General features: G+C 40.7%; 4 protein-coding genes across 5 annotated transcripts; 1 reads left to right on the forward strand and 3 right to left on the reverse strand.

The window, feature by feature from the left end:
- Window positions 1-620: 620 nt before the first annotated feature.
- On the reverse strand, window positions 621-11689 carry MAT2B (methionine adenosyltransferase 2 non-catalytic beta subunit). The gene is made up of 7 exons (XM_083871820.1): window positions 11582-11689; window positions 8524-8718; window positions 7557-7671; window positions 7117-7269; window positions 4258-4451; window positions 3212-3325; window positions 621-2222 (listed from the first exon to the last, which is right to left on the reverse strand). The coding sequence occupies exons 1-7, from the start codon at window positions 11642-11644 to the stop codon at window positions 2052-2054; spliced, it is 1005 nt and encodes a 334-aa protein (XP_083727946.1). The 5' UTR covers window positions 11645-11689; the 3' UTR covers window positions 621-2051.
- A 3307-nt stretch (window positions 11690-14996) lies between these two features.
- Window positions 14997-27617, reverse strand: HMMR (hyaluronan mediated motility receptor). Its single transcript, XM_083871604.1, has 18 exons — window positions 27367-27617; window positions 26831-26929; window positions 26174-26250; window positions 25266-25346; window positions 24382-24570; window positions 24057-24143; window positions 23661-23761; window positions 22522-22596; window positions 22213-22391; window positions 21270-21418; window positions 20759-20973; window positions 20030-20146; window positions 19092-19250; window positions 17798-17950; window positions 17580-17679; window positions 17147-17323; window positions 16497-16659; window positions 14997-15911 (listed from the first exon to the last, which is right to left on the reverse strand). Exons 1-18 carry the CDS (start codon window positions 27416-27418, stop codon window positions 15892-15894), a joined length of 2193 nt encoding a protein of 730 aa, XP_083727730.1. The 5' UTR covers window positions 27419-27617; the 3' UTR covers window positions 14997-15891.
- A 144-nt stretch (window positions 27618-27761) lies between these two features.
- On the forward strand, window positions 27762-31871 carry NUDCD2 (NudC domain containing 2). 2 transcript variants are annotated; one of them, XM_083871606.1, is made up of 4 exons: window positions 27762-27965; window positions 29183-29231; window positions 30449-30600; window positions 31533-31871. In XM_083871606.1, exons 1-4 carry the CDS (start codon window positions 27777-27779, stop codon window positions 31614-31616), a joined length of 474 nt encoding a protein of 157 aa, XP_083727732.1. In that variant the 5' UTR covers window positions 27762-27776; the 3' UTR covers window positions 31617-31871. The 2 variants fall into 2 exon arrangements, with proteins under 2 accessions (XP_083727732.1, XP_083727733.1); XM_083871607.1 differs by having other exon boundaries at window positions 27762-27869.
- A 119-nt stretch (window positions 31872-31990) lies between these two features.
- Window positions 31991-36952, reverse strand: CCNG1 (cyclin G1; the record flags this gene model as incomplete). Its single annotated transcript, XM_083871605.1, has 6 exons — window positions 31991-33498; window positions 34143-34337; window positions 34583-34681; window positions 34761-34839; window positions 35432-35685; window positions 36689-36952. The coding sequence occupies 5 exons, from the start codon at window positions 36950-36952 to the stop codon at window positions 34146-34148; spliced, it is 888 nt and encodes a 295-aa protein (XP_083727731.1). The 3' UTR covers window positions 31991-33498; window positions 34143-34145.
- Window positions 36953-70717: the final 33765 nt, after the last annotated feature.

Genomic DNA, 70717 nt, shown 5'->3' on the forward strand with positions numbered 1-70717 from the left:
AGCAATGTATTTTTAAAATGACTAGAAAATGATAGTGTTAGTACCACTGCCTCTTGCAATATTTATTGGTGCTGTTTTAGTTTTCTAGAACCAAAGGAGGGAAACATCACCCAATGTGTCTGTCCAGTGGCAAAACACCTCAAGACTGCAGTCTCCAAGGGGGATGCTGAGGACACAGATCCTCAGTGGGACTTACTTGCTCAGTGTGGAAAAAAAAGTTCAAATATTTCAATTTTGTCCTTCCAGTAAAACGCCCAACTCATCTCACTTAGGTCCTTTATCTTTGGGAGAGAAGTCATCCTTTTTTCCTTCCTGGTCAAACTGCTCTCTGCAAGGGGAAGGGACATAGGATCTTCCTGATCCAACCCTGAGGCCCAGGATATTTCAGGGCTCATATTTTCAACACCTTCTGTATCTTTTGAGTGTACATTTATCACATCTCCAAGGCAGTGACACTGACAGAGAAACTGATCCAACCAATTCCATGTCTGGAAATAATTACTGAATTAAAGAGGGAATAAAACCACAACACTGAAAGGGCATGCAGATTTCAGTAAGAATTGCAAACATTTATGATTCAGATAAACAAATCCTCATGATAAAGAAAGAATCAACGACTGTTTCTCATGCCAGCAATATATATTTATTGTCATTTTGGAGAAGGGTTACCATGTGTGTATCAGGACTTCAGCCTAAAAACAAACTGGGATTATGAATGCTTAGCAAATGCCAGTTGAAATGAAATGACTGAACATGAAGCTGACCAAGACCTTCAATTTGTCTATTTTTGTGTACATCTCTCCTACACACTTAAAAAAAAATAAATCTGAACATCTTTCTCTTCCCCTTCATTTCAGCCTCGGAAAAATAAATGACCATCCAACTGCACCTTTTACTAGCTTTACTAATATTCTGCTAGAAATATCAGAACATTTCTATTGTTGATTCTACAACTTCAAAAGGAAGCAAAGCTGTACAATGTTCTCCTCCACACTACCTGGCTATTGAGTCCAGCTTTAAAGACTGTCTTATATTAGACAATTGCAGTTTTATTATGCTGCAAACCTTCACCACACACACTTTGCTGTTCCAGAACAAGCTGCAGCAGTGCCAGGTGCAACAATCTGTGGAAAAGCCACTGGAGTGCTACAAATTATTGAACACCTTTCCTCTCCATCTCCCATGTACTGACTAACGAACATCTTCTATTAATTTAACAAGTTGCAAATGCTGCTCCCAAAAAGGGAAGGGAAGGATGAAGATATTTTGTGCTTTCATACAAAAAACAAACAACCACTCAGTAAAAATAAAATAAAAAAATCCTTCAACTTCAATCCCCCACCCAAAAAAAACCCCAAAACTATTGGCTGCCCACTGTCCCCACCCCTCCCTAGCTTTTTTAAGTCACCATGAAAACAAATGCATACAACTTACTGTACAAATACAAAGCTGCAGGCATTCAATTTACAGAACATTCTGAAAATATTTCAAGCATAAAAAGTACACTTGATAATTGCAAAAATAAAGTTTCACTTTTTTAAAAAACATTTTGATCAGAGCTCAAGCAAAACAAACACTTAAGGATTCCTACTTCAGCTTAACTCCCTAAGAACCACCTTCAGAAATTAAAAACAAAACCCTCAGATTTTTGGTGATAAACTAACTGACCATGTCCTTTAATGAAAAGAAATGGTAAATACAACAATGGCACAGACCTTAAGCATCAACAACGTATTTCAGCCAAAAGTAAGTCAGCAAGTGATCTGAGTCATTCTTAGCATTACACAGTACTCATTACTAAGAACCTCAATCCACCAAGAACAGATATTAAGTTAGACTGGTACAAATGGAAGGAAAAATCCATGACATCAAATAGGCTCAGTTTTTGTCACTGAATTTTTTTTTAGGCTAAGTTTCACTAGTGCAAGACCATTTGTTTACCCAATTAAATGAAAGCTCATAAATGTCACAATTTAAGAACACTCATACAAAACTATTTTTTCTTTTAAAAAAGTGCCACATACCATACTTTTTACTAAAAAAGTTACAAACTAATGGAAGACTGTCTGTCTCCATCTCTTGTCAACAAGGAAAGGCCAAAGTGACTCTCTGATCCCAGCTCGAAATGGCGTTCTCTGACCTATCCCCAGCATCTCCAACTTGGAGCAGTCCAGCTGAGCGTTCTTCGGGCGAAGGGCACCCACAACTGGACTATCAGTAATCTAAAATCACAAATAGAAGATTAAAAAAAACTCCACACCAATAAGTAATCAGAAGTGACAGAAAAATACTTGTACATGTACATGAGAACTTTTCCTTCACAGCTTTCTATATAGGTATGGTCACCTCCTCCCTTCCAACTGTTTTGGGGGGATCTTTCTCGTTTGGATTTTTTTGCTATTTGCTTGTTTTATAGTTAACTTTATTTCAACACATCAGGCCATGTGAAGTGTCTTAAGGCAAGTTTTTCTCACTCTCTTTAGTGCTACTATTTGTGTTTTTCAACATTTTATTCACATTTTCACTCTGTGATTATCATCAGAAGGTAAGGAATGCTCCAGAATGTAAAGGGAACCATGTCTTGATCAATTACTTGAAGAGAAATAGAGTTGGGCAGAAAAAAATAAGGCTAAGTGTTCTCCACTGTTTTTCTTTCATCTTCCAAGTCTCATTTCAGTTCCAGTGTTCACCAATTCTGAATCCTTAGAATTTATTTTGTACATAGATAAAATCTTCTTGACATGTTATATGCCCAACACATTATCAGTATGTCTTTAAGAGTAGTCTCAAGTATCAATAAAACTGCAGGACAGGTGTTTAAAGCAAAGCAAAAATAATCTGTAGCTCTTAAATGCACATATTCAGAAATAAATTGGGACATTGCACAGCTGTTACTGATAGAGCTCTATCTTCAAGTTAATGTTCTATCAACCTGTATCATAAAAACACAGATTTGCTTGTGACTAAGAGGAACTGTTCTGCAGAAATACCACTGCACTACAGACTGGAAAACTGGTGACTGACTGAGTAATATTCCTAATTCAGCAGGTCAAAGCAGCTTTTGTTTTCCTGAGTAACAGAGCTCAGGCTGTGCTGGACATGCACAGCCCATCCTGAAGAGGAAGCTGACTTGTACAGCCAGTGGGAGAGCTGCTGCTTGCAATGATCAGGCACATGTGTCTGCCTACAGGTCCAACAACACATCACTTACTGGTCTCAAGTGGCTGCTGGGAAGGTTGAAAGCATCTGCAATTGCACATGCCATCTCATACTTAGTCATCTGTTCATTGCCAGACCAGTGAAAGGTTCCTTTTATTGATGGGTCCTAGAGAAGAAAGAAGAAACACAGATGAAAGGAAGCAGGCAGCTGGCCCTCAGACCAATTCCTGTGCAAGAACTGTGCAGAATTAGCAGCCAGCACGACCCTATCTCAAAAGACATCTTACAGCACCTCAGTGGTGTTCTAGAAACATCTGCACCCTTTCAGAGAACACTTGACTGAAACAGGAAACTGGTGTTACTCTGTCTGACCTGACTTCACAAACAGTTTGTGTCCTGTAGAATGAACAGGAGGGAAAGGAGCTGCCCACCAACCAAGCAAGGTCAAAGAGCTGGGGAGGAGGAACTCAGCTGTTCTGTGATCTTCACTTCCTCAAAAAACAAAGGCAAAAGGCATCACACACATTCTGCATGTTAAACTGCAAACCCTGTGCAAGTCCAGTCAAACCGACTGCATCTCCACAGTTCCTGGTTTCAAAGTTACCGTGTGAAAAAACAAAGGTGGCTGTTTGGTTCTGTTACCCTGCAAAGATGGTAATCTGAAGGTGCTGTGCTGAACAAATACAAGTCGTCATTCAGTTCAGGCGCTTTGTTTTGCCACTTCAGTGTTGTTAATACAATAAAGAAAGGCATCTTGGAGAATTACATTCAACTACATGGGTTTTTTAGTTCAAACTAGCAATTTATAAAAGGCATATCAGAGTAAGTCTGGCATTTCTAATTCTCTCCTCTATACCAGAAGACATAAGACAATTTTCAGAAGGTTCTGTCCCATCCCTTCAACCACTTTTGTTTCAAAGACCACAATACCCTCATAGTCATGCAAGCATCCTGTAGTATTGCAGCCAGTTTTCCTCCCTCCCAGCACTCCAGAAATACAAATAATCCAGGTGGTGTGCAGTTCTCAGCTGTTCAGAAGCAAAGCTGAGAACTCAAGCTGTTTTCACCTTGCAGAGGCTCATTTCTTTCCATTCTTACCAGCATTCTCTTCTCTGCTAGTTGTCTGCAAACAGCTGCTACATCCTTGACATTGGTAGGAAATCTCTGTTGCCAGTGGTCCATGTTGGCAGATTTATTACTGAACTGCACTTTATCAAACATAACTGTCACAGCACTTTCCTCCAGTCTTTCCACCTCTCCATACAAGACAGGAATTCTAAGTACTGCAGTTTCTAAAAGAAAAAGTATTTTAGATCATGGGTGGGGACGAATGCTGCAGCACAATCTGAAAAGTGGAAATGCTAAGAAATATGCTGATCATATTAAGCATCTATAAATCACAAATAAAATTCAAATAGTATGTTGGCTCACAGAATATAATTTTAATTTATATCAAAACCAGTTTATAAACACTAAGACTATAGACATTATTATATTATGATTTATTTTCATTTATGCCATTGATTTCCAGAAAGCTAACAAGCTTTCATTAATAGTATAAAGATGCCTGTTTGGGTTAGAACAAGAATTTTAAAAAATTAAAAAACCCATCTACTCTGTGCAGTTACTCCAGCACTCCCCATCCTCACTGGATAAGAGCAAGGAGAAAAATTCCCACCACTCATAAGTCATCATATTCAAGTATCAATTACAAAGATTTTTCATCCATCATGCAGAAGCCTCCTATATAAAGGAGGATTTTATTTACCAGAAAAAAAGACATGAACATTGAAATAAATGAAAAGTTTGACAAATAAGGAATAGGTTCACAGAACACAAAAGTAAATAATGTTAGATTCCAGGACAGTGATTTAAGGAATTAAGAAAATGCAGAGAGAAGCATTTTTCATGATGGAATACATCATACTGGTCTATCTCTGTCATGAAGACCCAAAAAGCCTCTGAGGAGAAATCCAAGGCTATGATAAATTACTTAAAAGTAATAGTTTTGCTGAAACAGAAAACAAAAAACCCTGACCTGAAATTAGAAGCTGAGGTCATCAAAACATTGCCATTCCTAATATATTTGGAGGACAATGCTATAGAGAGGATAGCATTATTCTGTTTCTGGAGAGAAACAGAAAAAGCTAACACAGAAATTATTCTCACAGAAAAGTAAACCAGAAAAAGTACTTAGACAAGAAAAACAAATAGAAAACTCAACATGACACTGATTTCCTGCTGCTCTAGAAGCAGTTATTTGGTCACTCAGCAGATGTTCTTCCTCTCTTTAAATACTGGTTGAAACATCTTTTTTTTAACTGCCTTGAAAATATTCATTTTTTGAGAAGAGAACTGCCTTCCTTTCATTCTCAGCTCTCTGGGATGTGGAGAGGATCAGCCTCATGACTAACAGCTCTGAGGATGTCTTGACACTTTGTAGTTTTATAACCACGACTATATACATATATATATTTATAAGCCTGTATCCTCTTCTAACCAAAGTAAAGCATCTTTAAAAAAAATGTTTAACCCACTTACTGGAGATTTTTGCATTTTACAACAGAAATGCACAAGGCACTTCTTCACACAGCTACAGATTTGACCAGTGGAATTCTACCTACACTGTACCAGCAAATTAGTGTTTGGAACATACATGGAAAATACTTGGATTTGTATGAATCAGGAGAACTCATATTTTCAAACTCTTTACTCAGCACCACCCCAACACTCCTCCTGCTAATAATACCACTGCTGCAACCCACTGCTGCCTGACAGATCCTGCTCTGAAGGGTTACAAAACCAAACTGCAGTGTGGAGCTGAGGGAAAGGCCCAGCAGGATACCCACACACACTTGGATTTGGTAAAGTCTTTTCTTCATTACCAATCTAGAAGAGGGAGCAAACAGCATCACAGTCAAATCCAGAGATGGTATTTAATCTAGAGGTGGAGTGAATAACTGCTCATTTAAATTTATTTTTACTTAAATGAGACTTTTCCTATCAAAGTATTTTTTTACAAAGTTACTTTCCTACTAGTAATGCCAATTCCATCATACACAGCAGATATTTACTTACTGGAAGACCATCACACTAATTTACCAATAGCTCGGTTCTCTGGCTGGGAAGCACAGAGCCACAGTGTGAGTATCATACTGACATATCAGAAGCCTCTTCTGCATGTGTACTGAGATTATTTTCTTCAGATTTTTTGATAAAATACAAGTGCTTCTTTCCTTATAATCTGTGACTGGACACTGGCAGTGCACTAACTAGAAAGAGCCAAGTATCTCCCTTCTACAAGAAAAAAATCCTAAAGGGAAAACACTTTTCCCTTAAGTAGAATTTTAAAAATTATTTTTGTATGCCAAATTTTCATTAAGAAAAGATGCAAACAAATTTAAAAATCTTCTTGTTTAAAACTACAAATATGTTATTAACCCTTCAGGAAGTGTTACAAGCAGGAATTTGATGTGTGCAAGTGAGTAAAACCAAAATGGGTGGCCTGTTGGCACACATAATAGAGCAAACCCCAAAGAGGAACCAGGCTCCGTGTTGATTTGAGCTGTATTATTACTGAATCACAACTCTGGTTTTCCCTTTAAGTAAACATACATTGACAACACTTGCAATGCATCCCCATAAATAACTGCAGCTATATACAGAATGATGTATTTTATCTTTCCTTAGGAACAGCAGATTCACAATAGACAAAGGTTTATGAATGTCCATCAGGGAGAGACAAATCCCATGAATGAAGACTAGAACAGGTAAGAAATAAAAGCTTTAGTCCAGATATAAGCAAGAGGGATTGCTCATGAGCAAGGAGACCAACTCCTAATCACATTCTTCTCTGAAACTCGTTTCCATGGTTTTGCACCTCCATTAGTGACTTTAAGCTAATAAATAACTGAGTAAAAATAGAAAGGCTGCATTAAAAATGGTTGAGTGTCTTACCTTCATTGTTTTCCAGAACTGCCTTTTCACCCTCCAGTTTGGTTTTACCATATAAATTCAGAGGATTTGGGACATCAGTCTCTTTATATGGAGGGCTTGTTCCATCAAATACATAGTCTGTACTAATGTAGATCAGAAATGCTCCAACTCCAGCTAGGAAGAAAATGTTTATAGATAATTGATATTAATTCATGCCTTCTTTGAAATCCTGACAGACCCTTAAATCCTCCCAAGGTTCTCATCTTCCTTGCACATTCACTCCTGCTGCTTTGTCTGCCCCCTGATCCTTTCCAGAGTTGTGCACACTACACTTATGGAAAACAGATCAGTGACACTGATGGCAGGAGTGACATTCCCACTTGTACTCTCTGTATTGATGTCCCTGTATAAAAAGATGCAGGATTTTAACAAGACACCAACCCATGAGATTCTCTCCTTACCTGCCTCTTTGGCTAAGTTTGCTGAAGCAGCCACATTGAGCTGAGAAGCAGCATCTGGTTGACTTTCTACAACATCTGGCCTTCTCTCAGCAGCACAGTGCACTATAACATGAGGCTGGAAAATAAAGACTAATTTTAAACAACCAACATGTCAAGAGATGGCAGTTGCACCCTAATTCTAGTGATGACACCCCTCAGGCAAAACTAAGTAATAAAAACAGCATTGTTATTTTTAATGACAACATTCTGAGGAACACCTTTTCCTTAGTGTCTTTTTACAATAAAACCCTGCTGTTTCAAGATACGAAAAACATTTATCATCAATTGTGTAATTATGGTCTTTGGTAGTTCCAATTCTACAGCAACTTTGAAGTTGTGGGGATTTTTTTCTCTTTAAGTCTGTATAGTAAAATATATATTAATACAAGTATAGTAAAATATATTAATACAAGATACATCACACACACACACACACAAGGGTACTAAAATTTTTAGGTAAGCTATCCATACATGGCTTACTTAACATATGCAGATTATTAAGATGATAGTTACTATTTTATAGAATGGCACCCTGAATAATGTATTTCAGGTTTTATATATTCCTCTTGGCACTTAACACTGCACATGCATAGAGTTAGTGCTGTTGGATTCAAACTTTCCTCCATTTCCCCAGAACTGCACATTGACACGTTCCATGTCAACAACTCAAGTGTATCTTTTCCTTTGCAGTGTCCTGCAGGTAGAGCTGTGCCTGCAGCCTGCCCGTGGTGAGCCCAGCAAAGGCCAGGGCTGTGGGCACCTGCAGGGAAACCTCTGCTGCGGGTGGGGCAGAACACGGGGCCACACCTTTGTCAGAGCCCCGCCAAAGCACCAGCCCCGCTCATGGCCCAGAACTCAGCAGCACAATCAGCTGATTACTGGACACACGAAGTACCCCTCCCATCGACTTTACACTCCAGAAACTCACCTGAAACTCATGGATAATGTCATGAACTGCAATAGAGTCCAGAAGATTAATCTGTTCAAACCTGGGCTGAGCTCTCCTGTATCCACAGCCAACTGCGTTCCAGTTATTTTCATTGAACTCTTTAAACACAGCTCTGCCAAGAAGTCCCGTAGCACCAGTGATCAAAACTCGCCTACTGGGAACGGCCACATCTTCCTAGGGAAACCACAACAGGAAAAGTTTTGTTTCTGCTGTAATTTTTTACTGGTTTTTCTTTTAAAGTATGCACAGTCAGAGGCTACTGTATTAAAAAAGCTTCTCCTGAGTCTTTTGGAGTGTTTCATGGAGCATCAACATCTGGGAGGACCAATACTGCAGTCAGACAACTAAAACATATATTCAAAGGTAATGAAAACAAAACTTCAGTGAGAAACTCATTTACTTCCACAACAATCCAAACCACTAGTGAAGACAGAATTTTAAGTTCATTGAAAAGCTGATAGCTTTGTGCAATCTGAAAGGAGGGAAATAACTTCTTTAGAAAACAGACACAAAAATGTAACATTTAGGGTCCAAATCCTACAACAAATAATTCTGGATAGACTCGCCTGCTAAAAGCTGCACAATACAATATAACTTTCTGTGGTAATTACAATCTTGAAATCTATTATTAAATAGAAGAGTAATTCATTGCTATTCAACACAACAATGTAAGTAAAACCAAGATATGAATCTCTTGTCAATTTTATGAAATGGGTCTGGAAGTGATTTCAGCTCACTAACTGTACAACAGACCAAAGCTGCACTTCAGCTCCTGCCCATTTTGGTACTTGGGACAGCTGTGAACATCAGCACACACAAACTTCATCCCACCTCCCACTAAAACATCAAGTTTCCAAGACAGCAAACACAAGATCTGTGCCTGTCTCTGCCATCTTTACTTTCCTTTAATGCTTTCCTTCTGTATCCACCATGAATAAACCCAAAAAACCACCTGCTAAAAAGAGAAATGAAACCCTATCTTTACCATGCCTGTGCAGAAAAACTTTGGGCCTGCAGAACCCACAAATCTCGGATTTCCTGACCACTTTACACACAAGGACAATTTGTGACAAATTACTGTAATTCTGTACATCACAGAATGTCTTCTGCTATGCAATCTCAACAGCCCAGTCATTTCTAAGCATTGTACCAGACTGCTGCTTTTAGACTGCAGCACAGGAAGCCACAGCAATCACTCCCAAATCACTGTCTTTGACCCATGAGGTTTCAAAGCTTTTGTTCCATAAGGGTACGTGCAACAGCCTAACCCAAAACAATTGTTTCCAGTTCCCAGCACATGCATTTTTCTCAACTCTAAATTTCCAGATGAAGGCTGCCTTATTCCCATCAGTACTGGATGAAAATTAATAATTTATGTGTGGACAGTTGCCTGAAAATGGCAGACTACAGCAAGTGATGTTTCAAAAAGTTACTTTTTTCTTCAAATTTTACCTGAGAACACAAGCTGATTTACCATTTTTCAGGCTTCTCTGAACAGCATGAGCAAGAACATGCAACTACTATTTTCTTCTGTACTTCTTCTCTCAGCAAAGTCTGCACAGAGTGTGACTATAATCAGGGTGCGTGACTATATCTACAGCCAGAAGTACCTGCTAATAAACACCCAACACTTGCTGCAGAACAGAGTCAAAAGATTCTCTAAAAACATCATTGAGTATCCTCAGTAAGTAGGAAGTGACCAACACAAAACCAAGTGGCATTTGCAAAATCTGATGTTTTAAAGATTCATTCATCTAAGTTTGTTTATTTTACAGATCATAAAGAGGATGTTACATCAGCAGCACAGCTTGAACTGGACACAAACACAGCTTTCACCAAGCACAGCTTGCAAGCTACTGCTGTTGTCTGCAAGACTAATTGATTCCAGTCATTTGTTTCTGAAAGAGTCAAATGATAGATGTTTCTCATAAATCCAAAACCAATTAATTACCAGTTTGAACCTCTTCTTGCCAAAAGTTTTAACATTCTGGTGATACAAAATCTGAACAGATGAACTTTTTCCCTGTATGCTGCCTTGCTCCTCCACAGGACATCACCCAGCTGCAGAAGCATTTCTGTGGTCTACTAACTGTACTGAAACATGCAATTTTGAGGCTTATAATGAACCATCCCATTTATTTTTAACTGATGTCCACATTAGCCAAGAATAACAAAGAAGTATTGTGTTTAGAAGTCTCATTCACATAAAAATAAACAAGTCACAGCATTACCAGATTAAAAAGTAGCATTTATGAGACACCAGATCACTTTGTAGACATTACCAAAATAGAACATAACAGTAAAATTTATAAAAACAACAAAAGATGATGCATTTCAAGTTGAAAACCAGAATAAAGTAGTTTTAAAGTTTCTTATGAAGCTTTTCAAGCTCTATATTTTTATTTAGAAAATCACGATAAACTCAAACCACTAATTTTAAGGCACGGCCACTAAAACCCGGAAGCCGCCGGTGTAACAGATTTGCAACACAATACGATGCGATCCCAGTCACTCCAGGGAAGGGAACGTGAGCCTGAGCTCCCTCAGCTCTGACATCGCCTGCAGCCACGGAAAGCTTTGAAGGCAAAGCCTGGGGCTTTCCCAAGGCTCGGAATGACAGGTGAACCTACACTGGTGCTGTCAGAAGTTGCTCTGCCTTTCCCCTCGCCCGGCCCTCACCGCTGCGGCAGCTCAGGTCCCCTCTGGGGCACCGCCGACCCCGCCCGGGACAGCGGCCGGGACGGGCCTCCCTCCCGCAGGGATCCTACGTGGAATCACCGCACACGTTCCCTATGGCCGAGCCGTTCCCTGTGCCGCGGGCTCCCCGAGAGCGGCGTTCCCGCGGCCATTCGGACACAAAAGGACCCGACCCCGCAGCCCGCGGGCGCTCCCGCAGCCCGGGGACCTTCTCGGGTACCTGAGGCCCCCTCAGGGCCCCCCACCCCCGGGCCCGGCCCCGCCGCCAACTCGTCAGCGCTCCCGGCCTACACACCGGAACAGCGGCCCCGCGGCGGGCTGCTGGCCCCGCCGCCCTCACCTCCACCAGCTCGCAGCGTCCCGGCGCGAAGCGGATCCTGAGCTCCTTCTCCCGGCCCACCATGGCGGGGCCCGGCGCTGCCCCAGGGACGCTCCGCGCCCTCCGTGCCCGGCGCCGCGCCGCAGGGGGGCGCCCTCGCCGCGCCGCGCGCCCCACGCACGCGCCAGGGGGGCGGGGCCAGCGCGGGCATTTAAAGGGACAGGAGCGGCCCCGGGGAACGGGGCGGGGCCGCGCGTGCCGGGCGGGGAGTGCTGAGGGGAGAGCCGAGGGGACAGCCGAGGGGAGAGCCGGCACTGTCACGGCCACAGCCAGCCCCGCCCGCGGCACGGAGCCTCACGGCGCCCCAGAGCCTCACAGCACACCCCGGGGTTGGGTAAAGCGGGCTCCGTGGGCACCGGTGACGCTCCGGCCCCAGGGCAGAGGAGGCGGGCACAGGGGCCCGTGGCCCCCGGGCCATCCCGAGCACCAGCGCTGCCTTACTGCAGGGCCGGCCCCTCGTCTCAGCATCGTGGGGCTTTAAACAGTAATAAAAGTTACTGCAGTAAGCATATTTAACGTTTGACCACACGGAGCCTGTTGAAACTGTGAACTTTCTATTATGATTTCTCATTTGTAAAAACAAAAATGCCGTGGAACTTCTGTATTACACATCATATTATCCTGCATAGAGCTCTGTGATCTATTCACTATAAATTACTTAATTCCTCCTTTTAGAATGGAAAAAAAAATAAGTATTTTCAGTTTGCCTTTATCCAGAGTTAGATGTAAAAGCAACTGGTAAATCCCCCAGAAAAAGGGTGGCTATTTTTGAGAGAGCAATGACCGCTTACAGCACTCATCCTACATGTATCATCACATGCTTACAAGGTGACAGATCTGATTTCTTTTTAATACAAGTTGTGAAGGTAACCCGATACTGTGTACCAAGTGTTACTGTACCAATTCTGACCCACCAAAGCAGAGACTGTGCCTGGCATTGTTTTAGCAAGAGAACTTAAGTAGATGCCTAAAAACAACTGGCCAAAACTTACACTTGTATCGATGCTGATGAATTTATTTCAACTTGACTTGATTAAAATAGTTTTCATTGGTAGTACTCAAAGAAGAAAATCAGGAAAGTCTACCAAAATTTAATAGAATCATACTAAAATTTTATAGAATATTGTAAAGGACCTTTATTTATGATAAACAACTAATATTTAAAGGAGAAAAAGGTGTATATACATAAAAATCAAATCACTTCAGCCAGTTTCTGCCTTCATGGAATACAGATGCCCCTTTTTTCCCCCTGTAAAAAGCTATTGACATTTAATTCCTTTCCCTTAACCCTAGAATTTTATTTCAAAATATTAGTAATTCATAACTTGAAATCAAGAAGTAGAATCTACAAATACCAAACTGTTTAGCAGCATGGAGGTAAGAAGTCCCAATACACCTGATGTTACATCATCTCCTCCCAACTCAGCTTGGAAGAGCTCCCTGTGCATTTTAACAAAAATCATGATGGGGAAATAATTTTTACTTCTGGGCTCAGAGCAAGAAGAAAACAACAAAAGCATGAACACTGAAATCTCAAGCTACAATCATCAATGAGCCTGTAAAACATCTTAGCATCTTTGTCACCATAATAAGTTAAATTGTATGTAGTTTTTGTATCTTCTTTACATAATATTTTTTCCCTCTAATATTTGCCTCGAGTCAGAACTCACGTTCTGTAATAAAAGTGTTCCACCTAGACTTTAGATCTCTTTATTATCGTTACATCCACTTTGTGAAACATTATGCTTTTACAATAAAAATTGTATTGTTGTCTAGGTCACAGTCACTTAAGCATTATGCATCCCTGGGTGACTAAATGGACCACTCATTAAATTACCATTTCAGACTGTAATTCACAGAGACTAAAGCATAATTAAGTCTCCCTCTCTCCTCCCCCTTTGCTTTTCCCCTTGATCTTGTAACCAAAGTGTGGTAGGAACATGTTAATGCAAATATCCAGACCTTACCTGCTCCATTTCCAAGCAGCATTTCAGGCACTGCCAGACCACAGAGGGAATTACCAGCCTAGGAAATCATTGCAGCTCAGCTGTGTCCCTTTGTGTGCTGTGCCTGCAGAGAGCACATGGACTGAGAGCAGCACCGGCTCCGCTGACCTTTGAAACCAAAACACAAATCCAAACCCTGCATCACATGTGGCTCTGAATCCTGTTAAGCTTTTGGTCTGGTCACAGTGGTACCATTTAAGCAGCTCAGTATGAGCTTAAATTTTTACCTCATAACAGCCAGCATGAGCAAGCAGAGCCATTGTGTGTGTGAGATCCATTCAAAGCACTGGCACTGATCTTACACAGTTTGTCTTTTATAGCAAGCAGGAGGAGGGCTCTAATTAGGTCAGGCAGGTTGAGAATTCTAAGGGCTCTTCACTTCAACTAAGCACAGCCCAGCTCTTGCTACAATACAGCAAAATGAGTAACTTCATGTTAAATCATGGATTTTTCAATTAAAATAAAATCTTCCACAACATATAAGTAATAGATTTCTGCAGTGAACACTAATGTCAGTTGTGCTACAAATGTCAAGGTTTCAGTTTTTAATACTTTATTTCATAGTGCATGAAAGCGAAAAAGCCTCCTAGACTGAAGCTGACAAAAAGCCCTCGATTTCCCCTTGACTTCCACCCTTTGCTTCTCTCCCCACTCTGATTTATCAATGTTTTAAAAAGTTCAAGGGGAGCTTGCTGTAAGACTAGCAGAATTATTTGCTGGAGTTTCCCTTTTCTCTGTCAGTATAAGCATGCTCATGCCAACTATATCAAACAAGGATGTAGCAACCAGTCCTGTGACACCTGCCATTCTTGGCTTATGTTCAGTTAAACAAAAACAAAAAAACCCAAACCAAAACAAAACCAAAACAAAACAAAACAAACAAACAAAAAAACCCTACCTTAACTCAGAGTCTCCATTTTTATGTTTTGAGTTTGGTGGAACCTTCCATTAACATTCAGACAAATGCCTGTTTCTTCTACAACTTTTTTACTCCATTTGCATCTTTCAGACAAGAAAACCTTTTTTTTCTCCACAGTGAGAGAACTCCAGTATAAAATACTTCTAGCAACTTCTTTATCAAAATGTCTCTCAACACTTCAGGCTGAATACCAAGTGCTCTCTTAATTAAAAGACCTGAAGCTAATCCTCATCCTCAATCATCAGAAGATCAAGTAATCCAGCAAATACACAAAGATGGCATTAACAGACAACATCTAGCAACTTCTTTCCTTGGACTTAGTGTGCATTCTGTATGTAACATCCTAGGAATTATGAAGGCTGAATCCCACTGTAATGTAACTTTGGGGTTTATCCTTGGCTTGCAAAGGAAGTGGACAAATTTTTTAATTTAAAACTTTTATTGTGCTAAAACAGTCTTAATTTTAAATGCAGTTTAACAGATTCTTTCCCCCTTGCCAAAGTTCCAGCCTGTACAATGCATGTGAATTCTGTGGGTGTCCTCCCACCCAAGTGAGAGAAGTTCTATTGTTATTCCTTGTCACTGTAGCTCTGATCACTTACAACAGCTGCCTGCAAAGATTTTGTGGCGGTTTAACAGTCCAGTGGACACAGCATCGCTCTTAAGACACTAATCTTAGTCACAATTCACAAGCATTTAGATAAATGCTGTCAATTTGACCTGAAAATATTCTTCTGATGATCAACAGCTGCAACACCCAGCCCCGGGATTTAAATTTGCATATACTGAATCCTAGAATATCAAAATTAAAGTGTACAGTTCCATTTCTACATGGGTTCTATAGTGCATAGGTCACAGAAGTCAAAGAGTCTCTTGGCAGTATTTCTGTCATTGGTACCAGAGCAGCTGTAAACAGCAAACTTAACATAGAATTGTATACATGGGATAGATACAAAAAAATTTAAAAACATAAAAATAATAAAAAAAAACTTTCATGATATCTGATTTCATTTGTAATCTTATTCTCCAGTGCTTATTCTCATTTTCAAAACTTAAAACGCTCTGTTCAAAACCTAAGTAAGCAGCCTCAGCATATCCAAAACATGCAACAGTGAACGCTCTTCAGAGTTTACTGCTGTAATGACGCTACCAGGAGTCAGGAATGCGTTGACTGTTGCTTCTCAGGAAAGCAGTCTATGTAAAAATACATAATTTTAGATCATATCTCTAGGGCTCCTACTGATTTGTATTATATACAGCATCCAAGTTCACCTTGAAGAAGCAGTCTGTTGAAGTTTCCTGTAGCACACAAATTTATGGGTGATTCTCTTAATACCAGGAAGAATTCAAATTTTGTTTTTATTACCTGCAATGGAAAAGAGTTACTAAGTTTGAGTTTTTCACCTATTGCTCCCACCACATTAAGTAAATGTCTTGTCTCCTGGCAGGCAGAAGGCTCTACACTGAATCTCACAGGCAAGCCAGGATTTCAGACCCTGGAGCCAATACTCTCCTGAAACTCTCCCCTACCCTGCTTCCCTGCTCTCCATCTTTTCCTCCAGTCCACATTTATCTGCAGACCTTTAGCATCTTACCCTGACACCTGCAGTTGTGTAAGGTCCTGCCAGCAGCTAAAGAACCAGGATGCAAAGGTCTGACTGGGCCACTTGACCTGTGCAGGAGACACTTCCTATCACCTCACCAGCAGGAACATGTGAGCTGGTGACAGAAGGGAAATGGCTCTGCTGTCTGACCTGGCACACCAGCTATTCCTGTCAGGTTGTAAGGATCAAACTACACTGGGAGTGCCCCATTGATGCAGCCTCCAACATCTGCTGTTGGAACTAGAGACACCAATCACCTCCCTCAGATGCAGCACACTATGCAAGACTCTCAGACCTTCTTTAGTTATGCTTAAGAGGTACAAAAGTTACATCAATATCAAACTCACCTTCTTTTAAAGGTGTTTTTGGAGGAATATTTTCCTTGCTGTCATGCTGGAAAGCTTTGGAAGGATCAAAACGTTTAATGCCCTGTGCTGCACACAGCTGCTCCTGAAGGTGCTTGTTGGTTTGCTTTTCCTTGGCCAGCAGGGCACGCAGCTTGGAGACATCCTAGAGAAAACACTTGGAAGTTAGATGAAGAACAGAAGAGCCTCATTGTTTACTGCAGGAGCCATGCTGCCTAATGTTAGCATATAGACAATTATTGGTGGCATTAAAACCCAACCCAAACACACAGGTGTGGAGAAATCAGGAGCACATACAGGTACTGTGTGACACCACTAAGCAGTATGGCAGTCTGAAACTTTCAGCAGGGAGTTTATTAAGTTTAGGACTGTAAAAAAAAGATAAGAAAAGCCAACCAAGGTAAGAGTAGAGGCACTTATTTGTACTGCTGATGTCTCTGTATGTTGTAAATTCAGTCAAAAATAAAACTCTTGGCATTTCTGGAGCCTGGTAGTTTATTGTAATCTGCTTCATGCAAGGAATTTAAGAACCAAGAAATAAGTAGCTTGCAGGATTAGTCTATAAATATTTGGAGCAACAAAGACATCAAGCACATTAGTAATGCAGATTTCCAATTTTTCATTCCACAAACCTGCTTCAGGTGGGCATTGTCTTCCTTCAACTTCATAACATGCTTGATTTTTTGCTTCATGTTCTGGTGGCCAAGTAGTTTAGCATATGCATCGCTCAGTTTATGCAGTTCTTCTTGGGCTGCCCCTTGCTCCTCCAGGAGTGCATTCTTCTCTGCTTCAAAAGCATCTAGTTGTTGCTGAAATACGTTTGAACGCTTTAGAAATCTTTCAGCTAAGCATAACTTCTTTTACTGAAATTAAATCTGCCAAGGAAGTTTAGTTTAGGAAAGGGAATGGCTGGCTCATAAGTTACTGGATAGTAACTTAGGAAACCACTGCAGAATAAATGCCTTAGAATGGAAGTAGCATATTTACTTCTCAAGAGCAGAACTTGAGCCAACTGCAGAAGTCTTATGTCACCAGATACTAACAAACACCTACTTCACAACACACCTGAAAAGGCTTAACTTTGTTGTGTAAATCTTCATAGAGTTTACGCCAGGTCTTGACCTCTTTCTCTAAGCTGGAGGTCACATCTTCACTTATGGTTTTCCTAAAAAAGCAAGAAGAAGAGTTTTATAGTTTTATTATGTTCCATGTTAGCTCTCAGCACTTCTTCCAAATAAAATTTGGCTGTGCTATCATATGCAGTTTAAGTTTGGGAAAGTCACCTTGATCTTTCTGCTTCAAGTTCTCTTTTCAGATCTTCAGTTTGCTCCTCAAGTTTTTCCTGAAGTTTAGTCATTTGTGCAAGGCAAGACTCTTTTGTTCTCTCTGTTTCTGCTTCTTTTAGTGCAAGCTTGCTCTGGACTTCTAAAAGCATCCTGAGGAAAACACCATAATTTCTTAATGAGCCCTTGATTTTTACATTTTTTCTACTACACTGAATGTAAAACTCACAAGTAATGACAGTTGAAAAGCTATTAGTAGAACTGAAATAAAGGTTTGCACAAACAGTGCCACAAAGAAACCCTTCGTACAGAAGGTAATTAAGTTTAAGATGAAGAATATTTTTAACTTTTTCCTATAAGGATGAAGGCAGTCCTTTTGAAGCAAAGAAAGATCATGTTGCTCATTTAAGGTTGTTCAATGCCAACAGCTTTTAGCAGGGACAGTTTAGTAGTTAGGCTTTACATGCAGAGATTTGCTCAAGCAGGAACTAATCAAGACTGTTCAGTGTGTATGCATGCCAGATTTCAAAAACCCTACACCTAAAAGCATTGATTCCTCTTCAGCCACAGCTGTTTGTTCCATCCCTTCACTGTCACCTCAGCCAAGAAATACCGCTGCAGCTTTCTTTTACCAGCTCTAATGGAAACTGAAGACATTGAACAGGTGAAAGAAAGGGCACCATCTTAACCAGCAGAGAACTATAGAGAACATGGATCACTAAACTGCTGTTAGACATGAGAAGCATATCCTCAGCCTAACAACTTTTTGGGTGTTATTTCTCATCAGCTGCACTGTGGTGTCTCATATGAGGCAGGGACAAGATCTCAGTTTACATCACCACAGTGTGGCAATTCGTAGATGATTAACTGGCATCTGCTCGTGAGCAGAATTTGAGGTAACATCATTCAGACTGGACTGGCAGAGAGTGAATGCTGCATTAGGTATTTGCTTGTCTCCTCCAGGGATCTTATATGCAAAGCAGTCATTGTAACTGATATTTCTGAAACAGACAATATTCCAACATATTTCATTTAAATATTTTCCTTTTCCTCTATGTTTCACATATAGACAAAAGTCAAAATAACTGATTGGACAGACCAGTTTCCTAATGCATATAAACTTAATAAATTTTGTCTGTCAGTATTTTCAGCCTTCTGCACTGGGAAAAGCAAGAAACTTCAGTTTACATCAAATACCGATCTGACCTTCTAGAGCATCACACAAGGTTCTAGTTAGAAAGGCAAGCCTCAGTTTGCATTCCTTAGCTTAAGGAAAGGTTTGTCTGTGTAGTACCTGGCACATTCCTCATTTGCTTTGTTTCTAGTGTCCTCTGCTTCTTGAAGTAACCGCAGATTCTCTTGGCTTACTTTTTTTAGGTTGGCAATTTCTTCTCGCAGAGAGGAACTCTCTAGTTTAAAACTGCGAATTTCTTCAGCTGATGTTTTCTTGTAGCTGGTATTACAGTACAGATGAGAAAACCTTGTTACTTCAGGCAAAATGTTCCCATTTTAAAAGAGCAATGCAAGCTCGTGCTAGCAAGTATCAAAGATTTTATAATCTGAAGATATGGCAGTGTACAGGCTCTGATAAATCGAAAGATAAGAAAGAAACCATCACACAGTTCCATAAAGTCGTAAGCAGTAACACTACAACAAATTCTGTGATACAGATATTACTATATTTTTGTAGGTATTTTAAAACATAAATACTCTCTGAAGCTTATTTAAACAGCAAAGCACCTGCTGTCTGTAGTTGGCACTGGCAAATACCCATGAAGGATCCTGTGGGATGACACACATACCTAGTAATAACAGTATCATTTTTATGTACTTTCTAAATCTGAATATTTTAAGGTAAAAGATTTGCAATAACTGTAGGAAACTACTCTCAATTCAGTCCAAATTTTGACTATACAAGTCTTTTTGCAAGCTATTTCAGTGCCGAACACCATCACTAGTTTCAAATCTCATTGTGATTCAGACCACTGAACTCCTCCAATTGGTTTCATTTTGAAAGCAGAAATATCCAATTTCCTGAACTAGACAGTGATACTGTGTCACTATACTTGCCTAGTACTCAAGAAATAAATTATTAATGCCACCAAATACCATCACAAAATCCTCTGCTCTAATAACATGCAGTGTGTAGTACCAAGGCACATAAATGAACAGTACATTTTATTGTCATCTTTGAGATAATGCCTGTCTTATGCATTAATAAAACTTAAATACCTTTCAAAGTCAGCAATAGTCTTTCCAAGTTCCTGCAGCGTATTGCTGTGCTCTTCTTGGACTTTCAATACAGCACTGCTATGCATTGCCTTGATTTGCTCCAGCTCTGCATTCTTCCTGAAATAAAAATTCAGCATTGCTTGCTGAAGAGAAGTATGTGTGAACTCATCACCAAATGCTGCTGCAGTCACAGAAGGCTTGAAGCAGCAGCAATAAATTATTGTGACAAACCAGTAACTTCTCAGATACTAAAGCACAATCTTCACAACAGGTATTACACTAAGGATTTCTTCCCCCTCCCTTTATTTTCCAAGGGAGCTATAGAATAGATTGAAGACCTAATAGTAAACTTAAACAAGAAGCATCTGGGTTGAAAATCTTTTTGTCAGTGCCTTCTCCAGGAGAGAAATAACCAGTACAACATGCACATAGCTCACCCAGCACAGCAAGGTCAGAGCACTACAATAACCAGCCTTTCAACCAAAACCCAGCTGGCTTTTTTTTCTTGTTTTAAATTACAACAATGTAAAACTGACTCAAGTTACGATTGATACTGACTCAAGTTACTACTGCTAGTGATTAGATCACACCACTATCGGTAATCAACAATCAGCAATAACTGCAGATCTGCCCAGGTCTCTAAAACCTGAATTGGGCTCAGAAGCGCTGCTTACACTAATTTAACATTTTTCCTTTCAAAGCCTGAATCAGAAAGTTTCTTTCACAAACCCTTTCAACTCTTCTTCCATCTGTGAGAGTTCAAGACCTTGAGATTTGATTTCTTGTTCCAGTCGCTGCACCAACTTTTCAGCTTTCTTCTCCTTGTTATGCAATTTATTCAGCTCCTTCATGGTATCCTTCAGCTCTTCTTCCAGAAGATGTCTCTCACTCATTACTTCATCTTCGAACTCCAGTAACTTCTGCTGCATTGAGGCAGATGACTCCTGCATGCCAAAGTACCACAGATTTTAAAACTACCAGTATTTTCTGGGTAGTAAAGGGCTAATTTGTAGTGTTTAAATTTCAAATCTCTGGGAAGAACCAAAACCCCCATCCCACCAGCAATGATTCTTAGACCTATTAGACCACACAAGCTTCTGCAGGCCAGAACCCACTTTGCCATATTACTGATAATCTAATTTGTGGAATGCAAATCTCATGCACAACCAAACCAACAATTTTTAGTGCCAATCCTTGGGATTACAGTCTATTTTTAGACTAGTTTATAGCTTGTATTTACCTTCTCTTGCTGCAGCTCAGAGATGACCTCCTCATGTCTCTGAAGCAGTTTTTGGTGTTCTTGTTCCACCAAATCAATTTTTTTTTTCAGGTCTTCTATTTCAGCATTCATACTCAGGAACTGCCCTTTTGTCTCAGACAACTCTTTCTCTGCACAGAAAAACTGTCAATATAAAACAAGTTCCCTTCTCTATCTTCAAATAGCTACAATATGTATTATTCATAATACTTCCATTCCATCTTTGTTTTTCTCTTGCCTAACTGCTAAAAACACAGAAAGAAAACCCCCCACAAAACAAACCCATACCTACAACCCATCTGGAAACTCCTCAAAATTGAAGTATACCACTTTAAAATAATGTTAACAGCAGGAGTGTTTGGACCAAGCAATTAGCCTTCACCAGAAGAGCAGTGTGACAGGGAAAACAACTACATGAGTTTTCCTCAAAGCTTCTTCCACAAACCAGCACAGAGAAGGCAGCTGGTACAGAAAACTGAGTATGTGTCTCAGATTGCAGAGTGGCTGGTGTTGGGAGAGAAGGAGTAAGGAGGTGAAGAAGGATCCTTGCCACATTCCCAACACCTCAGTGAGCCTGTGTACAAGCTGCTAGCAGTGGATTCACACAATATCATAAGTGCTTCTCAGTGAAGAGTAAGGAACAAGAACTTCTTAGTGTTCACCTTTAAGATTAAAGCCACTACTACAATTTTCATTGTGTTCTATCCACCCCAGTTACCCTCCATGGAAACACTAATTCAGACTTAACAGATGTCAGATGTGAAGTGATTTCTCTGTTGTTAAAAACATGCCTTGGTGTTTCTAGCTGGACCTCAGACTTCTCATTTGCAACAAATCAGTTAAATTGACATTTAAAAAAACACCTATTTAAGATGCTCTAAGACATGTGAGTGATCCCACATATGGAACAGTGTACAAGAACTACCTTTCTCTTGTTGAAGCAATTCACACTTCTCAGTAAGTTCTTTCATCAGTTTACATGACTCTTCCTCTTTTGCTTTGAGGGTATTTCTCAGGCTCTCAATATCTTTGTCTTTCTTACTCAGTGTCTCCTCCATCTGGGCAACTTCCAGTTTGTATTTCTCAGCTGTTTCTGCAACACTACTGTAGAAGAAAATTCAGGCACTTGTTACCACTAAGTTTTGTTTGTAAGCTTACACATCCACACAAAGGAAAATGCTTAGGACTGTTGGTTTCCAAGAGGAAAACTGCCTTTTTGAGAACAATTTGTTACCTGAGCTCTGTAATATATTCCATGAGTTTTTCAGTGTCAGACTTTTCTTCAACTTTCTCTCTCTCAGTAGCAGATCTAAAACCAGACAGTTTTTATGAGATATATTTAAACAAATTAAGTAGTAACAGATACTTTTCTTCTCCCAGTTTGGCTGCAAAACTGATATTGGCTCTAAGAGGTGATTCTACCCTTTTTTCATTCCTGTTCCATAGTCTTCTCATTGTAGTAAAGATGCTAAGCCACATTTTGTGACAAGCAATATGCCACAAACACAATAATGCATTAACATAATGCAACTTTTGTAGCATCTCCTCCCTTTGTGACCAGCACTACCTGCATTATTACCTTTGTGTGTTTTAACAGCCAAATTCATGCTGCAGTGCCAATTGTGCCAACCTGACATTAAACACAGCTTGGAAGTTCACCCTAGGTCACTGTCCTCAGGAACAGGCTGCATGTTAGTGAACTGCTCCTGTGCAGCACATGACACCTCTTGGGCAAAACAGAAAGTGCTGAATTAGAACTCACTCTCTATCTACACAGAGCTGCTGAAGCCAAGAGACTCTGCAGTTGCCTTTCTTCAGAGCATGTGCCTACATTAAAGCAGCTCTGAAGGCACCACAATGGCTCTTGAATGCACTTCTCTGGAGAATGTGAATATGTTCATCAAATCCATGCCAAATGCCTGCCTGCTGAATTGGAATTTTAGCTCCTGCTCTAATGCTTTTCTATCCTTGCTCATTCCTAACTTAGTAGTCTAAAGGGCCAGAAATATCCAATCCATACAAATGTCCTCCTCCAACCTGAACAACAATTCTTTTCTAAAAAGGTACATCTTTCCACCCCATACCCAAGAAAACCTCACCCATACCACACTGGAAGACAAAGGGTTGACATGATACAGTTTGTCTTTTGGAAAAAGGTTAGATACACTAGAGAAACAACGCTTCTAATGGTTGTTTCATCAACACAGCAGCTGTTAGAACTTCATTCTATGGTATTTTTTCCAGACTACAAACACTGATTATGTCTGTTCCTTCTCAGGAGAGAGACAGCCTCGATTTTGGTTACTACAAAGGATAAGCACAGAAACATAGCCAGGTCATATTATCTCATCCAATTCCCTTCCTAGCACTTACAATTTTTCTTGTAACCGTGCTACTTTTCCTTTTGAATGCTCTAGATTCCTTTGCACTTCCTGCAGCTTCATTTCCATGTCTTCCTGCTTTGCCAGTGCAGTCTTAAAAAAAAAAAAACAAAAAACAAAACACAACAACAAGCAACAAAACACACATATTAACATTAAAATAAGATTTCATTATTTGGAAGAGACAGTAGTGAACCGAAATTTAATCATCAGACTTGTTTAATGATAGCACCAGCTACCGTGCTAAATGTGATTGCAAGTATCTCTCCGTGAAGTTATCAGTCACTTGTTAAACAACAATTAATACCAAGACCTTCAAATGATACTGAAGATCACTGGTTTTATTCCTGAGCAGCTCAGAATTACTGTCCTGTGCAAATGGTCGTACCTTTTCCTTGGTATCCCTCATGTTTCTGAGCTTCAGCAACTCCATGCACAGGCTGCTCATTTTCTTCTGCACCCCATCTTCAGACAGCTTGTTAGAAAAGAAGATAAAACCACTAAGTGTAATTCCTTTGTATGAATTGCTGTTCATACAACCCTTTCCAAGTGCTCCCCCCCTCCCCACTGTGTTTAGACAGAAGAGCATGAGATCCCAAACCAGAAATGCTTTATGTCAAAACAGATGCTGATCAGCAACTAAAGCTTCCTCTTGCACAGGAAGCTCAGTAACAGCAGAGGCAAAGCAAAGATGCACTTATTTGTCTGAATACCTTTGACTTTAGTAGTTCATTGCTTCTTGTTAACTCCAGAAGCTGTTTCTTCAGGCATGCAACATTTGCTGAAAGAGAAGTTTTCTCCTGAACTGCAGCACTCAGCTTTGCTTCCATCTTAACAAGATCTTCATCCAGAGCCAGTAGTTTTTTATCCTGCTCTCCACGTTCTCTCACCAATGCACGAATCTAAAACATGAGATATTTTCTTTATTTCCTACTATCCTCAGTTGAGCCTCTCCAAGTAAACCACAGGCATAGGTATCCAAACTGTATTTACTTTCAGATAACACATTCACATTCAGAGTATCTGCAACTCTCATTCACAGGAAGGAAATAACAGAATCACCACAATTCTCTATTATTACACACCATACAATAGCAACATTTAACCTGACTTATTTTATGCTACCAAGCCAGTACAATGTGCTAAAATTAGAATAGTCTTAGCTTTAATGGGCAACAGAAGCCAACCCTCCTTTTTGGCTGTGACAGACAAAAAGGCAGAACGTGACATTTGAGACACAAGGCACCAATTAGCACACAGGAGCACACTGATAATTTAGGGTGCCTCTTAAGCATTGAAAGTACGACAATTAGTGGGCAAAAATTTTCAGTTAGAGATTGTTCAATAAAACAGAACCTTATTGGGGTAGCCAACAACTTAGTTCTGTTTTTGAAAAGACTGACAACAATCAGCAGGAATTAATGCAATTCCATCAGCTTTGTACATCCATAATATCTGATAATCTTTCTTTTGCACAGAGCTGTTTGTAAACTACTTGTATGCTGTGAGATGCAAGAGGCCAATTCTACCAGCTTGTATTTATTATTAATGTAAGTGGGAGACATGACAGGATTTCACTCATGTAATGGATTCATACCTCCTTCTCCAGTGCCTTCTGCTTCTTTTTCTCTTTCATAAGCATAACATCTTTTTTAGTCTTCACAATTCCATTAGCCGGCTTTGGAGGAGAGATGTGTTAGAAATCTCTAGCTTCACAATAGCTGAACACAATTAAATGCAAGAGTGGGTGCTTCATACAGACAATACTACAAAGACACATGCCAAATAAACAGCAAACACTTCTCTCTCCCAGACAGGGCAGAAAAGTGGCAGGTTAAGATTAGGTTTACCCTTATACTTTCTCATCAGCATTACTCTGAAGGGACAGCTCAGAACCACAGGGACAGGAAGAAGATTAACAAAGTTGGAGACTTTAGCACCCCTAAGCTTCATTTAATAACATTAACATTTTAATATCTTTACCCCAGGTTTGTTTGCAGAATTTCATCCTACATCATCAATACTCATGAACCTAATTAATATGTCAGGGCCATCATTTTTCATCTTGTTAAGCTATGAATCTTGAAATCCATATCCTTGCATGGGACACGGAGAACCTGTACATTCAGCACCAGCCCCTGCCTGTTTCTTTCACCACTAGGTTCTCACTCTGCCTTGCCCAGCCCATTAGAGCAAGAACCAAAACACCATCTCCTTAAAAAGGAGGAGTCACACCACAATTACATGGTGAGCAAGAGGAAAAGAAATCCCAAGAGTGTAGCACCAAATATAACAAGCTGCTCTGCAGTCCCAAGTTAATTACTACATGATTCCCAAGGATGCAGCAATTTCATTTTTTCTGCTTAGGTCTTAAAGAACACACACAACAATATGCTACATAGTTCACTTGGGTAGATTAATGCCAATTGTATGAAGAGGCTGCATTGCTTGAGCAGCCAGAGTAAATGGATTTAGCAGCACTACAGACAGACAGCAGAGCCCTACCGTGGACCCGAGAGATGTGAGTCTCTTTGCAGGTACTGGGGTGGGGGCACTCTTCTCACTGCTCAGATGTGTCTCACCTGCACAAGAATGTAGAAGAGAATGGTGAAGGCAGAGGGATGCACACAGGGAGGCAAATGTAACCAAACTACACAAGGTTAATTGACTGCGTACAAAAGGCAACATTCCACCTGGTTCTTAGACTATCAACTTCACAATCCACTACCAGCTACTTTTTTACTGCAATCAGCCAGTCCAATATTAGTTATCTGGGCACTTGACAAAGAGAGAGACTACCAGGTGAGAGACAGCTTTGATAGTTCTACTTCTGCCAAATTTCCCTGCCATGATCCAGATCCATAATGTCACTTTTCAACTGATGGATGCTTTAGATATTAAAAGCACATGAAAATATCTCTAAACCCTAGGTTAGAAGGTAATTTATTAGACCTCCAGAGCCCCCCTCTAATTAGCAGAAGTCACATATAAAACTATTTTTGGAAGATCCCAATCAATGCTTTTACAGCTGCTCCTTTGAGCTGGTAGGTAGGCAGTGACTCTCTGCAACAAAAAACAGTTTCTGAACAGCAGAGCAGTAACAGCACAAACAATTGTAGCATCTAAAGATATCTTATTGTATTCTGTGCAATTTTAACTTACTCTTCTGTTTCCTAAGCCCTTGGGATGCTTCAGAGAACAGCAAACTTCCCCCTCCATCTGATGGGTTAACGTTACGGGATCCACGCAGGGGGGTACGTGCTATAAATGAGATTTTCAGAACAGCAAAGAACAATGAAGGTAAATGACAGGGTTTTCAGCTACAGTAAGTTGAGGTTGATAACACATCTAGGGTAAATCTACAGTCAAAAATCTCACTGTGCGAGACTCGCCCATCAGAAAATGCTCTCGCCAGCAGCGCCTCAGCCGTGACAGGCTCTGCACGACCCTCTACGGAACCAGAGGCCCACAAGGCTTGGCACCGCTTTAGTTACTGGGGACATACTACCCGTTCACTACTGTGTTTGGCCTGCCAGGGCTAGACACCAAGTCGGGACCTTTTCCCCCAGCAGGGGACCCCTGCGAGAGCTCAGAGGGTCTCCGGCACGGCGCTACGGGCTGCTCCTCGCAGGAAGGGCCACCCTGAGGCCGTTCCCCGGCCCCCCGAGGGGCTCCCCCGCTCCCCTCCCCTCACGTACCGGCGCTCCCATCGCGGCGGGGCTGGCGGGGCGGCGCGCGCGCGGAGGCCATGACAGCGCCGGGACTCGGCGGCCCGCCGTTCAAACGGGGCCAACGGCTGCCGCGCGCGCCGCCCCGCCAATCAGCCGCCACCGCCCCGCCCGCCTCCGCCCAATCGGCGCGCTCGGCGCCGGGCACGCGCGCTGCGGGCTCGGCTCGGCGCGGGGCGTGGCCGGCGGCGCGCGTGCGCAGGGCGGGCGCTCCCGGCGGGCCGGGGCGGGGAGCGAGGCTGGGACAGCGGAGCCGTGCGGGATCGCCGGTGTGTGCGGGACCCACCCTGTGACCCACCGTGTGCCCGACCCACCGTGTGCGGCACCCACCGTGTGCGGGACCCACCGTGTGCCGAGCGCGGAGCGCCGCCGCCGGGCCCATGTCGGCCCCGTTCGAGGAGCGCAGCGGGGTGGTGCCCTGCGGGACGCCCTGGGGCCGCTGGTACCAGACGCTGGAGGAGGTGTTCATCGAGGTGCGCGTCCCGCCGGGCACCCGCGCCAAGGACGTGCGCTGCAGCCTGCAGAGCCGCCACATCGCCCTGGCCGTGGGTGGGCGGGAGCTGCTGCAGGTACCGCGGGCAGCCCGGGGGAGGCCGCGGGGTGCGGGGTCACGGCCTTAGCTCGGTTATAAAATAGCTCTGGGGTCATCCAGGCCAGCCCATGACCGACCGCTGTGTCACCCACCGTGGGCTTTCCTCAACACCACCCGGGACCGAGACTCCGCCACCTCCCTGCGCAGCCCCATCCAGTGTCTAGTCGCACTTTCTGTGACGTTTCCTGATGTCCAGCCCGGACCTGCCCTGGCACAGCTTAGGCCGTGTCCTCATGTGCTGTCATTAGTGGCCTGGAGGAGGTTTGCACACCTGTGTGCCCTGTGGAGCCTCTCTGTTCTCTATCACAGGTTTGATTCATTGAAAATGACATCCATTGCAAACAGTTTTGTTCACCTGCAGGTTTTACAGGTGATGCCTGTCCTCCAGTGCATGAAAATAGAGCTGGAGAGGGGCTTCTTACAAGGCCATGTAGTGGTGGGACAGCGGGGAAGGGCTTTAAACTGTTAGAAGACAGTGTTATATTGGATATTAGGAATTAATTCTTCCCTGTGAGGGTGGGCAGGCCCTGGCACAGGTGCCCAGAGAAGCTGTGACTGCTCCATCCCTGGCAGTGCCCAAGGCCAGGCTGCACAGGGCTTGGAGTAACCTGGGATGGTGGAAGGTGTCCCTGCCCATGGCAGGGATGGAATGGGATGAGCTTTAAGGTCCCTAAGGTCCCTTCCAATCCAAACCATTCTGGGATTCTATGAAAAAATAAAGATATTAATTCACATGGATTTTAATGTGAATGTAGGCAGCATTTCAGTGCACAGCTTCAGTTGCTCTGGAAAGCAGAAAAACAGCCTAAAGACAGATTTACTTTCACGTTTATAATTATCTGCTCATAGTACCTGTACCCTGCACTAGAGCTAGATGTCATTCCTGGCAAAAAACACTTGCATTTTCATTGCAATATTATAAAAAATGGCATTACCTGCTGAGAAACACAGGCCTTTTCAATGACTCCAGATACTGAACAATGAAGGTATTAAATGCTTAAATTAAAAAAAAAATATTTGCGTAACCAGCAATAATTCTTTGACAGGCTACATGCAAGTGTGTACTTGTAGGGTCAGATCACCCTTTCATTTTCAGCAGAATACAAGGTGGCTGAGTAAAACTTCATAACTCAATGTGAACTGGATGCTGGAAGAGGTTTTACTGATTTGTAATATTGTACCTGTCTTTTGCAGGGTAAACTTTTTGACTCTACAGTAACTGATGAAGGAACGTGGACCTTAGGTAATAACCTACATCTGAAGTGACATTATAAAGGCAGTAATAGTTTACCCCCTCTATTAATAGGAAGCATTACTTTCTTCCCATAACTTTGTAAAAATCAGTCAGTATTACTGGATTAAGGAACTGAGGTATTACAAAAGCACTTGACACTAAGGTTAAGGAGATAATGCCACATCCTGGAAGATGGGTTACAAACATTTCCATATAGTGAGAAGATTTTTGCAAACCTTCATTTAAAGGCAAACAGTTATGGTACAGTTGTGTGGTCTATGATTCTCCATTATTACTGCTTTTTATGCATTACATTTTCTGAGTGACAAAATCTACAGTCCAAGAGAATCAGAAAGAAATTTAAAAATCCCACTAAGGTTCCTACTATAATGAGAAAAAAATAGCCTATTGGGCCATTATATGATAAATACTGTAAAGCATTCAGAATATTTTGGGGTTTGGCAATCATATTTGTGGACTGTGCCTCTCAGAGGAAAATCCCATGAAGGATTTTAAATAAATTTAAATATTTATTGATAATTTAGTAATTTAAGCATTAGAAGTGTTAATACACATTGTGAAGCAAAGGCCAGTCTTTCAGTATACAAATAATCTTCAAAATACAGTTCTAATGCTGTATTTATTCACTTCAGTAGAACTAAACACCCTGCACGTTTACTTTGAAACTTCCAATGCTTTGAATTGCATTGGAAAATGCAGAAATTCCATTACCTTGAATGCTTCCAATATATTCTCTATGGCCAGAGACACTCTGTTTAAATAACCACCCATTCAAGTGTTGCTAGAACTTAGTTCTGGCTTTTTTTGGTAACAACTCTCTGTAAAGCCTGGCCTCAAATTCTTCATTACTGCCTTAGCAGAGTTGTCTGTATTAATAGATTAAATCTTTGTTGTGAACATCTCCAAGAAGTTTGAAATACATTATGTTTGAAATACAAGTACTTACGAACTGTGTTCAATCCCTTAAAACAGTTTCAGCATCTTACAGGCCAGAAGGGGAGAGATGACAGTACAGGCTCTCTTTGCTTCAGCCTTTTTTTTCTTGTTGATGTTTATTTATTTATCAAGAACTAGGTTGGCACTGGTATTAAGAATTTAAATTACTTCATGCCTTGGGCTTGTTAATGGTGAATTCACCAAGCAAAGAAAAGAACCAGCAGGTAGCACTGAGTTTAAAGGTTGCTCTGTGTGTTTTCATTCAACAGAAGACAGGCAGCTGATACGAATTGTCCTGATGAAGACAAATAGAGATGCTGGAAATTGTTGGACATCTCTGTTAGAAAATGAATATGCTGCTGATCCTTGGGTGCAGGACCAGATGCAAAGGAAACTTACACTGGAGCGATTCCAAAGAGAAGTAAGTTAAAGGACCATAATTACTCCTTACATTTTTTGTTAGCACACAGAAGTTACGGCCAGGAAAGCTGAGCAAATGCCATGGAAATATATGCTTTAGTTCAGCGTCTATAAAATGCTCACAAGGTTTTATCACTGTGCTTTGAAGAAATTATTCTGTCTGCACTCTTGTCTGCAGGGTTTGTGATAAATTCAGGCGAGTTTGGAGGTGTTATTGCTGTTTTACTAATTGTACCTTCCTAACAACTTCTCACATGTTAGGCCACACACACAGCTTCTGTTATTATCTAGAATTATGACATAGCCATATTTATAATAAAGTTTGAACATCAAACTCTACTGGATATGCTTGTTTATAATGTAAGATGGCGTGGAATAGATAGCTGGATAAGATGTTCCTTGCAGTTTTACTAAAATTGCCTAAATTGTTTTTCTGTACCTTTGGCACACAACTGCTCCTGTACATGTCTGCAGAGGTATAGAATTATAACATTTTAGGAACCAGCTGAATCAGCAGGGTATGTACTGCAGCTGAGAAAAGCAGTTTTATGAACCCTTTTACCCATCAGGGCACGCATTTAGATTTTCAAAAGGCAGTTTCAAAGGACACCAAAAGCCAGATCTCTTTCTTAAAATTTCCCTAGTAGTTTTCTGGGAGATCTGACTGCTTGCTAAGTCAGGAACAGCATTACAGAGTCACTCCAGCAGTAGGCAACCAATCTGACAATTCAGAGTTTGTTGATGCTTTTTCCAAGAATTTCAGTGTTGTGATAAATGTATGACAAGTTATTTGTTTTATGTTGTTACAATGGCAGAGTATTAACAAAAAGCAGTTTAGGGAGGTTTTGCTTGTGGGTTATCTGGGATTTTTTTAAGCATTTTTTTTTCTAAATAATTTACTTACTAAACAATTTTTTTTTTTACTTCCATCAGAACCCTGGGTTTGACTTCAGTGGGGCAGAAATTTCTGGAAACTACAGCAAAGGAGGACCAGACTTTTCTAGTCTTGAAAAGTGAACTTTTTATATGTGATCCTTTAGACAAATTCCATGTTACAGTTAAGGACTGGAATCATGTAACTGTTGAAGACTTCCGTGATCTCTTCAATGGATTGCTGTCAAAAATAATTACTTCAGTGAAGAGAAAGCTCTTTTCCAGCAGAATGAAGACAAAATGTTACCAGCTGATTTATAAGCTGGGATAACTTTATGATACTAAGGCACAAACTGTAGACAAAGGTGTACATAAAAAAAGTAACGTCTTTTAGCAGAATGTTTGCTTTGGGTGTTTGTTTTTTTTTTAAAAACACCATAGTAAATAAATGTTCAAGTGTAAGTCACGTTTATAGGCTTCCTACTAAGACATGTCATAACAAACAAGAAAAAAGCTACTTCATTAAGCACATGTCAGTGTTTAATTTAAAGGTACATATCTTGAGACAGGACAATTAGAATTGCACATTGCATCCTCTCCCAGCAGGCTGAGCACACCTTTGAATCACTTGGCACAGGTCAGCACAGTGCCCAGGCAGCACTGACAGGTGTGAGACCCAGTTACACATTTTGCAGTGCAATCACTCCCATGAGAAGACTTGATTTGTCCAGTAGAGCTTTGGTATGGAGTGTTCTCTGAAAGCTTTAACTAGTTGAGATATGCAAAGAATGGTTTCCACCTCAGCTGGTACCATTACAGGGAAGGCTTGGCTGGCTAACATCTCATCCCACACTCTGATCTCTCCTTCTCCACTCCCTCAGTCCATGTGACAGTCAGGTTTAACGGCCTGTTGCCAACAGCCTCTGTCCCACAGTAATGCAGAATTCAAGAGGACATCAGCAACTCTCCCAGAACCTCTTTTCATCTAACATACAATAATACATTCTTATTATTCGCTTCCTTGTTAGCACTTAGGAGCATGAATGCCTCAAATATTGACCTGGTCTTCAGTTGTGTTTTACAAAGCATAAAGAGATCAGAGTTGAAGCAATCTTCAATGTTTCTCAACTGGAGATGGGGAACTAGCCCTGCTCCTACTGTACCTGTAACAATGTGCCTGTTCAGCATCAGCATTTACCTCTAGTACAGCAAAACTGGAAAACTAATGTCAGATTTAGGACATGAAAGGGTCACATATGACCCAGTTCTTTCCCTTAGTCATCATTGCTACCACCAAGTTTTCACACTGAATGAGAGAACTTGTGGCATTGGTAAACTGCAGCTCTTAACAACGCTGCAGTTATAGACACTGTGCTAGTGACTGTCCTTCCTAAAGGAACACAGTAAAGTTTCTCTTTTCTCCTGCTCTACCTACTCAACACATCCAGTGGGTGTCACACAGGCTGAAGTTTCATGTGTCTGTGGTAGGAGGCCAGTGCCCATCGTGGCAGGAACACGTGGACACAAGGTACAAACAGCACACCAGGTGAGCTGCCAGGCATTTGCTGTTGTCATCACTATGGAGTGGGAGTAGTCTGTCTTTTCTTAACACACTGCAGCACTGCACTACTGCACATCAGATTTTCCTAGTATTGCATAATCCTCAGAAAGTGAACCAGGATTTAAAAATTAATACCTAATTCAGCACCTGCAGTCACTGTAAACCAAGGTTAGATTACACAAGCTGCTCTACAAACAATAAGATGTTAAAATTCCTTGTATTGGGATTGCGTTATTTCACTGACTAGTAACCAGTCTACCAAGTAAGACTGAAAACTGACACCACGTGCTGTTGAATTCATCATGAAAAGAACTGGTAGTTGCTGGAAGGATCTTAGTCTGAAATGTTACATTTTCTTTCCATGAGTTGAGTTCTTCATTATTAAGATCATGGTTCAGACTTTTCTCACATATTCATGTGCCTGTTGATAAGGTCACAGGCTGGTCTTCTCCTTTCATTGTACTCCTGTAAAAAAACCCAAACAAATCAGTCAACTGAAGTGCTTTCTACAGGAGCCAAACAAAGCATGAGATGTTAATGCAGCAAGACAACAGCAAGATGGCTGTTACAGAAAAATGTGTAGCCTCTGGAAATAAAGTTTAGGTAAGGAAGAAGTTCACCATTTTTACAGAGTAAAACAACTGTAACAGGAATTTTAGCCTTCAGTAATAAGTACAGATTTTAGCCTTCACTAAGCAGTTACACAAGTAAACTGTGTAAAAATGTCTTACTTGTAAGTAATGAACAATTACAAGAAACTCATTCTAACAGGCCAGTTTTCCTTTTGGGATAGGAGCAAGGCAAGGTTTTTTTTCCCTTTTGCAAGCTTTACTCCACATTTTAATGTGAATGTGGTCCCAATGTCTGTAGAACGTGTTTACTGTCACACATCAGTTCTTTCTCCAAAGTTCACACATTAATTCGGTTGCCACTTTTTAGGTACAGCACTGGCTTAAGCATGAACATGAAAACAGGCTGACTCCACTTCTGTTACATGATTCCAGGAGGTAACCTATAAAGACCCTGGAGGTAGTTAACAGCTGATTTTATTTCTACGTTATCAGAAGTTGATTTTACAAGATCAGAAGTTGATTTTTACAAGGACTTACCCATTATGAGGTGGTCTCTGGAATGGTAGGAAGGTGTGTTATTCTGTAGTAGCTGTGTTTCAGCTGCCGAGCTGTCCGTCCGGACACAATCCATTTTAACTTCTGCACATTTGGTTTGGAACACTTGCTTGAGGAATACTCCGTAAGGCACTTTAACACCAGCTCCTTCCAGAAGGTCAAATCTCTGTTGCTTATCTACATCACAAGACAGAATGTCCTATGTTAGTAACTAGTTAAACCTTTATTTTGTATGTGTACTTTCGGCTTCTTCAACAAGACAGGCAGCCACATCTCCCAGGCCAAATGAAAACAACCCAACAGAACTTCACAAAAAAGCCATAGAAGAAACCAATATACCAATGCACCTGTCCCTTCCCCATTGTGTAGACCTTTCCATGCATTTTTCTTGGACCCTCCCCTGAAATTTTACCTGTACATACCTTGGAATGTAACTGTAGAAATTCCAACGCCTCCATCAACTCCAGCAGTTTTTGTTCTTCTATCTCTAGAGCCATAATAGACAGTGCCAAGACAGAGGGCTGGAGAGAGAGATGTTTTTAAACACTGCTTTGTTAAATTTCAGCTGTTTAATTTTCTTTGAACTTTCAAGATGTTTACCTTGGCTTTAGAAAACATGATTCTGCAGTGGCAGGCCTTGAGCTGGGTCTCAAGTCTCTCAAAATTAAGACATTTTCTCCTGTAATAAAAACAGATGAGTGAATCTAAAGGAATGCAAGCTTGATCATGGCAGCATCACTCTGGGAACTCAGAGAAGCAGCAAGAATGTTCATTATCTAAACAAAGGCCTCATTGATCCCAGAAGTTCTGGGATTCCATTCAAACAGGTGTTCAGCTTTGGCCAAAAAAGCTCAGTCTCAATGCCAAAAATAAATTTTGTGTTACACTGGGGAAAAGCTGCATTATCAAAACAGGCTTAACAAGGAATTTCAGTGCTTACTAGCAAAAGGAATCTTTTTTTAAACCAGATTTTGCAATCTTTACAATGAAGGAATACTTCACTGCAGCATCAACAGAGATTTATTATACCATCATTACTAAGCAAGTTTGGCTTTTGGCTCAGTGAGCAATATTCCATTTATGCAAACAATATTTAAAATTACAATAATATTAAACCACAGATGCTCACATTTTTGACAATTACCAGTAAGGGGGAAAGTTTGTGAGATTTTTAAAGGCCAATTATTCAAGCAATTTCCCTGCTTATTCTTCTGCATTCTACATTCTCTGGTCATAGGCAGTTATAGCAAAATCAGGATTAGCCATAGTACCTTTCACAGCTCAAATTCTCATGAATGAATGAATGATAGAGCTGTAGGAACTGGAAGGCTGTTATGGGTTTGACTTTCCAACACAATTTCTCCAGTATGATTTTCTCCATTCTCATCATATCAGAAACAGTGAACCTGTACTGGCTTAATCGAATCAAGTCAGTGGCAAAGGGCACATTTCTCTCCTCTTCTGACGCCTTCACAGCCAAGTAGAAGCAGCTGAGTCCAACACAGCCCAAGTGTTTAGGCTGTACCTAAGGGAAAGGGAATTGTTATTTTCAAAGAAGAAGGCCTCTGATCAACTATTACAACATGCAAGTATCAAACTGTAGGCACCCAGCAATTTCATCAGAAAACTACAGGGGACAAGGAGTTGTTCTGATTTTGAAAACTAAGTATTTTATCCCACATTCTTATCTTTATTTAACCAAATAAGGAAACAGTTATGCACCATAAATTGCATCTCATTCATCTAAAAGCAACACTACAGAGCAATTTTGATCGAGGTAGAACGGGCTTGTTAAAAAGGTTCTAAAATAGCCTAATAGGAAGCTTTTAGGACTTAAAGTGTTGTACATATTGGGTGATAGTAAAAAATTGGGGGTTTCTAACTCTGTTTTAAGTATATACGCACACATATATATGTACATGTGTATATATATATCAATTGTTCTGTTTTATTCCATAGACAATGTAGTCTCAATTTTTACTGCTTATTCAGAAGTCTTTGAAATCATAATTTTCCCATCCATTCCATTTAGCTTTCTCATTTTTGTTTGAACACACAAGGAAAACAAGCTTTTATTCTTGTCCAAATCATACAGTGGTAATCCTGTCTTGTCAGACAATTAAAAACAACCCAGGTCAGCACGTTACATTTGCACAGGAGAATGCAGTGCTAACTAATGTTTGACCAGATTTCAAGTGTTCAACGGCATCTTGATATACACAAGGCTTATTGATAGGTGGAAAAGGCAGTTAAATAAGAAGTAATTTAAGATGTTCTTGTATCTATACAACAGGACAGGCTGTCTGTCTTGGTCTAAGTCATTAACATGTCCTGTTTCCCACTCCATGGGCATCCTTCAGTTTTTCCTTCTCCAGAGGAAACACCTTTCTTAATAATACCAAAATCTGAACCGAGAACACCGTATTTTAGCTCCACACAACCAAAAATCTCTGGAAGGAGCTTAACCTAGAGACACTTTAGCTTCGAATAGGAACTATGCTGAGAGCTTATACTTTAAAAACCCTTACCTTCATTTTTGACAAGAATCTATCTAAGAAATTCACAGCTAGCGAGAAGGTCTCGGTGCGGAAGCCAAAGAACTGGGTCAAGCTGAGGAGATCCTTCACTTGGAAGTCCCTGAGGCGGGCGGTCATCCGCAGGCCGGTGTCGTGGGCAGCCTCCAGCAGGCGGAGGCCGGCGGCGCGGGGCTGGGCCCGCAGCTCCTGCTCCAGCATCGCGGGCAGCTGCAGCGCCGGCTGCGGGCCCGGGCCGCCCGCGGGGGTATCGATCATCTGTGGGAGACAACACAGCCAATCACACCGGGGAAACACGGCAAACTCACCCAAACCCCGCAAACTCCCCGGCCGAGGTACAACAGATACAACAGATACAAGAGCCCGGGCACAGACACGGGCACGGAGCCCCCGAGGCGCCCCCGGCCCCTCAGCCCAGCGCCGTGCGGGGCAAGGCGGGCCCGCACCTCCCGGGACATGTCCGGGCCTGTCCCCGCCGCCGCGGGCTCTGCCCAGGGACCAGCGACCTGCTCGCTCCGCCGGGGGATGGACGGACAGAGGGACAACGCCCACCCCACGGAGGGGACGGGAGGGGACGGGACGGACACGGCACGGGGAAGCCAAACGCGCAGCGGGCGGGACGGGAGCCGGCCGCGAGCCCTTACCTTGTCTGTGCGGCGCCGCTCCGTGCCCGGGAGGGGAGTGTCCGGAGCGGGGCCGGGGGCGGTCGGGGGCGGTCAGGGCCGGGCACCGTCCGGGCCCGCGGCACCTGCGCGCACCCCGAGCCCGCGAGCCGCCGCCCCGCCCGCGCAGTGCCGCCCTCTGGCGGCCCCGCCGCGCCACGGCCCGGCCCCGCCACCCGCCCCGCCCCGGCCCCGCCACCCGCCCCGCCCCGCCCCGCCCTCCCCGGCCGCGCCTGCGCCTGCGCCTCAGGCGGGCACGCGCCCCTGACCACATCGCCCTGGACCGGACCAAACCGAACCGGACCGGAGCGGGCCGGTCCCGCCTCCCTCTGCCCCGTGCCCGAGGCCCGCAGCCCCAGTAGAGCCCGGCCCCGCTCAGCCTCGGGCCGCTGTGACAGCCGTGCCCCTTGGGGCGCCGGGAGCCCCCCGAGCGCGCACCCAGCCCTGGTGCGGATGGTTTTTAAAGCAGAAATGGTTCTAAACCCTTGCGGAGGCCCCTGGCCCCCAGGGCTGAAGGCTGGCTTTAGGTGTTACCGCTCTCACCCCCGGCACGGCTGAAACCTCTGAGGTACAAAGCCTTTCCAGCCCCTCCCTCGTATTTCGGTATATTCGTGGAAGGTGAGATCATCACCGAAGCTGCGGGAGAAAAAACCAAAAACCCTCCAGCAACACTTGTAGTGTTAGAGAATCAAGTCATTGCTTTTTTCTCGCCAGGATGTGCAGCAGAAATCCTTTCATCCACAGATAGCCCGAGAGTGCAGAGAAAATCATTCTATGGCACATCCAACACTCAAACCAGCATTGGGGACTGAAAACACTCCACTCCTGAACAGACTCCAGACAAATAAAGGGAATGCTTTACACTGTAAAGCCTTTTTGTTTTGGGCATGCTTGAGACCCGAGGCACTTACTTATTTAATAAATATCTCATTATGTTCTACTTTAATAAAAAATCATTACCCATTCCAATGGCTGAATAATCCATTTTTCAGACGATCACATTGATATTTCAAATGGGTTCAAAATACTTAAGTTTTTTTCTTAAAACTCTTGAGGTGTTATTTCTACTTCAGCCTAAAATTTTCAAGATATTTTGTGAAAATTCCTGTGAGTTGCTTGAAAGGCTTAGAAGTCTCTTGAGGAGTGAGCTGACTTTTTCTGAAAAGCAAGGTTTTTGGTAAGGCAGACCACTTAGCTGTATTTGATCTTTGCCCTCTTCAAAGAAAATATATGTTGGTATGTCACTAATATTTGGAGTGATATATAGCTCTAAATTGGTTTTATGTGTACCAATGGAGATATTGAACATATACACATCTTGCTGATGGAAGTACTCCGCATCTCAGGGGGATATGAAAGAGTTCAAATCCAGGTGGATTTTATGTTTTTTTTAGAATTTATCTTAGGAAGACTAAGTTTGCAATAAAGCCTAGGTGACAATTGTCCTGAGCAGAATGCTTTTTTTTCAGTCAAATCTATCAGCTTGCTTGATGTTCAGAAATCTTCCTGAAAGAAAGGTTAAATGATTTATTTAGCTTCTGGCCAGGGTTTTTGGTATCACTTTTTGCCAGCTCTTGATAGCCAACACCTCAATGCACAGGCCAAGTCATCCTATGTAGTCTCAGAGTAGGCTTTTTTCTCTCTACGTATTTTGCTTTTGAGCATGTTTATTTTGCACTTGCCGTAAGTTTTGTTTCTCGGGTGCTTTATGCCTTCCTTCGAAACAGAGGGAGGTTGAGTTGCACTTTAAGTGGTGGGACAACTGTGACTGGTGTAAGCAAATTTTGGTCCCATCTGCCTGAAATGAGCAGCATGCTGGAACTGCTCCCAGAGGTAAATCTTTGTTTTATAACTATGGGAGACTGCAATTGTTTCCTTTATCTCTGTATGCCTTGGAGTAATGTCAATGAAGATCAGTTATAAGGTATTTTTGTTCAGCAAAACGTGTCCATATGTGTGGGGTTCTAACTGTGCAGAAACACTGGCTAAATACTGGCAAGGACACTGCCCGTGTTTTCACAAGAGTGAGGACTCACCAAAGCCATGGCTTGAGTTGCTTTGAATTCAGTGATCACAATTTGCTGCTGAAAGCACTTGGCACATCCTCCCTGTGTCCCTACCAGTATCCATGGCTCTGTTGTCCCCCAAGGAGGGGATGGTGAGACAGCAGCTCTCTGGGGACTCTGTGCAGTTATGCTCCTTCCTTTGAAGGACTGTAAAAGAAGGACTGTTTCATGCATCCATGAGCTTTATCACCTTATTTACTCAATATATGCATTAAAAGCAATATTCATACTACTTTCTCCTATTAAATCCTACTTACCACATATTTATTGCGGGTTTGTTTAATTCTTCCCATCACTTGCCTGTGGAAATTAATTAAAATTTGTTTCATTGGAAGAATCTTTGTACTTCAGAAGAACTTTCAGCAGGCAAGACTAGAAGGAAATATAATTAGAGATGCGGAGATTTTTAAGAAAAATATGTTTTTCATATTGGATTTCTGTAAGGTTCAGTGGAAGTCAGCATGGGGGAGTCCTTGGATGTGAATACAAATACCATGCCTGTACTTCTTTCCTCTCTAAAACACTTGCATGAAATCTAAGTTTCTGCTTGCTTTCCATTTCCTTTCCTTCCTCAGACCTTTGCAAACTGCTGGTTTGAGACAGTACATCTAAAATGCTGGTTTGACCCTCATTATAATGTCCTTGATTTGAGTGTCTATTAGACAAGACAAAGTAATTAGTTAAAAAAATGAGAATGGAAGCATCAATCCTAGGTCTCATGCTACAGCCCATCGGAGAGAAAATGAATTGTCTTCAAAATGTGCTCCGAACTCTAAACTGTAAATCAATCTGTTGCTATTGGCTGACATTCCCATATAATTGCCCATGAATGCAAACTTAAGTACGTCAAGTATTCACAGATGCAGCACATCAGAAATAAAGATTATAGTAAATCAGATGTCATGAATATGGATATTTATGTTGCCAGTAAATAGTCTGAGTTATCTAAATTAAAATTCAAAATTATATATTGCAAAGGAAGTGTTCTTTTTTACTTTTTTTTTAAGAGTTGGAAAACATTTGCAGTATTCTTCCTGTCATTACTATGCACATAATAATCATGGGAAGCAAATGATACTTCTTTTCATGCTGCTTGTTTTAAATAGCTTTTATTTCTCAAATTGCTCTTAAAAATAGTCTAAGGGAGTGCTGTAAAAAGCAGTGGGCCATGGATCTGCTTTGAAGCCACTGACAGCAGGCAAAATCACTGGATTGTTTTTTGTTCTTGCAGCAAGGATTCCAGACTGGGGACAGCGTGGAAAAGAAGTTCATGACGATTAAATCTAACATATAAGTTATGATTTAAAAATGTTCTTTGGGCTTAGGCACTTGGCAAACAGAACCCTAAAACACCTTCATGGGGCTGCTGCAGCCACTTGGGCAGCAGCTTGGGAAGTGCCTTGCTCTGAGTTGCCAGAACTCTCTCACACTGGAGTGGCTGAAGCAACACATACTCCATCTGCTCTGCAGGCTCTGTGTGTGTGGGTAGAGGATGCTTCAGGAGAGGGACTGCAGACAGTGAGAGCACCAGGAACTTCTGAAATGCACTGCAGCTGTTCTCTTGTAGCTGTGACAGAGAGGAGATAGAGGATTAAGACTGGATAGTAAAGATGCTACATCTTCTGTCCTAGATGTCTGCTCTGCCTCTTCAGTGGTTGTCATGCCTGAGACAAGGACACCCAGTTTTCTTGTGGATTCGTCTGAGGGCACAGATTGCTCCCGATGACTGTGGCTGTGCCAGCTGAGAAGTGCTGGGAATTCTGCAGGGGTGGGTGGTATAGAGCCTGCCAGAGAAGCTGAGTGGATATTTGCAGGAGTGGTATCTTCACCTCTTTTCTACTTAACCTCAGATGTTTTTCAGAAATCTGTGTGGCTGTTTAATCCTCACTGCCACAGTCAGCACCTGCAGGGTTTAATTATGTGCATGTCTCACCTGAGACTTCCAGCAGGATCCAGGAGCCTCAGTTCAGCTCAAGGCTATGGTCCAGCAAGGACTGTGGCTGCCCTTCTCCCCTGCTTGGCCAGACTTGTTCACTGGATTTCCCAGATGGGCCTTGGACTTGCTTTGTCCCCTGGTTTGTCTGGTGGTGACAGTGCTGCCCATGGCTGCCACCAGCTGGCTGTGGTGCTGCTTTGGTGTAATGGCTTTGTTGGTGAGGTTCTGCCCTGCCTTTGCCAGGGTTGGCCTCAGCTTTTTTGTAACCTTCTGTGGAAAGAGAGCTGTATATCTTCTGGCACCCCATTCTCAAGACAGCTGAAGAAATTAATGCTGGATTTTCACCCTTTGCTTTGTGTTTTATGACTATGGCATCGGAATAAAGATTCTTAAAATTTTTTTTTTTCTGGGATTTCGGTTAAAAAAATAAATTACTGTAAAAGCTGGAAAGGTTTCTCCCTGATCCTTCTCTTGTGTTTGTTCCCTTATTGCAATAATTGTCTTTAGTTCATTAACTTAATTGTACAGAAGTGTACACAAGAAAGAAAAGCAAACAAAAGGTGAAGCTTCCCAAGTAAATGAAAGATCCTGCCAGAGATTTGCTTTCTCTGCTGTTACTCTTTTACTGATTCTCATTATATCAAATATGTCAGAGGAGAGAATAAAAATTCTGAGATGGGTTTAAGTACAAGACCTTGGGAATACAAGTGGGATGTGAAGGAGACAAGTCCTCAAGTCATTTGGACCTGCTTTAGGGAAAGTATGTTCATAATACTAAATTCAGTTTAGGCTCAGGAGAATTGTGAAATTCTGGTTTCAAAGGCCCCATTTCAAAGCTTGCAGAAATCCAGGTTCTTGAACATGTTTATGTATCTAACACCCACTCTCCTTAATGTAAAGAATTTAGATGTCTAAATTTACTGAAGAAGGAAGGGTCTCAGAGACCAGAGGGGGCATCAGTTAGCCCCACAGAGTGAATGATTTGTTTGAAATGTAGATTAGGTTTATTTAAAAGTTTCTTGTGACTTTTGCCTTACATTGCATTGTTCAAAGTTTAATCAGAAAAAACTCTACAGGCAAAAGGAAAGTCAGTGAGCTCTGCATTTCCTTGCTATAAGTCATTTGAGAGAAGGACATTTTGTCAGACTATGTCTTAAATACCAAATCCTGGAAAGGATTTAGTCACTGTAATCATCTCTTGATATTCTTACACTGATCTTAGTCAAACACCTGCTTTATGGTTTCTTCTCTCTTTATTTTCTTAATAAACCAGAATTACATGGTAATAACAGGCTGTCTCTTTTTTCACACTAGAAAACTGGTTACTGTGTACTGTGTGAAATTGCCAGGTTGAGGAGACTGTCAGGGGTTTCTCTACCTTGACTGCAAAGATAATGCCCAAACCCCTGTTTTGGATAGGGGTAGTGGCAGTTCATTAGCTCTTTTTTTCTTTATTACTGCACTGGAATAGTATGTAATCTATATGCTAGTCTCCTGTCTGTATCTGGTATCTGAGCTGTGTGCTTGCTTATGTGATCTCTTTGAGCTATTTTTATGATGCATTGATTTAAAAAAATAATCTTTTACCCCAAAATTATTTATCATTAAGGAAAACCCTTTGCTGTTTCACCCTCCTTTCCCCCAGCCTTTGTTAAGAGCATCAGCGGGCATTATGGATATGACTGGTGTGTGGTTAGCTGCCCTAGAAGTGTGGATGGGGTATGAAATCATGGATCTACAGTGTAAACCTAATAACTAGTGGCAGTCCTGTACTCTTCATGGTTTTATTTTTCCCACCGATAGTTTTCAGCCAGGTATTTTCACCCACTTCGAGAAGATTCAGGACTGCTTTTTTAAGGAAGAGTCGTGTCAGCTGGATTTGGAACAGAGGGTAATTTATTGAACAGACAGGGAAAGCTGAGACCAGGCACTTGTGATGATTAATAAGCCTGCAGAAGTGTGTGTGTTTTTGTTAATCACCCTGAGAGGAGCAGCCTGGGGAAAGTGTCAGTTTCCTTCGGAGAGAACTGTTAGAATTACTTGAGTCATTACAAGTTTTGCTTATGGACTGAATGTTTCCAATGGTTGTGTGGGTGCTGCACATTTGCTTTAAGCTAACTGATAATGAGCTCATTGTTCCTGACTGCTCTGGAATAACAGTTGGTGAACCCTCTAAGCTGAGACTTGGCATGATGGAAATACACGGTTTGTCTTTTTTTGTTAAGAAAAAAAAAAATTAGGAAATCAATCACTTGCACTTGGAAGCTTTTTTGTCTTTTAAGAAAGGTCAACTTTTTGATAAACCCCAAATGAATGCAACTTGAAACAATAATTGAGAGCTCAGGAGCTCTCAATGGTTGAGAACAGTTTGCTAAAAGCATTACCTGGGGCTCTTTGGCACTGTGCTTGGCTGAAGAACCCAAAGAAATGGCATGAGTAAATAATTTTTGTTTGATGGATCATGTAGGACTTGGAGATAAGCAAAAATACACAGAAAAGATTGTTGGGGGGAAAAAAAAAGTAACTTGAAGATGTTATTCCTGCCACAGCCTCCAGAAGCAAGGTGACACCTGGTCATGGGAATTTGCCTTGGATTTGTGTCTTTTTAAAGAAGAAATATTTTGGCCTGTTATCTGTGTCTTACTTTCAATAAAAAGGGTCCTGCTAATTCCAAATGTGGTATACCAAATGAGTTAAGTAGTTCAGGCAGTATTTTAAACAACCGAGAGTTAAATATCTTTTTCAAAACCATAGATTTGCAGTACAGCAGTTTCCAAGTCAGTCAGTATCCATGTTGTTGTGCCAACTTTGTGGTTAGAGCTCATCTCAGAATATGGAGTGTCAGGATATTTCAGTTCATGTGCAGAACTACATTCTTTTCAAAAGCTGTTTCAGAAGAAAAATGGACTGATGTTCACGAAGGCAGAGCTGTGATTAAAGGACAGGCTGCTTCCCTGATGGCCCCTTTTGGTTTTAGTGGAGATCTTCAGATTACCTAATGAAGTGAATTTTATTCTTGCAGGGAGAAACCATAGCAACCTGCCCCTTTAGAATGCACGGTATATAATCTGTCTGTCCTTCAGATAGTATTTCGCAGTCCAGAAATAGTCATCGTTTCCTAATGTGTGAATGTAAAATGTCAGACAAATGTAGCTGGAGTGACAGTGTTGTCTCTGAGGTAAACATGAGCCCTATTGTGCTCCCTGTCTGGTGCTGCACATTTTGAAAAGCAGGTCCCAGAGGAGGGCAAAGGAAGTCTATTTTTTAGTTTTTAATATATGGGTGAGAGAGGTGCTGTGAAATTTGGTATTTGAAAGAGATGCTGCAGTCCCTCAGTGCTACTCTTTCCCTCCAACATGTACATGCCCCTACTTATTTTTGTCATAGTTTCTTACATTATAGTATATAGAGTTCCACATTTTTTGGCCAGTGGTCTCTGATACCACTTTGTGGAGGCTCAAACAGTGCTGGAAGTACTCAGTAATCCTGCAGTGAGTAAGTGTCCTGCAGCCTGCTCACAGCTGCCCAAAGCTGCCAGCTGTTTGTTGAAAACATGGAAAACATTCTTCCTCAGTTAAATAAATAAATGCTTGTGAGCAGCCTCACTGACTTCTGCGTGTGTCACCCTCCCACTACAAGATCTGAAACAGCTGAGACAAGTAATTTCTGCAGAAACCAGCACTGATTACTGAACAGTTAAAATTCAGCTTGTGAGCCTCAGAATCTGCTGCCAGTTTTAGGGACTGGGCTACCAGTCTGAGAAGGGATGACTTAGCTTTTTTCCTTGTGAAAAGGGCCAAATGAGTAGTGCTTTGAAGGAATAAATAGGCAAATATTTAATGATACTGCTAGGGACTGATTTAGACTAAACAGCTAACTAAATATTTTCCTTAAAATATTATCATGACTCCAGCTTCTGTAGGGAGTGTTTAAAAATCAACTTAAGTGGCACAGAATGCTGTTTATGAATATATGTTTTGTGGAATAGAAGCATTTCAAAAAGCTCTTTTGCTATAAATCAAATGTCAACAGCCAAAATTATTGTTTAAAATGGTAAATTATTTTGATAGGGCTGTGATTTACTTAAGAGGAGATCAAAATAATGTTGGTTGGTTGGTTGGTTGGTTGAGTTTTTTCTGTTTGTGTCATCGTGGGTCAAGGCTGTGAGATTCCTTCTGCTCCTTTGAACTGATCTGGCTCCTTTTTGTTTGCGACACACTGATTTGGTTTAAATTATGGTTAATCAATTTTTTCTTGTCACGAGTTGATTTCCTTGGCTTTTTTGGAAATCATACCTGTTCAATAGCAGTTTTTATCCTTCTGTCCCCTTTAGGTTCGTTTTTCATCCACCCTTGAGTAGTTATGCCTTTATGAATAACAGTAGAGCGCATATAAACTATTCCCATTTTCATTATTTTTGGTTCTGTTACCTACTTTTATTTGATCAGAATCCCAGTTATTTTCAGCTTTTGATTTGTTTTCAGTGCATAATTGGTGTTTGCATTTGTCTGTAGGTGGATTCGGCACTGAAATCACTGGTTACCCCTCGTGTGGAGGCAAAAGCTGTGAGTTTCTTGGTTTGGTGATTTTTTTTTTTGTTTGCCCAGGTATATTAGCAGGTTTTTCTCCTTGTCTTGCTTGGGGATCTAAAAGGAATCCCTTTGTTGAGAGAGGACACTTAAACTTGAAGGAAAATATAAATGACAGTATGTTTTCTCAGAACTTTAGTACCAAAACTAATGACACAAACAATCGTGTGTATCACGACAATTTAAAGTCAAAACAACTCAAGTCTTTCCCCGCAGGAGGTGAGATTCAGCCTTCCCCCGGCTGAGGGCAGTGGTGGCTCACAGATTGCACCGTCCCTGCTCATGTTTCATGTAACACTCGCTGCAGACTGTGAGATTGGATATATTTATATTAGGAGTTTTCGGCGAATGTGTTGTGGAACTGCTTTATAAATTCAGGGCTGAGAAATACGAGAAAAGAATGTGAAGGGAGATATTTTTATATAGAGGACTTTCAACTTAACCTCCCCCTAGAAGGATTTTTGAGTTTTGAAGAAAATCAGGATAACTTGCTGAAGGGAATATGATGCACTCAACAAACAGAGTTTGCAAATCTGTATCTGAAGTTTTCTAGATTTTCAAATGATCAAGTTTTTCAAGAATGAAGAGTAATTTTTGCTGGAGGATTATTTTACATACATAGTGTCTCATTTTACCATTTGGTTCGATACCCACCAAATTACTTACATGCACTTAAATCTTGTACTTTTAATTGCTACATCCTCATGTGGCTGCTTTGCAGCAGCTATTATGGAAGTTTTACATGAGCAACTTCCCCTCCCTTTGCCTTAACATAAGACCCATCATGTTTTTTTTAATTGCCTTTCAATATTGAGTAATATTAATGGATTTGAGAAAGGACAATGTATGTAGTTGCAGGTGCTTTAATGGATGTCATATTTTGAAGTCTGACCTCTCTACCAACTGAGGACTTTTCGATGTGGCATCTACTGACAAAGTTTTGGGGCAGTTAATGTAGCAGTTAAGATAAGATTGTAACTAGACAGATAGCTGGCTGAGGTGGCACAAGAACTGGATTGAATAATAGAACTAATTATGTAATTGGGTATTATGGTTTTGAGAATCTGCTGATATTATGACCAGTCTGCTTTTGTTTGTTCTCTGTGTGTGCTCAGCTTTACATAAGCTCGTGCTCCAGTGAGTCTGGCAACTCTGCAGTCACAAGCCAATAATGATGCAGAGCAGTGAGCTGAGGTCTCTGCAGAAGACGTGGCAGATTATTAAATGAAGTGAAAGTGTAACTCCTTGCAAGCCCAGCTGCTGCTGGCTGTTGAATGGTGGGATGTTTGTATTTATGTGCCTGCTAACACCACTGTACATGATGAGAGTTTCCTGAAGGCTTTGCCAGAGCAATGTGAAAGTTATCTAATCCCTGGTTGATGAAAAGTGGTAGAGTCACTGGATTTGGGGTGATGGGGAGCACATCTCTGCACTTCAGTTCTGAGTGTTAACTGCTAGGCAGAGCTTTTATTTTAAGCTGAAGAACAAATATATTAGCTCTGCTTGAAAATAATTTTAACTATAATTTAAGCAATTTATCCAGCTAAATTTTTCTTTGTTGTATTTATCTACTAGTATGCCAGTGGAGCCTTGTACCATAGAATAATGCTTCCTGCTTTCTATGCCTGGTGAGCAATGGCATGGATGGGCTTTGGAAGTGGGAATCTAAATTACTCAATCTGTAAAAAAACATAATCATTTTTTCAAAGTACGTAGGCAGCAAACCTCTGAGAGATGAGGAGGATGTTGGAGGAGTAGGTCTGTGTGCAGTGCAAGGGGTAACTGCTGGTTAAGTGTGCTGTGCTGTGTGGCCTCTGCCTTCTCAATGTGCAAAAGGAGCAAGTGGCACTTTCCAGCTGAACTTTGCACTTTCGTGCAGGAATTTGTTCATAGTGGAAATACACCTTGTGTGCTGAATGGTGCCATTTTGGCACCTGCATGTCTTCAGAGACTCTGCAGATGTTCTCTTTGTAAGGAATGTGTAGGTTAAAGCATCCTCGTTGGTCACTGCTTGTGCCTCAAGCAGTGCGGTCCACAAGGGGCTGGCTCCTTCCTTTGAGGCCACTGGTACGTGCATGGTTAGAACAGAGTGGTCAGTGACAGGAGTCTGGGAATCTTTTCTTAGAAAGTGGACAGGGAAAACACCCCTCTCGTGTTTTGCTGAGCTTTGTGGCTGCCTGGAGAACCTGTGCTTCATTAAGAACACAGCTGTAAATTGTCAAGCTCTACCTGAAACAAAACCAATACTGATTAGTTAAATATTTATGGACTCCTGGCTGGATGTTTTATGTTGTAACATAGTATGGTTTTCAGGTTAAAGCTGTGAAATAAAATTATTTCTGATCTTGGCTGGGGAAACCCTTCCCTAGGAGGCATTTACACTTGGCTGGCTGCTGATCTGAATCTAGCACAAGTTTTAGCTCCTAGGAACTGCAGAAGCATGGAGATTTATGGTGGCAATCTGTTTGCAACCCTCTATTTAACATTTATCATGAGGTTTGTGTTGGCCAGGGAGCTTATTGCTGTGCTCCATGTGCACTGAGGGAGGGAAGTCTACATATTGGAGCTTTTGACAGGTTATCTCAGTGTGCTGAGGTCTCAGAGACAAGGTTCAATGCCCTTCCTTTTCATTTTGGGTACTTCTCATTACCTTTGAGAAGCACAGTTTGCAAATTAAAAGGCTGTTTGTCAAAATGCCTGCTTTGAATAAAGAGAGTTTTCCGTAAGGTTAAATTTCCATGTTGTTATCTATCTTGACAAAATTGCTGTTGCTTCTATCAGTTTCTTAGGTGTCACTTCTCCCTTTTTGATTTGTTCCTTGCTTCCTGTAAATGAGCTTATACATTATGCATCTAGAAGCTATTTTTCTGATATTCCTCTACAGAATAATTTAAAATATGCAACAATCAATGCGGCTCAGAAAAACTGTCATATTTGTGTTCCCAGACTTCTTGGAAGGTTAAAGCCCTGTAGCTGACTCAAAGGTGATAGCATTCATTGTAATGGATTGCACAGGAAATCAATAGGAAAGAACTATTGTTTGAAAATGTTATTACAAGCTAATGTCAGATTTAAAAATATATATCAATGAGATTGTTTTGTCTGGTGACATGAGAACGTGTGGTTTATGCATTTCCTCTGTATGCAGTTTCATTTTTCTTTCAGGGTAATGAGCATCTTTACACTTCAGTGTTTCATACCTTTCTTTCTCTTACATCTGATTTGATTTAATTGAAACATGGAACTTTGTTCAGACTGACAGAGAAGACCTGTAAAGGCTGTCTTCATAATCATTGCTGTGAGAGAAAGACCTGCAGCATCTGAGATGTTTGTTTTTCTTCCTTTCAGTGCTCACTTATTGAGTGTCTCAGTTCCTACTGAGGAAAATAATTTAAGGAAGATATGAGTTACCAATTACTGCTTTGTTTATCCCAGTAGATAAACAGAAAATGTGTTTCTTGCTCATCTTGTAAAAAAAAAAAAAAAAAAAAAAAAAAAAAAAAAAAAAAAAAAAAAGGTACAGTCCTGTTAGGAATTATTTTAGAACTTCAAGCAGAAATCAAAGGACTGTCAACAGCTACCTCCATAAACTTGGCATTAGCAACTAATGTCTTGATTTACCTAAGAAAAGAATAAGTTGAAAAACTGGCTAATAGCAATAATCTGAGTGTTTTTAATGTGAGCCACAAACAATATAACCTGTAATTTCTAAGGTCCTGTGGTACTAAATTTCTCTGTCTGGCAGGACTGGATAGTCAGGATAGTGTGCTGTCAATTGCTTTTGTCTCTCCTGGTCCAAGACTTCTTTTCAACCTCTTGCCTACGTTTGTGATTTCCAGTGCTTGCTATGCTGATAAATCTTCTTGGACCCATGTGTCTCAATCAAGAGCTGCTTTGCTTTGTAGGGAAGGCCCATCCTGCTGCTGGGAATGTGTGAGGAATTTCTGCCCTGCCAAAGATTTTCAGCTCTGCCTTTTCATTTCCTTTCACCCTGAGCTTTACCCAAAATCTGCATTGCTGATTCTCTGCTAAGCAGCAACAATGTCCAAATGCTAATGGCACAATTTGTAACCAGGCCATAGATAATGAAGAATTTACTGAAGGAAAACATTTTGAGCACTTGTATTCAGTTCTTCCCTGGGCACAGAAAGTTATGAACACCATAGGATCCAGCCAGGAACTGTGATACTGATGTCTGTAGTACCTGTAGTCATCACTGCAGCAGGCATTGACTGGACACAATGCAGGAACTCCCAGCTTTAATAGCTGGGAACTAGTCAAAACTTAACTATGAGTGAAGGGAAAATGGCAGCGTTTTTGCTGAATCCCTAAAGCCTCTGTTCAATATCTTTCATCAGAAGCATGCTTTGCCTCTCTTTCTCTTTTTTTTTATTTTTTTATTTTCTTTTGAGCATCTCTGAGACAGCACTGAAAGCCAGTAGATTTCATAAAGTACTCCAGGGAGGTTCTACATTCTAACTTATCACAGTGTTTACTTTGTAATTGTAAAGGCTATTCCTGAAGGGCAGGCAAAAAGGATTTACAAAGGAAGATAAGGAGTGCATTTATTTATTTATTTATTATATTTAAAAATAAAAGTCTTTGAACAGAGAACTACTGATATGTTGAGAAAATCTCAAGTATTTTCTCCATGTGATAGAAATTGCTTATTTATGACAGGTAAATTAGAACTACTTTTCCCCAGTAGGTTCAGAGAACTGAACTCCCTGCATATCCTCCCATCCCTTAAAGATTGTGTTTTGAGTCTTTGAGGTACTTAAACACTTAAGAAACATGAAAGAAATGCTTTTTATAGTGCCTACCACATTCTGGATGGCCTCCTGCATGCTTTCGTGTAAGTTTCTCATGTATTAAAAGTAGTATTTTAGGGATAAAACTGATACACTGTTCAATATGTTGTGGATATATGCAAACAAAATATTGCAGGAGTACATTTTAAGTACGTAAGTAACTTGTGCTTTAATGAAAACAAGAATTTCAATAGAAGACAGACATCTTTGGCTGGAGAAGAAATGTAAGTTTTGGCTTATTGTACCTATAAACCAGGAAGAAAGAATAGGTTTTACTGCAAGTCATGCAGAACTGCCTTGGCTTTTAAGATATGTAGAAATTCCCACATCTTCATTCATAATGTTTCTGTTTATAGAATGCTTTGGTTTATAGTTTAAAGTTCACTGAATGTTTCAGTTTATAGAGAAGAACTTTACTGGATGTGTATTTATTTCTGAAACCTCCTGCAAGTCTGCAGCCTCTTCTTAGTTTTCTTGACTGATTTGTTGAAGTTCTCTGTCACCATCCTTCTCAGGGCTGTCTTTCCTGTTAGAGTAGTTTCATGCTTTTGTGACTTCTGTGAGCTGATGATGTGACCAGAATTGTTTTGCATGCAGGGGACTTGCTCTTCCAGACGTGTTGCTGAGCATTCACCACGACAGCTGAAGTCAACACGCATCCAGCATGTCTGAAACTTAAGCCCTGAGGCCCAATCAACCCTTTGCTGAAATCAGTGGAGAGGCTGGCAGCAGTGGGAGCTGGACTGAGGACAAAAAGTCTTTTGAGGCTAAAGTCAGAGTGGGAATATCATGAAATACTGGGTTCCTGCCCAGCTCCAGTGCTGGCTGTTGTCCAGTGCTGGCTCATCTGTGCTCTGTGCCTCTGTTGCTTGGCTTTGTTTCTGTGAACAATCATTTTAGCACTTTGAAATGTAGCATTTTGAGAGCTCCTTCTGGCACAAGCTCTCTAAGTGTGTGAGTGGCCGTGATTTGTTTGTGTCTTTTTGATGGTGTTCTGGGAAAAGCGATAGAACTCAAGTGTGCTGTTTCTTAGTTTGAATACTGTGGACTGTGTAGGAGTCTTTTTCCTGAGACACAGAAGCGGACATGCCCTTGCTCTAGAGTAAGTGAACCTAAAATCACACTGGGATTGTTTTGCACGTGTTCCCCTCCACATTTATTCCAAGTCTCTCTTTAATGTGCTGCTCAACACATTGTGTCTGAGCCAGGACTTCTGGTCACTGTTCAAAAGGGTAATTACAGGAGGTGAGCTGAAGGACTTCTCAATACTCTTGGGCAAACCCTTGAGTGGATGAATAATACTCTTTACACCTCTTATGACTGCAAGGGTTTTAAATGTGGTAGTAAACATTGCAGTGTAACTTTGAGAGCTTCTTTTATGGAAAACATCTCCTGTTTCATGCCTCACGAACTGAGTTGCAATGTCACTTGTAGGTGCAAGGGTTTGTTGTTTGGGTTGTTTTCATTTGTTTGTTTGTTTTGTTTTGTTTTATGCTTTCATGAGTCAGTGTTTCACTACAGTCTGGACACTTCCACAGCCCCAAACTATCAAACATTTGTAACTTAGAATCACAAATGGAGCTGATGTTTGACAAGTCTGAACGGATGGGTTGTTTTTATTCCTGCTGCTTATTTAGTGATGTTCAAGCTCCTAAATCTATGTTTCTTGACAGTTTTGTCAGCTATCAAAAAGAAATCTTTCTCTTTGTCTATAAACCAAACCAGTGCCAGGCTCTTGTTTCTCACTCTCATGTAAACATGCTTTATGCTCAAATGTGTGGCTGAATTGAGGCAGCTGTTAGTGACTCTTGAACTGCCTGAGTAAATCAGTTCTTCAGTTCTTACTGAAGCTGTGTGGAAGAGAAACAGAACAAAACAATCTGCCTCTCTGAGACTAAATTCTTAACTGGTGAATCCGAGCTGGTTAAGATGTTTTTCACAAAATGATTTTCTTAGGATAGGTCAGTTTCAATCAAAGCTTGCTTTGAAAAGGTTGACATGTTGCTGCTGGTCAGAATTTGGGAGGTTGGGCCCCAACCATCAGCAGCACATATTTCCTACTCCTGTACTTCCAGTTATGGGGAACTTGGCTTGAAGCCTTGGCTGTTTAGGTGTTTCTGAAGTAGAGATTGAAATGGGTCTTGTCTACATTGCTGATGATAAACCAGAGAAATGCAGGAATATTGGCTCCTTCCAGATCTCCAGAACCCAATTCTATTACTGCTTTTTAAAGGTCTCATCTTCAATGAGACTGAGTCTATGCTGGCTAAAAACAGATGTGAAAAACCATACCCCTTGACCACTGTATTATGTGTGAATATCAAGGGATGTTAAACAGTCCCACCTTGTGTAATACGAGTCTCTAGTGAAGTGTTTATGTGGGCTAAACCTAGGAAAGTCAGATACCCTGATTTAAGTGGTGTTTGTTATGTAACCATAGGTTGATCAGATTCTGTTTTGAGGTCACAGTGGTCTGTAAAATATGCATTTAGCTCCTGAACTGACCATCATCAGTCCTTGGATTATGAAATCTCTACTTGTCTGCAGCGTTTCCTGACTATGTAGTAGGTGTTAATTTTCAGATATTTCAGACCCCGTAATATTTTGAACTTTCCCCTAGTTCATCTAATCAATGTCTTTCCAATCTACAGAAGAAGGAGGTTTTAGTGTTTTTAGCTGGTTTCCTCTGTTTGACATTTGGAGTCATTAATAAATTAGACCTGTATTTCAGATTCTGTATAGTAAGACAAGGAAATGATTCTAAGCGTTCCAAGAGTTTCTGCTTAAAAATCAGAATATGATGCCAAGTGGCATCTTGTGTCATTTGCTGCCAAATATCATTTTGCCTCACAGAATTTGAATCCAATCAAGTGGTGTGAAAGCAAAATTAAAAATCAGCCTACTGCTGTTACTTAGAGGCTTTCAAGTGCACTTGGAAAACTGAGATCGATGGAAACCTTTACTGAAATATCAAATTAAAAATAGGGATTATCTCACTAATTTAAAAACTAATTTAAAATCAACAATCTGCAGCAGGGATTTCTGTTCCATGGAGGACTTGCAAAGTTCAGTTCATATCATTTCTGGTGAAGTTTTTGTGCTTGGGTTTTTGAAAAATGGGAATGATTGTGGAATAGTCTTCCATGTTTATAAATACAGTAATACAATTTAGAGAGGTGGGCACATTTTCAACCTGTTTTCTTCTTTTACAGATAAATCCAGGTGAAAAGATTAAACTCCTTTAGAAATACCATGTAGATACTCTAAAACCTCCCCAGATTAACTTGCATTTGCTAATGACAAATATTCTATTGGTATATATACATAAAATGATTTTATATCTAATGGTATCACATTTTTATCCAATAAAATCCTTTGTGTGGGAACAAAAATATTTCCATAAGGTACAGATATCTATAAACTGGTGAATGTGACTGAGGCTACCCTGGCACAACCCCACGTGGGCATCCAAGTGAACCTTGGGCCGTGTGTGACTCTGTGAGCAGTAACCATTGCTGTCACACTGTTCAGAAGACAACAATGTCTCAGTTTCATGTAGGAATCAGTGAGTTTAACAATTAAAGTGTGCCAGAGGGGTTGGAGAGTTTGTCTTTGGGGCTGGGCAGGCAGTGGGAAAATGCCATGTGAGTTTCCTGTAAACTGAGTTTTCTTTGGCTCATGGGAAGTGCAGCCCTTGATGCTCGTTCTGTTTGATCAGTGCTGCTGATGGATGGAGGTGTCAGACCTCAGTGCTGAAAGCAGAGGAGCTCTTAACAGAATCAAAAATGCTGTTCAGTTCAGCCCATGTTAGGAAAATATTATATTTCCCAGAAGGAAAGAATTCCTTATGGAAGGGAGATTATCTCTTGATAAAAACTATGAAACTATTGTAGTAATAGAGTTATTAGAAGACATGAGCATTTTAAAAATAAGCTACTTCATTGACTAGCTGTGCATGCTAGGAAAACAAAAAAAAAAAAAGGAAAAATATTAAAGGGCTTACAATTTATTCTTACAAACTTACATTAACTTAATATGTGTTGTGTGGATAAAGCACAAGCAGCTTCTTCACTGAGAACCAAGTGAGCCAACACACGAGAGGTTACAGAGCTTTTGGGAGAGATGTGCTGAACACCAGCACCTCTGATCAGCATTAGCATTCCCTGTTCATTGCAGAGACTCTTTAAAATGCCATTTGCATTGATGATGGTATAATTGACATGGCTCCCTAAGGAGCTGTGAGTGTTGTAGGAAGCTTAAATCTCAGGAAAAGTCATCTGTTCTTGGGACTCTTTTATAGTCTGACATCTCATTGCTGGCAGGTTTTGCTTTGTTGTATGTTATCATTCTATTAATAAAGGGCCATCAGTATTATGGCTCTTCTCAAGTTCCCAGCAGTATTTTTGTTAAATCTAATTGAACATTAACTTGTTAATTAGCATTACCACTTCATTCTATTGGATAATTGACTGCCTATTTCTGTCTTGAATGGCTTTTCTGGAAGATATAGTGAAATAAACTTTTATAATGAAAATATTAACTTATATAAGGTTTCATTATTTCAGCAGTGAAAGTAGTAGGATATGCAGTAAAAATTCTGTATTTGGTTTCTAGAGCTCTAAAGGCTAGGGATAAGGCAAGTCTACAAATCAGTGACTAATAACTACAGAATTAAGGAACTTAAAATGTTAAAGGGATTTGGGAATGAATACCACGTGTTATGTATTTAGTGAAAAGATCTTGGTAATGAAAACATTATCAGAAGGAGTAGGAGAGGTGTTGACTTAATGAATCTGTGATGTAAGTGTGATTGCTGGTCTTTGGAAACAAAAGCTTTCATTTGAATTCAGTAAAAGATATTGGATAAAACTCTGATCTGATACTTAAGTGCCAATTTGCTGTAATTTCACTGAAGGCTTAACTTAATCCTACACTAAACCAGCACCAAAAATTACATTACATTCAGTTAGTCCACATTCTTTTAACCTGTAATTTATGTGAAGGCCCTTGCTCTGAAAGGAGGTACTGTGTGTTAAGCTCTTTCAGATGAACATTGGACATAGTGGTAATTTTAGGCACTCCAAAGAGAAATTGCAATGGTGAACAATTTTGAGTGCTTATTTTATGCAAAGGTTGAAATGCAGTTCCTGAGCAGTGAAGGATTGCAGTTTAAATTTCAGCTTCTTTGTGGGTAAAAGAGGCTTGAAAACAGTAATTATGTTTAGCGAGCATTTATCTTAAATGTGTTAAAGGCACAAACCAACCACATTACACATCAAACCATGGAAGGGAGAGGGGGAGGAAGGTCTCTAAGTGAATTTTTTGGTGCAAGTTTCCTCATGATTTTGTCCTGAATTCCAGGTATTTTATGTTAATTCTGTCAGTTAATGAATTATTGAAGGTTTAGAAGTGCCTGTACAGAGCAGAGACTGACAAAGGATTTCCTTTTTTGAAAGTGGAAATGAGAAAGTAGGAAGACAACATTAGATGAGTGTGGAAGAAAGAGTGGAAAAATTTGGAGTAACTGGTGTTAAGGTGGATGCAGTTTATGACACATAAGCCTGGAGAAATTCACTCTCATAGGTTTTTTGTTTTGTTTTGTTTTTGTTTTTTTTTTTTTGACAATCGAAAGAAACAACAGTGTCTTTTTACAGATCTAATGGTGTTAATAGTGTTTGATACACCACTGGAAAAGAAGATTGTGGCTGGTGGTTTAACATAAACAGTTCAGGGACTTCACAAAGATTGTCTGACACACGGCCAAGGGAATAACAAAGTTGAGCTACCACACTGTTAGTTCCCCTTCCCTTCCCTATCACAGTGATTGCACTGTAACATGATTTGTCTGAAAATTAATTTCATGTGTCATCTATCAACCAGTGAAAGACATCTACAGAAACAGTGTGGTGTGTGAAATGATTTAATATTGGTGCTCAAATCTAGATAGTTCTTTCTTCATTAAAATACTTTTGAATCAATTTATGCTATCATAGGTTAAAAGAGATACTTGAGAATGGGGAGCTTGATTCTGTTTATTTGTACTTCTTGAAAACATACTAAATACTAAAAGGTATTAAAAAAGATGTCTTTCTATAATTTTTAATCTTCAAACTTCTGAATTACACAAGAAATGTGAATGGTCACAATGACCCATGGCATGTTCCCTCTTGTCAATTTTTGCTGCTATTTGCAGTTGTAATTCTCTTTCTGCATCTTGCCCTGCATTTTCAAGGAGCTGGTTGCTGAAGAGAATGACCCTCAGACTGTTATTTATCACAAAGCATTTACCAATGGTGGCATCTTTGTCACTTGATCAAATTCTAACTCTGGTAATTTCATTTTCCTTGCCTCGGGTATCTGTATAATTGCCTGGAATTATATTTTTCATGTTTCCTCTTATTGCCTGTTGAGCAGTGGCTGTGTTGCACCCCAGCTGAAGAATGGGATGCAGGGGAGATGAAATGTTCCTGAGATTTCTCCAAACAATCTGAAAGGTTACTGGTACCTCTAGGAAATTTTAGAATCCATGTTCTGTTAATGCCTAAGAAATTATTATTCAGAGCTTAGCCTTCTTCCAAAGGGGTGGGGGGAGGAAATTCAGTCATATCACTGGTGTATCCTAAGCACAGAAATTGCTTGGCAATTTGCATTGTAGCTTATTATTACTGCTGTGTTTTCAGTACTTCTGCATGCTAGTATAGAAGGGAAAAATAAACTCCTTTTTCCTATCTTTATGCCTCATTGGAGAGAAATTACTTGATTTTTTTCTTTGTCTTCTTTGTATGGACAACTGTTTTAAATTATACCTGACCTTCAGTAGGCTTGTCCTAAGAACTGCTATGGATTTGTTTTTATCAAGTCATGAAAGGACACTCAGTTGAAAACTCCACCCAAAGCCAGTCAACCAAAATACTTTCCCTACTTCCCTGCCATGGCTGTGTTACAAGAGCCTGCATGGCAATGATTCTGAACCTCCACTTCATCCAGCACTGATTCTGGTTTTGTCTTCTTTTTTTTCTTCAGGAAAGAAGGAAATTCTAAAAATATTAAAATTAATATTTTCAGGCTTGACCTTTGTAAGAGACTAATAATTCAAGCTTTTCAGACCAAGGATATTTTCTGCAGGATGGTACCTACCTGCAAAGTAAGAATTCAGATTTCTCAAAGAGTAATATGATAAAATGTGCTAAAGGTGAGAGGTGTTCAACTCAGAACTGTTTGGTGAGTCTTCAGAGACTTCACTTGAACTTTGTGTTATTCTGGGACCATAAGTTCACAAGCACTTGGCAGAAATTTGGATTGTTTGCCCTAACCATGAGAGTTTTTTATGTTTATTATGTGGTTTATATGGTAACTGTGGTTCATGCCATTTTCTTGGAAAATGGAGCTTTCCCTTTTTGCTAGACAAGGAAGAAAAATGACATCTCATTGCTTTCAATTAAAAAGAGATATAAGGCATACACATCAAGAGTCACAAACTCTGTGACTTTTTCTATCCAAACTTAATTTAAGGAGCAGCAAGTGGGAGCTTTTAAATTCCCACCAGTGGTACAGTCTCTAGAGATGCCATTGAGATATGCCAGGAGTTTTCAGCACTAAAGCCTGTTCCAGGCTGTGCCCTGGTGATGTCTGGGAGGAGTAGCTGCCTTTCATTAAGTGCAGTTGTCTGCACGCTGTCCTGTAATCAACAGCAGTTCACTGAATGTTTTCTATAAACTTTGACACCTGGTGGTTATTTCTGGCCCTGTTTCTGTGTCAGGAGTAGTGTTACAGTTGGATGTCAGGAAGCCAAACAAATCTGATATACTGGGAAATGATCATGGTTTAAACTGGGCCTGGATTCTTCCTTGAAACTTCACTTTCCTTTTCAGCTTGAAAAACCAGAAATTCAGTGAACAGAGTATTACCAAGGCCCTTGGTGAAAATGCAGATATCTTGATGCTGGAATACATGTCAATCCAGAGAGAGCCTAGTGTCCTTTGTTGTCAAGCTGCTAATTATTCACAGAAAAGATTAAAGTTGAGCATGGTTTTCCCAAATGATTTGATATTATACTCTGAATTAAAAATACATTATGTAAAATGCTGATGTGATAGAAAGGATTTTTGTCAGTACAAGGCTACAAGGTTGTCATGGTATTCAGACTAATAAAAACTAGGACAACAGGTAGGATGGTTGCAAGAAAATACACTGCAGCAAGGCAGCTGATGTCATGATATGTATCAGTGTTTTCTGTTATAGGGTGAATGATTTATTGCTGACCATCTCCCCTTCCTTGGAAGGTGTAGTTGACTTTGTTCTCTGATGTGTGGGAATTATTTGCACGTTTGGCCAGGGTCACTTGGCAGTTCAAGCCATGTAGCTGAGGTCAGTTTGACTCAGCTAGTAAATGTAATTTGGATTTCTCAGCCTGCAGTGGCAGAAAGTATTAATTATGATCAAACTTGACATTATGAGCAAAAGTTTTGGTTGAATATAATTTTAGGAAGGCATCTGTGCCTTTTGGGCCTTGTTCCCAATTATGCAGGTTGTCTAGAAGATGTTGCTTTAAGCGTCCTAATAAGATGGTTTTTCATCTGAATTTTGCATATTACAATTTTCTTTTATACAGAGAAAATGGCTGTGCTTGAAGACAGTATGTTTTTTCTGGAAGCAGACATGATGTGCTGTAGTTATAACATGTAGATTGTCCCACTCTGCACCACACTGATGTGATCCCATCCTGAGCACTGTGTGCAGTGTTGGGTGCAATAAGCACATCAGACTCTCAGAATTATCCAAAGATGGTTTTAGGATGGGATATGGTATTTCCTTAGTCTTTCTTCTGTGTTTTATTAGTGTGTGAAGTTCTTTGATGGAAATGGTATTAACCTTGGCTGAGCAGGAGTGTCAATACATTTAATGAAAAATGGTGGTGGTCAGAAGCCTTGGATGTGGAGAAGAAAAGGCAGCTGGCTACCTGTAAGTAAGGGACATTTGATTTCTTGCTTTGTGTTTTTATTCCCCCCTGTATTCTGCAGCCTGAGGTATAGGGAGCAGTTGGTAATAGGAACTGAGAGGCCAAGCAAACCAGTGCTGAGGAAAATGAAAGCAAGTGTCGAGCCAGAAGCAGGTGAGATCTTCTCTGGGGACTGCAAAGTTCATAAATCTGTTATGTACCCTGTGTGAGTAAGGAACACAGGCTGTGCACAGATTTGACATTCATGGGTCTGCTTTACCAGCTGTAACTAACTGCTGTGGCCCTTGATCCCTCCTCATTATTTCCAGCTACGGCTCTTGAGAAAAAAGCAAAGGTCCCTGATATTCTAAAAGAAAACGAGAAATAGAACTCTGTGTGTGTGTGTGCGACTTTTTGCTTCCTTCCTGATAAAAGGAGAAAAGTAGAAGAAATTAATTTTTTCCTTATGCGTTATTATGTAACACAGTTTTACCAAAAATACTTGGGAATTATCTAGGGTGAAATGAAGGTCATGCTTTTGTCAAAGTATTAACTATTACCAGTCTGTATCTCAGCCTGTGCTTCTGTTATTCCTGAATATTTCGACGTGTTTTTCTGACAAACAACAGGAAATTAAAGAATTGTTGAAGTTGCAGTAATGGTTAAACATGAGTCACATATTATGCTGGTTGACTGGAGCTGTTAGCTCTCCTTTCTGGGTGAGGAGGACTCTGTGCTGGAAGCTGCAGCTGGTGCATGCCCCAGGTTCTGGCCTTGTCTCAGATATTCACCAGCAGTCTGGGCCATGTGCTCTGTTTGAGCCTCATCTTACTCATGATGGCTGCAGGGAAACCTGGTCCCAGGTAATACTTGGGAATAAGCAGAGGTGTTTCAGTCCAATCTGCTTAAGAACTCTTGCATACTTTTGCCCTTTTTACCAGAGAAATTACTAATGTTTGCTTCTCCTCTCATAAGAGCTTGCTTGCTATTGATAACTCCCAGCATTTAGGAGAAGGAGGAAGTTGTTAAAGGCACAGGGATTTCAATTCAGGTCTCCCATTTTTTCTTCTTTTCAGTTGAAAAATCCCAACATTTCTTCCCTTACATTTCTTCTATTTTTTCCAATCCCTCTGAACATAATATTACCTTGCTTCTGAAAAAAAAAAAAAAAATAAAAATGGTAGTATTTTTTATTTTGAGAGATCAAACAAAGTATCATGACTTTTCTAGTTTGAGGGCTCTGTGTTATCACTTGTTTTGTCCATCTGCTGTTGTGTCTGTGGGATGGGTTTTCTGCCCATCTGTGACTTCATTCCATTATTTGTGTGCCTGGCTCTGATCAGGCTTGTCTCCCATTAATTGTTTCTGAATCAGTTTGCTATTCCTAGTAGCAATCATTTGATGCCTCTCTTTTCACTTCATTTCTGCTTGGTGCCTTTGATTAGTGTTCATCTTTTCTGCTTCACACTGTAGATGGTGGCTGGGGAAGGACAGGAATAACTCTTCCTTCAGACAGAATAAAGAACAATGGTTTATACTAACACAGCTCCCTTCAGCTTGACTTCTTGCCAAGGTAGTTTCACATTGGTGATTCCTCTTGATACTGACCCTGCTCAGTTCATGGTTTTCTGCTCTAAGAAAGGCTGTACTCTGCTGGTGAGGGTCCTTTCCCCACTGCCTTCTAAGAGAAATCTTCCCTGCTTTTTATTTCTAGGTAAAACCATAAAGACTGAAAAGGGCTGAGCATCACCACTTATTTCAGCTGAAGCTTTGAGTGTTCAGGAAGGCCTGTCTCGTTCATGTCCATGGTAGTGTTTATTTCTCTGTTTGAGAATGAGCAAGCTATCAGGTTAAGTTCATGTAGGATGGGAGTCATGGAGCCTTCACTGAGCTTTTCACCACTTTCTCAGGAGCCACTAACAGCCAGGCCAGTGTATCCAGATAAAAATGCCCTAGTTCTAAGTTCACCAAATGAAACTAGGGCCATTTTTCCCTCTCTCCAAACCTATAACTGCATCTCTCTATCCCTCCTTGAAGTGGCTTAATCTAAACTAGTTAGAGCAATATGCTGAAGTATTTTGAAAGATTTGCTTTTTTTTCTTCAAATCATGTTATCATGGTATTGACCATGTTACTCGTGTATCACTGGTTTCTGGTACTTCATTTATCGTTGACCAAACCCACAGGAGGATTTCAGTGTTCCAGGTAAACTACTGAAATCTCTAGTGGTTGGTTTGAAGGTGAAAAGCAATGAAAAAGGAAATAGAAAATATATTCGGTTAAATGCTTTGTCCCATATTTCTTGACTTCAGATATGCCTTCTATGGACAGTGCATAGTTCCTTATGAAGATGCTTTCATTTACTTGCCAAGGTTCTGGATTTTAAATGAGGTAGGTAGGAGTAGGTTTTGTGGGTTGATTGACTTCATAAAGCATAGAAATACAGTTCTCCAGAAAGTCACTGTACTGTTGTAAATCCAGAAGCAGCAGCTGTTGGTTTGGTTTTGCTTCAGGCTCAGTTTGAAATTGCTTGATGCATTAGCAGTGTACTTGCTTACCCTTACAGGGTTGGATCCTGTTAAATGTAGTTAGTTTAGTTTCGAAAATCTTATATTTGTGGTGCTTGGTTTGTAGAGGGTATTGGTATCCCCTAGCAGTTGTTGTTCTTGAGCTTCAGTATATGTTCTGAGCCATGACTTAATGCAGCTCTTGTCTTAAAGATTAGATTTGCTGCTGTGAAAGGTTTTTCCTCCAGCTTGTTTGGTCCCTGGAGCAGAAAAGTGTTCAGCATTTAACTATTCCTTGTGTGTGAGGTGTGTAGAATTGACCACTTTGACTCCTACGTGCCTCCTACCAAGTCACATATTGCTCATCACTTTGCCAATTTTTTTCTGCAGTGTCTTACAGAGAAAAGTATAATGATAGAAGGATTTTTTCAAACTTTTGTCCACTCAAAGTAAACAGAGCATATTTGAAGCAAATCTCTAGTGTCTTTTCCCTGTTCCCGCTTAGGTGGAATTCGGTATTCCCTGGGGGTGCACTGGCATATAGGCTTTTGTCTGCAGAAGCAGGAGTGCTGGTGGTTTTTGTAAAAATCATTTCAGTGTCAGCCCAAGATAAAACTAGTAATAAAAACCTCTTTTCCTTCTGAAAGTCAGTGTGGACCAAGTCAATTTTATTATTATCTCGTCTGCCGTGTACGAGAGTCCTGGTGGATATGTTCTCAGCCTCTGCTTTATTACCAAAATATGAACAGGGAAAGTAAAACTATGTAAAAAAAAAAATAAATAAATTAAAAGGTAAGAGCATATCGCAATCTCCAGGAGCTATAAGGAAATGATAAGAACTGAGGCATGAATATGTAGAAGAATTTTATTACGTCTACTTAATCTCTCTGTGCCGCAGCACAGAGCCCTTAACTTCTCCTCCACTTGAGAACAGTAGATTAATGCTCTGAGTCGGAGTATTGAGAAAGAAAAGGAGAGAGAATTGAGTGAATTTCCATGGAAAACACACAAGCTGTTAGGTGGTTGTTTCCCTTTATCTCGAGCTGCCCGTGCTGCTGCCGGGCCCTGCAGGTGGCAATCTTGTTCTGTCTGAATTCTGAATCGATTCCCGCCCTTCCCAAGTGCGCCCGGCAGCCTGCGGGTTAAGGGCCGGAGACACGGGATGGCAGCAGATGAAAAAAGAATGTTTTTTTGGGTTTGTTTTTTTTTCTGCTTCTTTTCTTCAGCTTTAAAGTCTTGCATCCCTCAATATTTCCTCACAACTCCTTAATCCCCGGGATTTAGCGCAGCAATTAGGCGGCGAGGAGGGGAGGCGGCACTGGCTGAGCGCGGGCGGGCAGAGCTGCAGCAGGGGATGCTCTGCCGGCTCCTGCCCCAGCGCCCAAACCCTCCTCCTGGAGCTTTTCAGGGCTCAATGGGATTCTTAACTTGGTTATCCCGTGTGCAGCATGGCCCCCATGTTCGCTAAGTTCACAAGTTCTTTTAAGTGCTGTCAAACAAATTGTTCCGTGGAAGGATGGCTGGGAAGGATGTGGCCCATTCCAGCTCTAGGGTTTGCTGATTAGTCATCCATCCTTCAACCTTTATCAGCAGGGCCTAGGAGAGTGAAGGTCTGAAATTTAGAAAACACTTTGGAAAATGTAATGATTTTCTGGATGAAGATGAGAAAAGGGAAAAACTTTCAGTAACCAATTTTAAAAGAAACAGGACTAAGCTGACTTTTAAACACTATATTTGCTAGTAGTTTCCTGCCTATGTTCTTTTACAATGAAATAGACTTTGCTGGGTTTTATATACTGAAATTATATAAGTGACTCTCTCTTTCTCTCTCTCTCTCCATATAGATAGATAGATAGATAGATAGATGTATATCAGGGTTACACTAGGATTAAAATCTTAGCAGCTATTATTGGATCTAAGACTTCCCTGTCTCCAAAACTTCATATTCATGGATAGTCTTTTTTTCCCCCAATCTCTTTTAGGGGATGAGGAGGCTGGACAAACCCCCAAGTCTCTCTTAGACACAGCTCTGCAAAATAAATATTTAGTTGATGTTGCATATTTCAGCAGAACTCTCAATACACCAGGGAAATCTGTGAGAGAAAACCTGTGACTGGGAACTGCATAGCAGTAACTCTGTTCAGTTCAGTACAGGGAATCAATTTACGTGGCTGCAGGAAAATGAGTGAATTCAGAGCTCAGAAAAAGGGATAGGCAGTCTTGTCTGGATGTAAATCATGCAGCAAAATATCATCATCCGTGCTCTCATATCAGTTTATCACTTAAAGAATTTCAGAACCTGAAGGGTGTAAGCACAGATCTGACTTGATTTTGAGATAAAATGGGGATGCAATTTTGGAATAAAATGAGCATCTAATCATCTGGGTGCTTGCACCCTTAATCTTTAGTTGATCCAGGTATGCAAAGGGAATGTGATAGTATGAACCTCCAGTGATTTAAGCCAGTTGTAATTTTGTGTGGTTACAGGTCCACATTCCCTGCTGTGCATCTGGCCCTAAGGTGAGCTGGCTTAACTGGTCTAGGCCAGCTTTGGTTTTTCTCACTAGTGATTGACTTTCAGCATCAGATCCTGCAGCTGTTTGTTTCCAAGTCACACAAATGTCATCTCTGTTGAGAAGGGAGAGTGGAGCGGTTTTATCGAATGGGCTGTTATGGCAATGCACCTTAGGCTTTGCTCTCGTGCATCAGAGCAACACAAGTGATAACCTGTGGTCACTTCCTTCTAAACCTGCAGATAACCCCTTGAGTGAGAGTATGGACAGAAGTGATGCAATAACAAAGATCTTCAGTATAGGGAACTCCGAGTCAGAGGGGCTGGTGCACTGGGAAGAAGGGAAGAAAGCTGCACGATACAGTATTTTTATTGTTGGGCATTTCCCTCAGGCTGACATTACTCATTCCTGTGTTTTGGTTTTTTTTTTTTTTGGTTTTTTTTTTTTTTTTTTTTTTTTTTTTTTTTTTTTTGTTTTTGTTTTTGTTTTTGTTTTTGTTTTTTTTTTTTTTCCCTTGACTAGCCACAGATTCAGATCTAACCCTAGTCTGACCTTTAGTGAAAGTTAAATGGCAGCTCTCCACATAAAGAGGAATCAGACCTGCTTTTAAAGCTCCATGGGAGATGGAGGCAGGACACTTTTCTTACCCTAAGGCGGACAGAAGTGCTGCTGACTAAAAGCTTTTTTGGAAGCTATGCAATGAATTATCCCAATGCACAGCTCAATTGAAGGGAAAAAGATCTAACAAGCCCGAGTAGGTAATTTTTCATTAAAGTGTTAGTGAAGCTTGACATTCTTAATCTTGTTCTTCTTCCACAACAGAAATCTGCTTCTAGCACAAACTGTGTTCTAGAGGAGGGCTCAACAGGCAACTCCAAATAAACCTGTTCAAGAAACTCATTTTTCTCGAAGACCTCCTCAATCATTCTGTGTGGATTTGGTTTTCCCTTCATAGGAAATGAGCAAAAGAAATGATTGAGGAGTGATCAGGCTTTATTTTGTGTGCTAGAGCAGGCAGTTTGTTCTATGCTGAGCAACTTAAAGCTGAAACAGTTTTTAACTGAGTTCTTCTTCATAGCTGCTCTTTACTAAATAGTTTTTTCTTTTTTCTTTTTTATGAAATGTTTCAGTCTCTCTTAAAAAGATACTCCCTATGGGAATGCTTCCACCAGAACTTATGGATGACTTGTTCACTTGATTCTGTCAGTTCATATCTTTGAATGATGAAAACAGAATTCTGCCTTGTTACTGAATAAACACAGAGAAAAATGTACTTTTTAGTGTGTGGATTAGTACTGCCTCATTCTGGGGCTGGAATGTCTTGCAAAACAAAAATGGAACAGTTTTCACACAGATCTCTGGAAAGATATACTGTTACAGCTTTTATACTGGGAAACTACCGTGCCCCTCCCCTCCATGAGCATCCATGCCCAGCATTGGAATGGCATTTTATACTTCTCCCACTGTCATGCAAAGAATTACACTTAGTCCAAGCTAAAGGAAAATTATAGTCTGGATCTAACAAAAGGCAATGAACTAAGCAAATTTCAGGAAACTGTCCATGAACTGGAAATTAAAATTTCGGGTCTGAGACCTGTATGAAATTAGTTAACCTCTGTAATTCAAGGTGCTTTGCCTTGTTGGAGAGATGCTGCGGCTCTTCCTCTTCTGACAGAAGAGAGTTTCTGTGTCTGTGGGCTGAAGGGTGGTTTCCTGTGTCTGCTCGTGTAGCACTGGTCAGCTGAAGGCAGCTCTGGTTTGCTGTAATGTAGATTGCTGCTTTCAGATGCTGCCTTTGATTTTTGCTCATTGCCAGTCACCTGTAAATGAAACTTCCAACACTGCAGGAAAGGAAGGAGTCAAGGTCCAAAGAGAAACATTGCAAACCTTACTGGCTTGGGGAGACCAGGATCTGCACTCAGCCCTTCAGCTTTTAAATAAACCCAGAGCTGTCAGTGACAGAAGCCAGTACCCGTTTTTACTCATCCTCTCATAGAGAAGTTGATTATAACTCCTCTCACCATTGGAATCTGGCTCAGGATTGAAAAGGCAGCTGGGCTTTGGGCTGGTCTGTGAGAGGTCAGAGAGCAGAACTGCAGCTCCTGGGGTGGTCAGTGCCCACTGAGGGAGCTGGAAGAGGATGGGCCCTAAACTCTCCTTGCTTCTGTTTGAAGCACCTGTAAAACTTAAACTGCTATGAAAAAATATGATGGAAGCATCTTTATTTTTTTTTTTTCACTTAGTGCTGCTTGGTAAATTTGTATGCTTAAATCATCTCTTAATGGAACTGTATATCAGTGTTTTGTTTGTAAATGGATGTATAGGTTTTAAAAAATGATTTCTGGTTCTTTGTGATAACACTTGAGCATGGCAGTTTTCAGGACGGTGTAGCTGCCTTTTAGGAGGGAGAAAAGAAAAAGCCATGTAATCTGGTAAGTGATGAAATGTCGCTGTAATGACCAGTTAATGAGAACCATTATGGCTCGTTTATGCAATCTATTAGTTCTTATAAAATACTTCCCTAGGGTCTGGGCACTTTAGGTCACAAATATAAAATGAGAGTATAGGATTTTTTAAATAATTATCGGGAAAATGGTGATTTTAATAAAAACTTCTGCTGTAAAGACTTGTGTCTTTTTAAGTAGATATATTTAACTTTCCTTGACCTATTCTGATTTTCATCTTCAAAGGCTGCTCTGTCTTAGATGTAGAAAATTGTTTTAGCTGGAGCTGGCAGGAAATAAACAATTTATTAAGGTGATTTACTTCATGAGTTATCTATACAGATGATATTCCTACAGCTGAACTTTTGGAAGAATTTGCCTTTGCTTTTTTTCTAAATGCTTCAACTATTCCTACTTAGACTATCAAGTTATCTCTTCTATTTTCCCTGAATTCTAGCAGTCTGCATTTTCTGGGATGTGTTCTGGTTGCCCTTGGGCTTCTTTTGCTCGGGTGGAAGTGATTAACACATGCCAACATAGCCATTTTGTGAGATTACTTGGTTTTGTCTTGTGAACCCATTGACTTATCTTCACTACATTATCACTTCTGCCTTGTGAAGTTGCTGATTGTTTTCTGGCAATTAATACACATTTATAAACTTTTCAACAGCCTTTGCAATGCAAAATTCTTCTGTATTCTTCTGCTTCTTTACAATCAGCTCCTGCAGGATTCTGTAAATCATGTCACCCTGTTGCAACTCTCCTGTTCTGCTGGGGGTTCAGGTTGCACAGCTGTTCACATGTTAAAAGGAACTAAGAAACTTTGTGGGAGTCTTTGTTGCAGATGTTGATTCTAATTTTGCACAGCAAAGAGAACATCAGGTGTGATATTTTTCATTCTGTGTTTAGCTCCTATATCATCCCTTTTTTTTTTCTGGATGGCTCTAGGAAACTGTGTATGATGATTGTACCTTCTTATTCTGCTTCCCCTCCCTAAGTTTTGGGCAGTTCAACAAACAAGATTTTAAATCAAGTATAACCATCTGAATGCAGCCATAAGTTGCAAGCTCTATAATTTTCTTGCCTGAAGTACTTTGAAGTTTGAATTGAAGTTCAGCTCATGTCTCAGTGACTAAAGGAAGGGAAAAAAAAAAAGACTGAAGGAAAGGATGTTAGGCTTGCAGCAAGGCTTTTTTTAGGACTTAAAGAACTTCTACCTCGTGTTCTGTGTGGCTTGGGGCAACTTCCTGGGCTCGAGTTCTAAGTTCACTTGAAAGTACAAGCTGAGGTTAACAAAATGCATTTCTTTTTCATTTTTATGTAATTGTGGATGCTTTTTTTCCTTTCTCTGTGGCATTTAGAGGTTGGGCCATTGGGGCCATTTGGAGAATTTTCATAAAGAAGTTTTGCCATCTGAAGTTCCTTGACCCTGGCAATGCCCTCCCTCTGGTGCTCTGCTGTGAGGTGCTCCAGTCCCACCTTTGGTCACTTGTCTGTGTTTATTGTGGAGTGCTGAAGGCAGGCTGATGCTTTTTCATCATTTTGGGCAAAGATTGGACTTGATCTTGGAGGTGTAGATGAAATCTTATTCCTATTTTAGTTTAGAATTTGTGAAAAATAACTTTATTAGCAGATTGGTAGAAAGTTTAATATATTGCTATTTGTCAGGTGAGAGAAAAACCATATATCTTGTCTGCAAAGGACTGGAGGGTTATCTCTCTTTCATGGTGTGTCTTACTGCACACAGCCAACAAAAAGAAGCCATGAAACGTCTCACCTGGAGTGGTTTGGCAGAAATAAGACATGAAATCTGGTGTCTTTTGGGAAGCACTGGAAAAAGATGTAGAGAGTGAAAAGCGTTGCTAATTGCTGAAAATCATCAACATCTTTTTCATGTCCAGAACAATGTAGGAGAGGATGATTAGACTCAACTTTAGGTCTATTAATTTTCTAATAAATTTGATGAAAGCTAGAGATGTTTCTTCTGGTGTTTTTTTGTTTGTTTGTTTGTTTGTTTGTTTTTGTTTTTGTTTGTTTTTTTTCCCTTCCTAATTAAGGCTCTTGATAAAGATTAAGAAATATTGTTTGGTGTTTTCTTTAATAGTGTTTCTTTTTTAAAGACATCAGGTCTTCATAAATGTCAAAATAATTTGACATAATTGAGCAAATAGCTGGACTCTTCCCTAGAGGTCCTTGGTAAAAGAAAGAGAGATGCTACAGGTTCTGGTTGAATGTTTTGGCACACATGTTCAGACACAGAAACTCAGGGAATTCATTATAAAGCAATCCCAAACCCAAGCCTATGCTTGGTTCTGTGCTTGCAGAAGGGAGAATCTATTTTAAATCACAAGGGCAGCATCTGGTTTAGGCCTGAGTAACAGAAGACTTAAATATGTGTAATTTTTTATTTGTCTAAAAGCAGGCAAGGAAAAGGAAAAGTTTGTCAGTAGTCAGCAACTTGGAGAATAATAGCTTTGAGCTGGATTGTACTAATTTCTGTGGCAGCTCAGAGAGGAAGTTATTTGTGTGTGGAGTGACTAAATGGAGTTACACTGGTGCCCAGCTTCTTTAAAAACATCTTTTTTTAAAAATTGCCTGCTTTCAGTCTTACCTTTTGAAAGGTTGCAGCCTGGTATTTGATCAAGGATCTATTCTCTCTCTAGAGAGAATTAAAGGGTGATTGACCTATGATGCACCTTATGATTGGCTTTGAGAATATGTTGATGATGGGAAGATTATTGAAGGCCAGCAAGTGACTTCAATTTGTACGTTTGCAGGTGGTAGGGGAACAGTAGTTGAGATTTAATGAGCTTTTCATCCTTTTGGTCTACTGTTTCTGTATAAGTTCAAATTAAGAGGCACATAAAAGTAAAATAGGTTTTCCAATAGTCCAGCTTGTGTTAGTGTTAATTCCAGTGTTTGTTCCTGGAATTCCTAGTAGCTCTCTCAGTTGGGTGTCATACCTGAAAACTTAGGATTTCACCTTTTAAAGAAGCTTTCAGATGAGGGAAGGATGCTGGCTGCTGTGTCATTCTGGGATTTTAGATGGTAATCTGATGGCCTGACTTGATGGGTTTGGGTGACATGCACAGAGTGACTTTGTTCTGACTGGGTTTGCAGTAAATGACTGAATGTTTTTCACTCTGGTTTTAAAGCTTTGTATATTTGTAACCTGGCTGTGGAAATACCTCCATAGCAGGCACAGAGAGGTTGGCTGCTCTGTGTTTTCATTAGCATAGCAAGGATCTGTCATTGTCCACTGAAATCATATGGAGAAATAATCAGAAAATAAATGGGCTCTTGTAATCATACATCCATCTCCTCTATAGGTATCATTCCAGAAATGGGGTTCAGGTCTTGATTCAGCAAGGGTTTAATTTTGTCTGAGTGCTCAAAGTAGGAAACCTGTGACATCCAACCCACTCTTATGATTATGATGCTTGTGTGACTGTGGCATTACTAAAGGTCTTAATTCCTAAGTTCTTTGGGTAGGAATCTTTACAAAGACATCAGTGGGAGCACCCTGCTCTGTGATACTACATCAGTAGTAATGCCAC

This window comes from Zosterops lateralis, assembly GCF_965231275.1.
Source record: "Zosterops lateralis genome assembly, chromosome: 14".
NCBI classification, from domain to species: Eukaryota; Metazoa; Chordata; class Aves; order Passeriformes; family Zosteropidae; genus Zosterops; species Zosterops lateralis.

What these genes read in the sequence shown, in the direction of transcription:
- MAT2B (XM_083871820.1), bottom strand. Translation starts at nt 11,644, where the DNA reads ATGGTGGGCCGGGAGAAGGAGCTCAGGATCCGCTTCGCGCCGGGACGC. An exon ending in ACATTATCCATGAGTTTCAG is followed by an intron (nt 7,672 to 8,523) that starts GTGAGTTTCTGG and finishes TTTATTTTCCAG; the next exon opens with CCTCATGTTATAGTGCACTG. An exon ending in AGTTCTGGAAAACAATGAAG is followed by an intron (nt 4,452 to 7,116) that starts GTAAGACACTCA and finishes TTTTTCTTTTAG; the next exon opens with AAACTGCAGTACTTAGAATT.
- HMMR (XM_083871604.1), bottom strand. Translation starts at nt 27,418, where the DNA reads ATGGCCTCCGCGCGCGCGCCGCCCCGCCAGCCCCGCCGCGATGGGAGC. An exon ending in AGAAGGCACTGGAGAAGGAG is followed by an intron (nt 24,571 to 25,265) that starts GTATGAATCCAT and finishes CTCATGTTTTAG; the next exon opens with ATTCGTGCATTGGTGAGAGA. An exon ending in AAAAACACCTTTAAAAGAAG is followed by an intron (nt 15,912 to 16,496) that starts GTGAGTTTGATA and finishes TTTCCATTGCAG; the next exon opens with GTAATAAAAACAAAATTTGA.
- NUDCD2 (XM_083871606.1), top strand. Translation starts at nt 27,777, where the DNA reads ATGTCGGCCCCGTTCGAGGAGCGCAGCGGGGTGGTGCCCTGCGGGACG. An exon ending in GTGGGCGGGAGCTGCTGCAG is followed by an intron (nt 27,966 to 29,182) that starts GTACCGCGGGCA and finishes TGTCTTTTGCAG; the next exon opens with GGTAAACTTTTTGACTCTAC. An exon ending in TGAAGGAACGTGGACCTTAG is followed by an intron (nt 29,232 to 30,448) that starts GTAATAACCTAC and finishes TTCATTCAACAG; the next exon opens with AAGACAGGCAGCTGATACGA.